At 39.6% G+C, this 72,089-nt stretch overlaps 1 protein-coding gene across 3 annotated transcripts; it reads left to right on the top strand.

The window, feature by feature from the left end:
- Positions 1 to 25,617: 25,617 nt before the first annotated feature.
- LOC133798632 (uncharacterized) lies at positions 25,618 to 48,691 on the top strand. Of its 3 annotated transcripts, none has more exons than XM_062237037.1 (25): positions 25,618 to 25,795; positions 25,965 to 26,129; positions 26,281 to 26,390; positions 26,693 to 26,765; positions 26,997 to 27,058; positions 27,782 to 27,923; positions 28,838 to 29,050; positions 29,174 to 29,240; positions 30,320 to 30,719; positions 31,414 to 31,561; positions 31,684 to 31,844; positions 32,559 to 32,658; positions 33,123 to 33,197; positions 33,296 to 33,430; positions 33,723 to 33,812; positions 34,980 to 35,162; positions 35,246 to 35,350; positions 45,884 to 46,042; positions 46,464 to 46,508; positions 46,650 to 46,871; positions 47,294 to 47,400; positions 47,494 to 47,550; positions 47,634 to 47,712; positions 47,792 to 48,047; positions 48,149 to 48,691. In XM_062237037.1, the coding sequence occupies exons 2-24, from the start codon at positions 25,989 to 25,991 to the stop codon at positions 47,951 to 47,953; spliced, it is 3,036 nt and encodes a 1,011-aa protein (XP_062093021.1). In that variant the 5' UTR covers positions 25,618 to 25,795; positions 25,965 to 25,988; the 3' UTR covers positions 47,954 to 48,047; positions 48,149 to 48,691. The 3 variants fall into 3 exon arrangements, with proteins under 3 accessions (XP_062093021.1, XP_062093020.1, XP_062093023.1); XM_062237036.1 differs by having other exon boundaries at positions 48,184 to 48,691; XM_062237039.1 differs by having other exon boundaries at positions 25,619 to 25,795; positions 47,640 to 47,712; positions 48,184 to 48,691.
- Positions 48,692 to 72,089: the final 23,398 nt, after the last annotated feature.

The raw sequence follows: 72,089 nt of genomic DNA on the forward strand, positions 1-72,089 counted from the left end.
ACCAAAGGATCGTTATGGGGGAACTGGACGTGACAAGCATTCTCCTCGGTAAAAATGATTGGTTGCCTCTCCAGTCACTGTTGTTTGGGTAGATGCTGCTCAGGGACGAATTCCACTCCATTATGAGCCTTCAACTCATTGACATATCTCTTCTGGGCACCTCTGCTCGTGCCGGCCAAGTGGGGGCCTCCAGAGATTGTGGATATCTCTCCCCTATCACAAGAGGAGGGGTATCCTGATTTATCCGGGGCCCGGGCTGATTTACCAGAGCTTCCGGGGCTGGCTGACTAATAGGAACTCTGTTCTGTGCATATTGATCCAAAGGTCTGGCTCTGATGAGTGTCTCGATCTCATCCTTCAAATGCCTACAATCGTTAGTGTTGTGGCCAATGTCGTTGTGGAATCGACAGAACTTGGAAAGGTCCCTCTTGGCCTACTGGTGCTTCAAAGGCTCCGACTTTTTCCAGGGGAGGCGGGCAGAGTTTGCTAGGAAAATGTGTTCCCTAGTGTTTGTGAGCTCGGTATAAGCTGCGTAGACTAGCTTAAATTTTTCCACAGGCTTGTTCTTCTTCGGACCGTGCTGGCCACCCTCGTTGCTCCCCTTTCTCTTACCTCCGCCCCCTTGGTTATTTTGTGCAACGGTTTGAGTCATTTTTACGACATCTGTTTCCACTCCAATGGGCTGATCAAGGGCTTGGCTGGTTCCAGTTACCGATGCTCGTGCCTCTTCCAGTTTTATCCATTCCTGGGCCTTGTTTAGGAATTCATCCACGGTGCTGACACCTCTTCTCTGTATCTCTTTCCATAGCCCGCCTCCAACGAGGATTCCAGTCCTCAAGGCCATAAGCTTAGAACTGTCGTCCGCGTCCCTAGCTCGAGCCGCGACATTTGCAAACCTGCTCAGGTAAGCTTTCAAAGGTTCCTCGGGTTGCTGCTTCACGTTTGCTAGGGTGTCAGCTTTGACGCGGGCAACTTGAGAAGCTCGGAATGTCCTCTTCAATTCAACAGAAAAATTCTTCCATGAGCTGATGGACTGCTTTTTACACTGTTTGAACCACTGCCTAGCTGGCCCAGTCAAAGTGGAAGGGAATATCAAACACCTCAGCTCGGGGCCGATGTTATGGGCCATCATTAGGGTATTGAACATACCCAAATGATCTGACAGGTCTCCGTCTCCATCGAACTTAGACAAGTGGGGCATCCGGAAACCCAGTGGGTACGTCGTGGCTGCTATGCTGGGGGAGAAGAGCTCGAGTTCATCCCCCGAGTCATACTCATCCTTCTCCTTTTCTGACAAGAGCTTCTTCATTAGCTCCTCCATCTGAGCTAAACACTTCAGGGTCTAGTCTTTGATCCCTTGGTTGTTCTGGGGCTGTTCAGCAGCTCCAGTTCCATTGTACGCGTTAGGCGAGTTATTGTCCCTCCAAGCTTGAGCTTGGTTAGGTGGGACATTCCCATTGTCACGTCCTTCGGAAAGACCGTCCCCTCAGTGAGAATGACTTCCATTTCTAGCCGAATCTCCCCTCTGCGAGTTAAGGCGATCTCGAAGGTCGGCCCCCGAGGTGGCCTGAGGGCTTTGCGCCGAACTCAAGCGATTACGCAGGTCTCCACCAAATCTGCCATTTCAGTGGCTCCCAGTCCAGTAGCTCCCATTGGAAAAGCTTGGAACCCGCTGCTGGGGGTGAGGATCCGGGAACTCCCTGTGTTCTCGGTTGCGATGGGAAGGACCGACTGGAGGAGGATTTCTCCTGCTGCTCTCGTGTGTCGGGATGTCTCGAACTGGACGAGGAGGAGATGGGTATCTTATTGGCGACGGGGGATGCCTAACTGGTGACGCGGTCCTAGTCCCGTCCAGGTGGATCAAGTTAGGTCGCGGCCGCTCTATTCTACCATTTCCAGCATCTGGCGCTCGGTGGTCTGACCGTGGTGTGGGAGGGGTGGCTGGAGCAGGATGTCTTTGCAAGCCTTCCACGGATCTCCTCCGCGAGCTACCTCGAGCCCTTCTGGGCGCGTTCGATGATGGAATCGAGCTGGGAGTCGAGGTTTGGACTGATCGACTGAATTGCTTATTGGCCCTAGGAAACACCTCAAACACAGTTTCCTCGTGGTGGTGTGATGTGGGTGTAGAACTCTGAGTTGAGGTTTTGACTGATTGGTTGGGCCTGGACCGGTTATCCCGGCGGGACTTGTGAGTCTCACTTTGCCTCTTTCCGACGTTAGCGTCGATTGTATGAGGGGGTAGCCAAGCCAAGACTTCTTCGATATGCTTGCTTGCTCTGGATAGTTGACTCCTCAACTGTATGTTCTCCATCTCTATCGCCATCAGGAAATCCGGGTTCGGATTTGGCAGCCGGGGCGTCGAACTCCCGGTGTAGTCCTAGCCCATCGGCTTCTTTCCCGGTCGCTGCTAGATCTCTGGGTTTCGTTCATCGAATATGGCGACATGGTGGGCCTCCTGCCCATCATGTTGATCCGCCTCGTTACCATGTCTCGAACGAGTAACCACCATGATCAGGTTTTTGCGATAGCACCAATCTAAATCCTCTCAACGAAAGCACCAAACTGTTGACACGATTCTTCGCCAACAAATAATTATACGAATAAATAAGATGGATTAGTGCTAATTGGTGAACCGTAATATGAAAATAGTTTTATTCTAGACTTGAGAAATTAATAACATGGGAAGGTGATCACTCCTTTCTTTTTAGGTGGTTCGAAGGTTAAAATCCTTCTAGTCCACCAGTCGATATTATTGATATCTCTCGGTTAACCCTTACAAAGTACTTCTTTACAAAAAATCTCCAACCCCTCGCAATGCCCAGGGTCTTGGTATTTATAGGGAGAGGATACCTAGGTTGGCAAAGGGGGTCGTCCCGTGATCTCTTTACCCTTCACGTCATCTCTGTGACACTGATGATTAATTCCTAAAACCTGACAGTGAAATGTGGTCTAATCAATAGGTAAGGAGGGATAATGGGCCGCATGGCCCAATCCAAACATGGGATATCTGAATACGCACGTTTATACTGCGTGTCCGAGAATTCAGGAATGGAATAGACATGTAATGTCTGATACATTCACATTTATATTGCATTGTTGTCTTTACAAATGATTAAAATGATAGAGCTGAACGCAAGAACTAAAACGACACAACGATTTTATAGTGGTTCGGCCCCAGAGATTGGTAATAACCTACGTCAACTTAGTGTTTTTATTGATGTAAACTCTGAAACCTGCGATCAGCGAACTAGGGTTCACTAAGTTTCACAAGCTGCGAAGTGGAATACAAAGATCGTGTATAAGAGCACTTGTTCTCTCTGAATACAAATTATTGCGTCCTTCTTAAATGAATCCTATGAGTCCTATTTATAGGCTCAAGGATGTACATATGGGCTTATGGGCCATCCTTAACTTGTGCTACAAGCATATTTCAATAATAACAGAAATAATGATATTTACATATAGAGAGAATCAAATATCCTAGAAATATCTAACTCATAATCGTCCCTGAATTCTGGCTTCGGTCCTACGAGCAGATCTAGTCGCATATGTTAGCACATCTTCTTCTATACTGCTCAACATATTCCTTACGCCTATCGGGCGGCTCAATTTTCTCTTGATACCCTGGTCGTTGGTCGACTAGGTCTTCATCAATAACAAGTCACGTGTTGTCCCTGTGCATCTTAAACATGCCACGTCATCATGCAAATATTTTAGGAAAACATACGTTTCTCGCAATAAATAACAAGCCCACGCGAAAATATATAAAAGGATAGCAAGAACCCAATGGGTCAACATATGCTTACAAATACAGTCAAGGTGCACCGAAGAGACTATTACTATCGATCCAGATAAAACATCAGCAAGTTATCAAAAAAGAGAGACCTATCGAACCCCTTTTTCTCCTGCATACAGGAGTGGGCTCAAAAGGACCTCGACACCAACAAGCTAAGATAAATGGGTGTAAGAATTGTCTTCAAGAAGAAGGCCTATTTATAGAAGGCTCAAACTCATCCTACCCATTGAATCCAATATTTGATCCATGGTCAAGAATGAAGCCTAACACTTGCATTGGGATCCACGACACCAAATGATAGGCTCACATTCAATCCTAAGGAATCATGAAGATCACCACCTCCAAAGTGTGTTTGTACATACCACCAAAGCAAAGAAACTGTAATGCCCTGGATAGCCAAGACCGCTACACTGTGTACTTATAAAGGTGCATGACTTGCTAATCAAGTCATTTAGTGAAAAACGTGATACAGAAACCACTAATGAATTAGGGTTAAAAGGTTTTGATCTCAAAAGGGTACATTTCATATAACAAAACCTTTTTACATATGGGATCCCAAAAAGGAACAGCGTTCAAAAGTCAGATTACAAAAATTTTGGAGTTCAAACAACCATTAGCCACTCTAGGGCAAAACAAACATTTTTGGTTCTTCTGTTCCTGTCTTCCTCTCAACCGTAGCAGCTGAACAGCTGATCATGTACATTCTGCCCTCAGAGCTCTCCAAATCAGGGCTGATAAAGCTTGCCCTGCCTTTACCTGCACCACGAAGCACCCGTGAGCCAAGACCCAGCAAGAAAACATATCATTTTATATAACAAGCAACAATAACATTTGGATAACCCCTTAAGCATGTTTATACACTTAACATACCACATTAAACACATAGCACGTAGATACAACCAAGATTCAGCCAGCCAACACTAAGCTATTCAGCATGACAAATCCACCAATCAACAATAACAATTAAATCACATGATAATCAGGGTCGATACTTTAGGTCGCACCCTCTGTTTACCCCACTGACTCCAGTCCGCTTAAACCGAGCTCAATGCATAATAAGCTGTCCTCAGCTACCAGTGGCCGAGCCACGCACTGTGCGCTAGTGTAAACTTCAGCACTCTTAGGCCATTTGTTTACTATTTACATGGCTTAATACCATCCTTCATAAAACATACAAACAGGGAACCCTTAGTCCCGCTATAAATCCACAACCGAGTGCAGTTTTCTTACCTTTGTTTCCAAGTGTACTGATTGTGCAAGATGCCTCTTGAGCGCGATTCGTTTCTCGAGCCCCTAGATTATACCTACTCACAAAAAAGATAAAGGATACCATTAATGATCGTAAAAGAGCTTCTAGATAAAGTTCTAGTCTCCGGAACATTGAATTCCACCAAACACGATAGTAGATTCAATCCCGAGCACCCTAGGTAAAATTCTCATGCTTAAAATCCCAAAATCCCTTTAAGGGTCGCGGCTCAAGCCACCCATGCCACGGCATAGCCCCCAAACAGAGCCCATCTGGGCTCAGAACTAGACACGGGTCGCGGCCCTACAAGCCCCATGCCGCGGCCCGCCCTCCTTCCTCAGCATGCATCACCTTCAGAGGGGCGCGGCTCACCAAGAACAATGCCGCGGCCCGACCCCTTTGAACCCAGAAAAACCTCCATTTTTAACTCTAAAACCTCACTCAAAACCCTCCAAAACTATCCCAATTCCACAACTCAATTATCACAAAACTTCTAACATGATTCTAGCAACATAATCTAGCGAAAACCTAGCTTAAAAACTCATCAAAATCCCACTTCAATCTCTGAAACCCTAAAGCTTAAGAACACTAAAACCAGCCATGAAAACATCAGAATTCAAATAGTAAACCATAAATTCGAGCTTACCTTCACTGCAGAACCAATTCTCTAAGCAATTTCTAAGCTAACTCCCAAGTTCCTAGCTTTAATTCAGTCTTCAATTTCAAAACCCAAAAACCTCTTAGAACTTAATCAAAACCACAGAATTTCAACAACAAAGAGTGTGATTCAATCCTTACCTCAGTCCTGGTTGAATTCCTTTGCTAAAACTGAGCTAATCCCTCAAAACTCTAGCTTAAATCACAGAGTTTCCAGTTGAGTTTTCCTTAGGTTCTAATGGTTTTCCTTTGAGAGAGAAAGAGAGAAGGGAAGAAGGTCGGTTCCTAATGTTCCGCCGAATTCTGTGATTTACTTAGTCTATTTTAGGCAATTAAGTTAATCTCGAGGCTCGGGGTACCGGAAACGTCCTCGATGGCAAAATGGTAAAATTCCCCAGTAATCCCACCTAGACTTCCTAACCTCAAATATATATCCAATTATTTATTTCCATAACCCGCTAATCTAAATAACCTTCCAGTACTTAAAATACCCCTTGACTTGCCCAAAGTCAAGTATTAAGCCCCGTTGTGACTTTCCCGCTAACTAGCTCCCTAGAATCGCATCAAGTCGCATGCTGCAGATTTACTCACATAATAATGTGGTTCTCACAATTAAAGCGTATAATCACATTTACATTCATATAGACATACAAGCATGCTTATCATATAATCATGCATTAGGTTAATAAATTCACACATAAACCAATTATGCTATCCCGGCACACTAATCAAGACCCTTAAGCCATAACAGTGATTTTGGGTCGTTACAACTATCCCCTCCTACTGAGAATTTTGTCCTCGAAATTTACCTGAATAGCTCGGGATACTGATTCCGCATCACCATCTCTAGCTCCCAGGTCGCTTCCTCGACCTTGCTATTTCTCCACAATACTTTAACTAACGGAATCGTCTTATTTCGTAAAACTTTGTCCTTCCGATCCAAAATCTGAACTGGTCGCTCCTCATAGGACAAATCTGTCTATAATTCTAAGTCCTCATACTTCAGCACATGTGTCGAATTTGAGACATACTTCCGCAACATAAAGACATGGAATACATCATGAACTCTCGACAACGACGGTGGCAAGGCCAACCTGTAAGCCACCTGTCCAATTCTTTCTAGAATCTCGAAAGGTCCAACAAACCGAGGGCTCAACTTGCCCTTTATTCTGAATCTTCTCACCCCTCGCAATGGTGAAACTTGCAGAAACACGTGGTCCCCAACCTGGAACTTCACGTCTCTATGCTTAGGATCAGCGTAGCTTTTCTGTCTACTTTGTGAAGCAAGCATCTTGGCTCGGATCTTCTCAATAGCTTCACTTGTCTTCTGAACCATGTCTGGTCCCAAATACTTCCTCTCACCCATCTCATCCCATTGAATGGACGACCTACACTTCCTTCCATATAACCTCTCGTAAGGAGCCACTCTAATTATGGATTGATAACTATTGTTATACGAGAATTCGATCAATGGAAGATACTTACTCCAAGATCCCTCGAAATCAATCACACATGCCCTAAGCATGTCCTCCAACACCTGAATCGTCCTCTCAAACTGTCCATCAGTCTGAGGATGAAAGGCTATGCTAAACTTCAACTGAGTCCCCATGGCTCTCTGCAGAGCTCCCCAGAACTTAGAGGTAAATATAGGGTCTCGATCAGATACAATAGACTTGGGAACCCCATGGAGACGAACTATCTCCCTCACATACAACTCTACATACTGTTCCTAGTATAAGTTGACTTTACTGGTAGAAAATGAGCTGACTTGGTGTATCTGTCCACTATTACCCACACCGAGTCATAAAGTCCCACTGTCCTGGGTAGACCTCCCACGAAATCCATTGTAATGTACTCCCACTTCCACTCCGGAATACCCAAAGGTTGAAGCAATCCCGCTGGTCGCTGATGCTCAGCCTTCACCTGTTGACATGTCAAACATCTGGCCACATACTCTACCACATCCTTCTTCATCCCGGGCCACCAATATAATGTTCGTAGATCTTGATACATCTTCATGGTACCCAGATGAAGCGAGTGTGGCGCAGTGTGAGACTCATCCAGTATCTTTCGTCTGATCTCTTCATCTGCCGAAACACAAATCCGCCCCTGATATCGAAGCATACTAGTCTTAGAAACAGAATAATCCTTAGCTATCCCCGCTAAGACATGCTGTCTAACCTCCTGGAACTGCGCGTCCATCAACTGACTCTCCTTGATCCGCTCTAGTAGGGTTGACTGCAAAATAACATTGGCCAACTGGCCTACCACCAACTCTATCCTTGCCCTGGTCATCTCATCAGCCAACTCCCTGAAGATCTGAATTGAACTAAATAATTGCCCCGAGCCCCTCCGGCTCAATGCATCTGCCACAACATTGGCTTTTCCTGGGTGATAGAGAATGTCACAATCATAATCCTTAACCAACTCCAACCAATGCCTCTGTCTCATGTTCATATCCTTCTGGGTGAAGAAATACTTCAAACTCTTATGATCAGTATATCTCGCACATCTCCCCATACAGTTAATGCCGCCAAACCTTCAGTGTGAATACCACCGCCGCCAGCTCCAAATCATGGGTAGGATACCGCTGTTCATACTCCTTCAGCTACCGCGATGCATAAGCTATAACCTTCTCATTCTGCATCAGCACACAGCCCAAACCCATCCTCGAGGCATCCCAATATACCACAAACTTTCCTTCTTCTAAAGGAAGACTCAGTACAGGTGCGGTAATAAGTCACCGCTTTAATTCTTGGAAACTGTCCTCATACTTCCCTGACCAAACAAACTTCTAAATCTTCCGTGTCAACTCTGTCATTGGTGAAGCAATCTTCGAGAATCCTTCTACAAACCACCTGTAATAACCTGCTAACCCAAGGAAACTCCGAACCTCTAAGGCGTTCCTTGGCCTTGGCCAATCTCTCACCACTTCCACCTTGGATGGATCCACCTTAATCCCCTCTGCACCAACTATATGCCCAAGAAAAGTTACCTCTGGCAACCAAAACTCACACTTCTTAAATTTGGCATATAATTGATGCTCCCTTAACCTCTGTAAGACCTGTTAGAGATGTTGCTTGTGCTCTGCTTCTGAATTGGAGTATACTAAGATGTCGTCGATGAAGACAATGACGAATTGATCCAAAAAGTCCTTGAACACCCTGTTCATCAGATCCATGAAAGCTACTGGGGCATTGGTCAAACCAAAAGACATGACCAAGAACTCATAATGCCCGTACCGTGTTCGGAAGGCCGTCTTCGGTATGTCCTCATCTTTGATCCTCAGCTGGTGATAATCAGATCGAAGATCAATCTTTGAGAACACCATCTTTCCTTGCAGCTGATTGAACAAGTCATCGACCCTTGGTATAGGGTACTTATTCTTGATGGTCAAGTTATTCAATTCCCTGTAGTCTATACACACCCTCAGAGTCCCGTCTTTCTTCTTAACAAAAAAAACTGGAGCGCCCCATGGAGAGTAACTAGGCCTGATGAATCCCAAATCCAGAAGTTCTTGCAGTTGTATCTTCAATTCCTTCAACTCTGCTGGTGCCATCCTATACGATGCTCTTGATACTGGTTCTGTCCCTGGTGCCAACTCAATAACAAATTGAATCTCCCTGCACGGCGGTAATCCTGGTAACTCAGGGAATACATCTAAAAACTCAAAAACCACCCTGGTCTCTCCCGGCCCCGCTGGCAACATCCTGGTAGTGTCCACTACACTAGCTAGAAAACCTATACATCCACACTGTAACAAGTCTCTGACTCTCAATGCAGATATCATGGGTATGCAGGGTCCACACACCGCACCCATGAAGATAAAAGGATCCTTGCCCTCAGGCTCAAAAGTCACCATCTTCTTCCTGCAGTCAATAGTAGCCTCATACCTGACCAACCAATCCATCCCTAAGATCATATCAAAATCCTCCATGTCTAACTCAATCAGATCTACCGAAAGCTCTCTACTATCAACCATCACTGGCAGTGCCCTAATCCATCTCCTAGAAACTACCAGTTCACCTGTAGGTAATAAAGTCTCAAACCCTGTAGTCCGATACTCACTAGGTCTACACAGTCTATCAATCACTTTACTAGAAACAAAAGAATGTGTAGCACCAGAATCAATCTATACAGTAAAAGGAGAGCCAGCGCTAGAAAGCTGACTTGTCACTACCGAGGGACTAGCCTCGGCCTCTGCCTGTGTCAAGGTGAATACTCGAGCTGGAGTTAAGCTATCCACCTTTTCTGCTTCCCCTTTCTTCACTGTTGGGCAGTCCTTCTTGAGATGCCCCACCGTTCCACACACATAGCAAGCCTTGGCCCGACATTCACCCTGATGGCGTCTTCTACACCTCGGGCACTCTAGATAACTCCTCCATGGTTCACTACCGCCCTGACGACCACCCTGACTACCCCAACCCCTCCTATCAGGACCAGTAGCGGTCGAAGTGTCAGGAGTCTTTCTCTTGAAATCACTGGGGCCTCTGCCCCTACCTGACCCAGAATAAGGAGGCACCACTCTACGACCCTCCCGCCTTACTGCAGTTTCCCACCAGATCTTATTCTCTGCTTCCTCTGCGGTAAGAGCCTTCTCCACAGCCTGGGCATAAGTTGTCCCCCCAGGAACTGTCGTAATCCTCACAGCTCGGGCTATCATAGCATTAAGCCCTCTAATAAATCTATCCTGCCTAGCTGCATTTGTAGGCACAAGGTCTGGAGCGAATTTTGCAAGTCTATTCAATTTTAGGGCATACTCAGTAACTTTCATGTTGCCCTGCACCAAACCCACAAACTCATTAACTTTTGCTACCCTGATGGCAACATTATAGTATTTCTGGCTGAACAAGTCCTTAAATCCCTCCCAACTCAAAGAAGTGACGTCCCTGGTCTGTGATGCCACTTCCCACCAAATGTGGGCATCCTCTCTCCACATATATGTGGCACAGGCCACTCTGTCATGCCCCTCTATTCTCATAAAATCCAGAATAGTGGTAATCATAGTCAGCCATTGCTCGGCCTTCAATGGGTCTGGCCCACCCTCAAAGATTGGGGGCTGCTACTTCCTGAACCGCTCATATAATGACTCCCACCTGTTCCCAACCTCTCCTGGCTGTACAACTGGTACCACTGCAGGTGGTACAATAGGGGCAGCACTCCCTGATGGAGCCTGCTGTCGCAGCAGATGAATATGTTCATCTTGGCTCTATAACCGCACTTGCATATCTGCCATAAGTTGCTACCAGTTCTCAGGGATTGGCGGAGGAATCTGGCCCTGGTCATCACCTCCGGTCCCAGACCTAGTGCCGGCTAGTCGCGTAGATTTTCTTCGACGCATAGCTATCCAAGTTAATCTGCAATCAATGACTCGGCAATCAGGCCATGATGACAGGGTAAAAGCTTCTCCAAAATCTACCCAAGGAACATAACCAATCACAAACAATCAAAATATAGGCATTTATCCACATGCACTGGCATTGCTAATAAGCATGCCCCATCATTACCACACAACAGCTAATATATAAGCATTCATCCATACATAATATGCAGTTAATCATTCAAATATTCATTTACATGCACAACGATGCTAATAAACATGCCCCAATATTTTCACACAACAGTCAAGGGCCAGGCCCTATCAGTATCTCATGCTTCCTATTAATCCAATAAATAACAACATTCATAATCCATTCCAGGCATACAAGCATATAAGCACATATACACATTACCAAACCCTGAATCGAGCTTGTCTCTAGCAGCGAATGTACATGTCCAGCCGGTCTTCAAGAACCCTTAAACCTAGGATGCTCTGATACCAAGTTGTAACGCCCTGGATATCCAACACCGCTACACTGTGTACTTATAAAGGTGCAGGACTTGATAATCAAGTCATTTAGTGAAAAACGTGATACAGAAACCACTAATGAACTAGGGTTAAAAGGTTTTGGTCTCAAAAGGGTACATTTCATATAACTAAACATTTTTACATATGGGCTCCCATAAAGGAACAGCGTTCAAAAGTCAGTTTACAAAATTTCCGGAGTTTAAACAACCATTAGCCACTCTAAGGGCAAACCAGACGTTTCTGGTTCTTCTGTTCCTGTCTTCCTCTCAACCGTGGCAGCTGAGCAGCTGATCATGTACATTCTTCTCTCAGAGCTCTCCAAATCAGGGCTGATCAAGCTTACCCTTGCCTTTACCTGCACCACGAAGCACCTGTGAGCCAAGGCCCAGCAAGAAAACATATCATTTTATATAACAAGCAACAATAACATTTGGATAACCCCTTAAGCATGTTTATACACTTAACATACCACATTAAACACATAGCACGTAGATACAATCAAGATTCAGCCAGGCAACAGTAAGCTATTCAGCATGACAAATCCACCAATCAACAATAACAATTAAATCACATGATAATCAGGGTCGATACTTTAGGTAGCACCCTCTGTTTACCCCACTGACTCCGGTCCGCTTAAACCGAGCTCAGTGCATAGTAAGCTGTCCTCAGCTACCAGTGGCCGAGCCGCGCCCTGTGCGCTAGTGTAAACTTCGGCACTCTTAGGTCGTTTGTTTACTATTTACATGGCTTAATACCATCCTTCATAAAACATACAAACAGGGAACCCTTAGTTCCGTTATAAATCCACAACCGGGTGCAGTTTTCTTACCTTTAGTTTCCAAGTGTACTGATTGTGCAAGATGCCTCTTGAGCGCGATTCGTTTCTCGAGCCCCTAGCTTATACCTAGTCACAACCAAGATAAAGGATACCATTAATGATCGTAAAAGGGCTTCTAGATAAAGTTCTAGTCTCCGGAACATTGAATTCCACCAAACACGGTAGTAGATTCAATCTCGAGCACCCTAGGTAAAATTCCCATGCTTAAAATCCCAAAATCCCTTAAGGGTCGCGGCTCAAGCCACCCATGCCACGGCATATCCCCCAAATAGAGCCCATCTGGGCTCAGAACTAGACACAGACTGCGAACCTACAAGCCCCATGCCGCGGCCCGCCCTCCTTCCTCAGCATGCATCAGCTTCAGAGGGCCGCGGCTCACCAAGAACTATGTCGCGGCCCGACCCCTTCGAACCTAGAAAAACCTCCATTTTTAACTCTCAAACCTCACTCAAAACCCTCCAAAACTATCCCAATTCCATAACTCAATTATCACAAAACTTCTAACATGATTCCAGCAACATAATCTAGCGAAAACCTAGCTTAAAAACTCATCAAAATCCCACTTCAATCTCTGAAACCCAAAAGCTTAAGAACACTAAAACCAGCCATGAAACCATCAGAATTCAAACATTAAACCATAAATTCGAGCTTACCTTCACTGTAGAGCCAATTCTCTAAGCAATTTCTAAGCTAACTCCTAAGTTCCTAACTTCAATTCAGTCTTCAATTTCAAAACCCAGAAACCTCTTAGAACTCAATCAAAACCATAGAATTTCAACAACAAAGAGTGTGATTCAATCCTTACCTCAGTCCTGGTTGAATTCCTTTGCTAAAACTAAGCTAATCCCTCAAAACTCTAGCTTAAATCACAGAGTTTCCAGCTGAGTTTTCCTTAGGTTCTAATGGTTTTCCTTTGAGAGAGAAAGAGAGAAGGGAAGAAGGTCAGTTCCTAATGTTCCACCAAATTCTGTGATTTACTTAGTCTATTTTAGGCAATTAAGTTAATCTCGAGGCTCGGGGTACCGGAAACGTCCCCGAGGGCAAAATGGTAAAATTCCCCAGTATTCCCACTTAGACTTCCTAACCTCAAATATATATATATCCAATTATTTATTTCCATAACCCGCTAATCTAAATAACCTTCCAGTACTTAAAATACCCCTTGACTTGCCCAAAGTCAAGTATTAAGCCTCGTTGTGACTTTCCCACTAACTAGCTCCCTAGAATCGCCTCAAGTCGCATGCTGCAGATTAACTCACATAATAATGTGGTTCTCACAATTAAAGCATATAATCACATTTACATTCATATAGACATACCAGCATGCTTATCATATAATCACGCATTAAGTTAATAAATTCAAACATAAACCAATTATGCCCTCCCGACACATTAATCAAGGCCCTTAAGCCATAATAGTGATTTTGGGTCGTTACAGAAACACACTAACACCACCTATGATTTGAAGACACCATACCGAAGAGTCTACCAGAGTGCCTAAATGCCCTCTCATAGACTGGGAGGAAAGTGTGGATGCTAAAAGTTCCACACCGGTGAAAGACCCACATCTCTTGTCTAAGGTCCCTTGAAGGTCCAAAGTTATCTTGTCTAAAGCCCCATAAGGCCCACTCTTCTAATGTGAGGCCCTAGAGGCTCACTCGCATTGCAAGAATATCACACAAGGCATAAAGTGCCTCACGTGCACCTAACATCTCGTGCGCATCAAGTGCCTCACGTGCACTTGGCGCTTTGTGCGCCCCTAGCGCCTCGCGCGCATTAGGCTCCTCGCATGCACTTGACATCTCACGCGCATCAGGCGCCTCATGCTCCCTTGGAGCCTTGCGCACACCAGGCCCCTTGCGCATATTTGCTGCCCTACGCATGCACTCGGCATTTGTATGCAGGTTACATGACACCTCCTCGCTGCCTGTTGCGCATTTATAAGGAGCAAGGGCCTCGCATAGCGAGGCCCAACTTGCCCAGGTGCCATGACACCTCCCTAATGCGTGTAAGGATGCCCAAGCCCCTCGTGCCTTATGCTGCGAGCTCAGCACAAGGATTCCCAACAAATGCCTGAATATAGGGAATACGGGGCCTGCATAAAGGGAACCCACACTACCCCATTGAAGAACCTATAAGCTCTTCAACACTTAGTAGAAAATAACGATATTTATTGTAAAGGCATATTTTGAAGACCTGATACCCACCATGTACAAGGTACCAAGTCGAGTACGGGATATACGAACTTGAGAAGGTCATAGGCCTGACCCCGTCATCGTATCCGACAAGTGGTGGAGGTACGAACCCGTATGAAGAGTGGAGGCACTACCTGAGCACCCCTGACCACGTATTAGGGCCAACACTACGACCTTCTGCACCACTACTTCCTGCACCATTACTCTGGAAATGTACCTACGTACGTTCTTCTCCCCTAGGACCACCATGTATTAGGGGTCATTAGAACCCAACTATAAATAGACCTCCATCCCTCAGAGTAAGTGGTTGGAAAACTCTTGTAATGCCAGACTATTCAAAGAGCAATATACATGTTCTCTTCCAGTACTCTTTTGCAATTTTTCTCTAAATCTCCATAAGTTTTTCTAAGTTCATAAGTTCCTGGTTAAGTCTCTAAATTTTCTGACCTTAATTCGTTGACGAGTTCTCACCATCAACATAATCGAATTATAAAGTACATTTACTAAGATGTCTATCCACATCAACAATTCGGATTTAGATTACATGAATTAATAAAATGCTTAGTAAACCGTGTTATCAACCATTCATTAAAGATTATATACTTTAATATGTTGCTGAAAATTTTATCCATCATCTATGATTTTAATCCTCTCGTACGCATACAAAATCATACTTTCATTAATTAATATAGAATTTTATTATATTTATAATAATTATTCAATAATAATTCAAACAATCAATTATAAAGAAAATGTACTTTTATTTAGTTCCAAATAAAATGTCTTATTACATGCTTCTAGGAAACCAACTCAAACACAATGGACTATGATGGGTGACATCCTATGTAGTTCATTGGACTGTGACAGGTAACCAAGCCCAATATTGTAAGGGTTAGGGTAACTTACAAACTCACTTAAAAAGGTTCTATAAATAAATCCTTAAATGAGATAGCTAAGGCTAATGCATTTTTTTTTTCAGTTTTCAGAAATTAGTTTCGTTGTCTTAGAGTTAGAAAAAGAAAAATGTTTTTTCTTCCCTATTCTTCACATCATACATAAGAGCTTCAAGCTTTGTGTGTTGATTTCTACAACACACAATAGCATACACTCTCATGAGTTGAGACACAGAAGTGTTTTTTAGAAAATTTACTATTGACAAAGGAGACCACACATCATCTTTAAATTGTGCAAGTCATAGCTTGGAAGACAACTGGTTAGGGAGTAATCTCTCAATCAAAATAAGTTCCAGGCTTAGATTTGTGCTACAAGAGACAAAATTTGAATCTACACTCTATGTGAATTTTAATATAACTACATACAAGAAATGATTATTCTATAGTTATTGTTGCTAGAGTGTGATATTTCTCGTGTAAAAATATAAAATTATTTTATAAATATTTTTATATAAGATGTCTATATTATGTTGCACTTACATACAAGTAATCAAAAACTAATAGAGCCACCTTCCTGTTGGTGGTCGCATATGAGTTGGTGAGCATGCATATTGTGTTGTTAGGTTATATGTCTTATTCACCTGTAATTTATGTGCATGCGTCTCAAGCCCAACTAGGTATGTCTCTGACGGCCTACTCGGGTCTTCTCTTCTCGAGACTAGGTGCAAGTGCTTCGTGAGAGAGGATCTTGGGGGGCCTAACCCCAAGTACTCTACATGCAAAACGTGTCATCGGAGGGCACATGCCCTGTCCGATTGCTCACGTGATCTAGCTTTGAAAAAATAAGTGTAATAATATATTATTCAAAATAAAAATATTTAAAATAAATTAATATAAAACTAAATATTATAATTTTTTTATTTATTACTTATTTTAAAATATTTTTTATTTTAGTAATTTTATATCCAAAAATCAGTTTAATTATAGAATTTATAGAATAGGGTTATTTGCGACAATAATACCTATGTAGTTAGATTTATTGTACTTAAATGCCTATGTAAAAATTTTGGCGGCAAAAATACCTACCGTTAGTATTTTGGTGCAGTAGTAGGTCCCTGGCCGTTAACTCTAACTGAGAACCTAGTTGGCGGACACATGGCAACATCTAATTGGTTAAATTAAATTTAGTTTATTTAATATATTAAAAATCATTAAAAAAATATTTTTAAAAATATAATTGATTTACAATAATAAAAAATTCAATAAATTAAATTATAGATAACTAAAAAAATAAATTTTAACTAAGAAATTCTGGAGAACTAAATCTGGAAAAGAAAAAAAATGGGTTCATCTTCAAGGGCAGACCTCGACTTTTTCTTCTTCCTCCCGTCCTTCTTCTTCTTCTTCTTCTTCCCGTCTTCGTCTTCTTCTTTTCCAGCAGTAGATCTTGACTGTAACCTTGACTATCTAGGCAGAACTTTGATGGCCAGCGATAGACAAGTTCGAAGCTTTGAAGTTCTCAGCGGCGACTTCGAAGCTTTGGGCACATCTTGATGACGACTGCAACTTCGACTACCTGGGCGAAGCTTTGAAGACTGGCGACAAACGAGTTCGAAGCTTTGAAGATCTCAACGACGAATTTAACGCTTTGGGCAGATTTGGGCGACTGAGACCTTGGACAGCAACGACGACTTTGAAGCTTGGGGCAGATCTGGGTGACTGAGACAGCAACAAGATTTGGGGGATGGAGATTTCTGGGTATCTTAATTTCTTCTTTGAAAAAAGTTACGGGGTATTTTTTTAAAAAAAAATTATATTTTGATTTGGGTATTAAAACTTCTAGGATTGTATCAGATTTGAGTATTAATATTTCTAGATTTGTATTTGATTTGGGTATTTTGTAATGGTATTTTCTGAGGTGTTCTTGAAGAGTTTTTGGTTAATGATTTGGGTGTTCTTAAGATTTGGAGTTGTTTTCTTAAAATTCAATGAAAGGATTATTGATGAAAAATGGTTTGATTCATATCTCTGTGATTTTTTTAGGCTACATGGATTCAAATTTGTAGTATATTACCAGGCTTTGGTGATCTTGAAAACATGATAAAATTGTGTTGATGGTGATATTAAGATATTAATTAGTTTTTAATTTTTCAATTAAATTTAGTTTTTACGTTAAAAATTTTTCAATTAGTTAAATTTTTAGTTTTTATTCTTTTGATTTATTTATTTTGATTTTGTTGATTTTTTTTATTATTTTAAGTCATTTATATTTTTAAAAATATTTTTTGTAATGATTTTTAGTATATTAAATAAACTAAATTTAATTTCACCAATTAGATGCTGCCATGTGTCTGCCAACTAGGTTCTCAGTTAGAGTTAACGGTCAGGGACCTACTACTGCACCAAAATACTAACGGTAGGTATTTTTGCCGCCAATATTTTTACATAGACATTTAAGTGCAATAAATCTAACTACATAGGTATTATTGCCGCAAATAACCCTATAGAATATTATAATATTATTTTTTATCTCAAAATATTTTCAAATTATAATTTACTAAATACATAACAATTTCATGCCTTAATTACTTTTCCTTAGTGTACAAGTGTCATGTTTGGCTTAGCTTTTTTAAAGCTTATTTTAGCTTCTAGAATTAAAATAGTACTTTTGAGTGTTTGGTAAAAAATAAAAAGTCTTTTTAATTTAAAATGTTTTTTTAGAGAATGTAAGATAACTAGCTTTTTTTTTTTTCAAAATACATTTTTGAGAAGCTATTTTTTAAATTAGAATAATTTTATTATTCCTAATTTACTCATAAAAGATATTTTTTAATTAATATCCAAACACTTTAAAAAGAATTTTTCATTAAAAAAAATATTTATATAATAGCTATCCAAACACAAAAAATAAGTCAAAACTTTTACTAATTTTACTTATTCTCTTATGCTTTTGAGAAGTCAGATCTTCTCAATATGACTTCTCAATCAGAACTTCAATGTTTATGCGGTAGAATATGATGCTAATACACTAGGTCTTATGGTTTGTCTCATTATTATATTTCTTCATTGTGAGATTTTCTATTGAGATATATATCATGACCTTAATTTCAGGTGTATTTTTGGTAGAAGTACTGTATTTTTTTTTTTTTGGATAAATATATTGGTGTGGATTATAATACATGATTTCTATTATTGATATTTGTGGTATTGTAATTCCCACCTGCTGACTTAAAAATCCACTAAAAACTATCTTACATTTTTTTGTAGTTGTATCTGGTATTTTGGAAGATTCGACCGTTACATCTGTTACAACCAAGCAGAGGCATTTCTAGTATTTTGGAAGATTCGACTGTTACATTTGTTACAACCAAGCAGGGGCATTTCTAGTATTGTCAAAAGTTCTAAAATGAAACTCATATATATATATATATATAGATTTAGAAAGAGCTTCAGATGTACGTTTTTATTCATTCTGAGTTTTGGGGTTTTGGGAAACACTAAGAGAGAACTTGTAAGGGTTGTAAGAGAGAGTTTTGATTCTTGAAGTTGTTTTTTCTTCAAGAACTTACATATAAAAGTTTCCTCTGCTCTTCACACAAGTGTTTCACCATTGGTGACTTGTATAGCTTAGAACTTTGTTGATCATAGGTTGTAACAGAGAACTTGTCATAGTGGAACCTCATTCATGTAGGAACTGGAATAGGCTAACACATTGTTAGCTGAACCAGTATAAATTCTGGTTGTCTCTTTCCTTTTACTTGTTCTTTGTTTGTTGATTAAAGTATTGTTGTTTGAGTTTGAATATTGCTTGTGTTTGAGTTCTGTGTTGTGTATTTACAACAACGGTACCAGAGCCAGATCTGGCAACGAGAGGAACTTAGAGATTGAAAGGGCATTGATTCAAGAATCTTCAAGAAAGCAACAATAATGGTTTCCGCAACAACAAGATTTGATTTGGACAAGTTTGATGGTTCAGGGAATTTCAGCCTTTGGAAAGAAAAGATGATGGTTGTTCTAATTTACCAAAAATTGGACTCAGCTTTTGAAGAAGATACACCAAAAATGAAGACAGATGTGTCTGCGAAAAAGGAAGACTAAACTCTAATCATGAAACAAGCTCGGTATGCAATTGTCATGAATCTTTCTGACAATGTTTTGAGATAAGTTATTGAAGAAAAGACAGCTGTGAGTTTATGGAAGAAGTTAGAGCAACTTTACATGACCAAAACTACTGCAGCAAAGATTTTTTAGAAGGGAAAATTCTATGGTTTCAAGATGAATGAAACCATGTCTTTGGAGCAGAATTTTGATGAAATGAATAAAATCGTCCTTGGCCTTAGCAACATGGGAGAAGACATTAAAGAGGAGGATCAAGCTGTCATCCTTTTGAATAGTCCTCTCGATCAATTCAAAGAATTGAGGACTGTAATAATGTACTGCCGAGAATCGTTAACTCTAGAGGATGTCATGAGTGCTCTTAGATAAAGAGATGCTGAACTCACTTGGGAAAAGGCTGCAAGAATGCAATCGCAAAAGCAAGATGAAAGCCTCATTGTTCGTGGAAGAAACCATGAGAGAAACACTTCGAGAGGATTATCGAGATTTCATTCAAGATCTAAGTCAAGGCCAAAAGAGACCAGAAAATGCCAACATTGTGGCAAGGTTGGCCACTTAATAAAGTATTGTTGGGAATACAAGAAGAAGATAATGGAAATTCATCGGCTTTGGTGGATGATCCTTATAGTACAAATGGGGATGTGTGTTGTGTTTCTATAGACAGAGATGCACTAGATTGGATCTTGGACACAGGTTACACCTATCACATGTGTCCTAAAAGGGAGTGGTTCATGGATTACAAAGAGACTAATGGTGGCAAAGTATTGATGGAAAATGACCACCAATGTAATGTGATTGGCATTGGTTCAATTGGCATAAAAGGTTCAGATGGAACCATGAAAATTCTGAACAATGTAAGACACATATCTAATCTGAAAAGGAATTTAATTTCCCTGGGCACTCTTGGTGATGAAGGTCACGACTACAGAATTAGTAGAGGCATCATGAAGATTACGAAAGGCTCTTTAGTTGTCATAAAGGGAATGAAGAAATCTGGTCTCTATCATCTTGATGGAGAAACTAGTCCTCCAACTCATGCCTCAGTAATATAGAAAGGAAATTCAGATTCATTAACTTGGCACACAAGAATGGGACACATCAATGAACAAGGATTGGTTGAGCTATCCAAACAAGATATAATTCCTAACTACACTCATGTTAACTTGCCATTTTGTGAAGTGTGTGTGCAGGGAAAACAACACACGCTTAAATTTAGTTCTAGCAAATATAGAGCAAAGAAACCATTGAAGCATATACATTCAGATCTATGGGGAGCAAATAGAACACCTACTCAGGGAGGTAATCTCTATTTTTTTTATCAATTGTTGATGACTATAGTAGGAAAGTTTGGGTTTACTTACTCAAGAACAAATCTGAATTTCTAAACAAGTTTAAAGTATGGAAATATCTTGTTGAAAATCAAACTAATATGAAAATCAAAAGTGTTAGAACTAACAATGGTGTTGAGTTTGTTAATCAAGAGTTTAATGATTTGTGTATGGAATATGGTATTCAAAGACACAAGACTGTGAAAAACACTCCTAAGCAAAATGGAGTGGCTGGGAGAATGAATAAAACTTTATTGAAAAAAGTTAGACGCTTGATGATAGAATCGGGTATGAGTAAGGCATATTGGGGTGAGGCTCTTTACAATGCTTGTTATTTAATAAATAGAAGTCCTAGTCGAGTAAATGAGTTTATGACACCTGAAGAGAAATGGTTTGGTAAGAAACCATCTTTAAATCATGTTAGGACTTTTGGGTGTGTTGCTTATGCACACAATGTAGATGATAAGCTTGGTAAAAGATCTATTAAATGTGTTGTGATAGTCAGAATCCCGTGATCCGTAGGGGGAAAGATCGGGAAAAAACTATGCAATCCCACATCACCTGGGGAATGTCAAGTGTGATGATTCTAAGACTGTGTAGGTATGGGACTACATAGTTGAAGATGACTTAAATAGATTGATGGGTACTACCTATGCCAACAAGATGCATCTTCTTTTCGGTAGCCCATCACTTGAGAATTCCAAAGTTAAGCGTGCTTGACCTAGTCTCATGATGGGTGACCTCCTGGGAAGTTGTCGCAAGAAGCGTGCGAGTGAGGACAAAGCACATTGGAAATACTCGTGTTGGTTTGTAGGGTCAATCATCATTCCAGGAAGCAGCCATAGTAACGTGGGGCGTGACATGTGTCTTCTTAGGTTATCTTGATGGATTTAAGGGGTATAGACTTTTGTCTCTTGAAACAAACAAAGTTATAGCTAGTCGTGATATTATCTTTAATGAAAATGGTTTTCATTTAAAATAAATGAGAAAGGTATCTCTTGTAATGATGCTGGTTAGCAGGTACATAACAACACTACTCAGATTGAAGTTCAATCTACCAATAGTGAAGACTCATCTACCCAACCTGAAATACAAGAACATGACTTTGATGAAGGCTATCAAGAAGAGGAATTAGCAAGCTATCAATTGGTCAGGGATAGATCTAGAATAGAAATAAAGGCCCCCACTAGATATGCAGAAGTTGATATTATTGCCTGTGCTCTAGTTGTTATGAACAACCAACAAAATATTGAACCTAGAGACTACAAAGAAGCTATTGACAACAAGCAATCACAACTTTAGAAGCGGTCATGACTAAAGAAATAAAGTCTCTAAAGCAGAACCACACTTGGGTTCTTATACCTAAGCCTGAGAAACAAAAAATAATAGGTGTGAATGGATATTCAAGGTGAATGATGGAATAGCTCAAACCGATCCCAAGAGGTTCAAGGCAAGGTTGGTTGCAAAGGGATTTACACAAGTTGTAGGCATAGATTACTCTGAGATTTTTTCACCTGTTATCAAAATGAAGACAATAAGGATGATGCTTGCTCTTGCTGTCCAAAACAATTGGGAGATCGAGCAAATGGATGTAAAAACAACATTTTTAAATGGAAGATTAGAAGAAACTATCTACATGAACCAACCCGAGGGGTTTAAGGTGGAACCAGAAGGAGAGGAGCTAGTTTGCTTGTTGAAAAGATCTCTTTATGGACTCAAGCAATCACCTAGACAATGGGACAAGAGATTTGATTCAGTTGTCACTAAAGTGGGATATACAAGATCAAGATTTGATAGTTGTTCGTACTATACTGATTTAGGTACATCCTCACAAACTTTTCTTTTAATATATGTTGAGATATGCTCATAATGGGAAATGATTTGAATAAGATCAACAACCTTAAAAAAGTTTTGAATGGAGAGTTTGAGACGAAGGACATGGGAGATGCTAGAAAAATTCTTGGAATTGATATTCTAAGAGATAGAAGAAATCATAAGCTGATTCTTTCTCAAAGCCACTACATGCAAGCAGTTTTTGAAAAGTTTAAGATGGCTGATGTCAAAGAGGTTAATGTCCCTCTAGGTGGACATTTTGACCCGAATTCAAAACAATCACCTACTTCAGAAGATGAGAAGAAGTAGATGATGAATGTTCCTTATGCAGAGGCCATAGGAAGCTTGATGTACTCAATGATATGCACCATACCTGATATTGTATATGCAGTAAGTGTTTTGAGTCGCTTCATGCCCAATCCTGGAAAGGAGCACTGTAAAGGAGTAAAGTGGCTTCTTAAGTACTTAAAGGCTACTCGAGATTATGGCTTAGTGTATTTAAATGCAGGAACAAGATCAAGCTTGAAGGGTTTGTTGATGCTGATTATGCATCAATAAGGATACTAGGAAATCTTTAACCTCTTACTGTTTTATGCTAAATGAGTGTTGCATCACTTGGAAGTCGCAACAACAACAGAATTGTTGTAGCCTTGTCTACCACAGAAGCATAATTTATTGCTACAACTGAGGCCTTTAAGGAGGTTGTTTGGCTCAGAGGAATTCTTGAAGAAACTAAAATTATGAAGAGAAAAGTAACAATTTTTTCTGACAGCCAGTCATCCATACACTTGTGCAAGAATCCCATCTATGAAGAGAGATCAAAACATATAGATGTAAGGTTATTTTGGATAAGAGATATGATTGGAGGAGCAATTGACCTTGAGAAGGTGCCAAGTGAAGAGAATCTCACTAAGGCAGGAACCAAGGTCTTGACACAAAATGAGTTTCAACATTGTTTGAAACTTATGAACATTGGACCAGGATGACATTAGTGGCTATCCTCTATTATATGGTTTAAGTCAATTTATGGAAATTAAGGTGGAATTTGTGGTATTTTAATTCCCACCGGTTGACTTAAAAACCCACTAAAAACTACCTTACGTTTTTTTGGTAGTTGCATATGGTATTTTGGAATATTCGACTATTACAACCAAGCAGAGACATTTATGGTATTGTCAAAAGTTCTAAAATGAAACTCATATATATAGATTTAGAAAGAGCTTTAGAGGTACGTTTTTATTCATTCCGAGTTTTGAGGTTTTGGAAAACACTGAGAGAGAGCTTGTAAGGGTTGTGAGAGAGAGTTTTGATTCTTGGAGTTGTTTTTTCTTCAAGAACTTACATGTAAAAGTTTCCTTTGCTCTTCACACAAATGTTTCACCATTGGTGACTTGTATAGCTTAGAACTTTGTTGATCATAGGTTGTAACAGAGAACTTGTCATAGTGGAACCCCATTCATGGAGGAACTGGATTAGGTTAACACATTGTTAGCTGAACTAGTATAAATTCTGATTGTCTCTTTCATTTTACTTTTTCTTTGTTTGTTGAATAAAGTATTGTTGTTTGAGTTTGAATATTGCTTGTTTTGAGTTCTGTGTTGTGTATTTACAACAGCGGTACCAGAGCCAGATTTGGCAACGAGAGGAACTCAGAGATTGAAAGGGCATTGATTCAAGAATCTTCAAGAAAGCAACAACAATGGCTTCCACAATAATAAGATTTGATATGGACAAGTTTGATGGTTCAAGGAATTTCAACCTTCGGAAAGAGAAGATGATGGCTGTTCTGATTTACTAGAAATTGGACTCAGCTTTTGAAGAAGATACACCAAAAATGAAAACAGATGTGTCTACGAAAAAGGAAGGCTAAACTTTGATCATGAAATAAGCTCGATCTGCAATTGTCATGAATCTTTCTGACAATGTTTTGTGATAAGTTATCGGAGAAAAGACAGCTACGAGTTTATGGAAGAAGTTAGAGCAACTTTACATGACCAGAACTACTACAACAAAGAATTTCTTGAAGGGAAATTCTATGGTTTCAAGATGAATGTAACCACGTCTTTGGAGCTGAATTTTGATGAAATGAATATAATCGTCCTTGGCCTCAGCAACATGGGAGAAGACATTAAAGAGGACGATCAAACTGTCATCCTTTTGAATAGTCTTCCTGATCAATTCAAAGAATTGAAGACTGTAATAATGTACAACCGAGAATCGTTAACTCTAGAGGATGTCATGAGTGCTCTTAGATCAAGAGATGCTGAACTCACTTGGGAAAAGGTTGTAGAGGTACGTTTTTATTCATTATGAGTTTTGGGGTTTTGGGAAACGCTGAGAGAGAACTTGTAAGGGTTGTGAGAGAGAATTTTGAAAATTCTTGGAGTTGTTTTTTCTTTAAGAACTTACATATAAAAGTTTTCTCTTCTCTTCACACAAGTGTTTCCCCACTGGTGACTTGTATAAACTAATCCATTGTTAGCTGAACTAGTATGAATTCTGATTGTTTTTTTTCTTTTACTTATTTTTTGTTTGTTGATTAAAATATTGTTGTTTGAGTTTGAATATAGCTTGTTTTGATTTCTCTGTTGTGTATATACAAGGATATTTCTAAAAATAAAAAACAATTTACCATATTGTTTCCATTGCGAGGTCATTTAATACACAACTCTATTTTCGTCCCCAGTTCCCCTCTGCATGATGTGGCAGGGCCAATACTCTATGATAATAATAATAGTAATAATAATAGTAATAATAATAAGTGTTTGTATTACACATAAGATTAGACATTAAAAAACACAATTTTCTTTAAATATATAGACAATATATTTTTTTTGAAGGAAAATATATAAACATTTATATTTATAAATGCATAATCTCTAAGGCCCAGTTCAAGGACTTAAACTTTTAGGGCATTTTTTTATTTTTATTAATTTTTTCTTCTGATGCTAGAAAACAAGTTTTGGAGACAAAGAAGCTGTGTTATTTCTCAGCTTTCATTCTTTTTCCCGGAAGATTCTTGATCGGAACCTCTCATCTTCTCAGGTCGGTCGATTTTTTGTTTGTTTGTTTTATCTCTACTTATTCTACTGTTGATTTTTCTGTGCTAAGATTATTTTTGGCTATGGCGATGATATTCTTATTCTGCTTAGCTACAATGATTATTCGTGATTTTGAATTGTTTTAAAATGTGATATTATTCGCCTTCTGGCAGCACTGATTCGAAAGCTCGCTTGTAATGGCGCTGTCGGAATCGGACCTCCCAGCGATATACTCGTTCTTGACCAACTCATTGAGTGGCGACGAAAGCGTCCGCAAGCCAGCAGAGGAGGCTCTCGCTCAGTGCGAGGCTAGGCCTGGCTTCTGCTCTTGTCTCATGGTGAGTACTCTCTCTTTTCTTTTTGAATTTTTTTCTTCATTAGACCGGGTACTGTTTGGTCCATTTTTTATGTTGTTTGGTAATAAAGCCAAAGGATATATTTTTATTCTAATTACTTTTAGTTTGATTGAATTTCTGTACTGTAATGTAGGAGATTATTAGTGCCAAGCATTTGGCCCCTCAGGTGGACGTTCGATTGATGGCTTCACTGTATTTCAAGAATAGTATTAATCGCTACTGGAGGAAAAGACGTGATTCTTCGTGAGACATTGTTCATTATTGTTCTTTTGGTTTTTGATATTAGAAACATATGGTGAAATTGGTAGATTTTAGAGCACAGGAATTCACATTGTGTGAGTTTGGATACTTGTATCAGCTCATTTGATTGAAAAGTACTTTAATTTCATATATAAGGCAATCCATTTATGCGAGTATGTGATTTAGTAAAAGCATTGTAGTATCTGCGTTTTTTCATGTGTGTGGGCAGGATATGTTTTTATCAAGGTAAATAATTTATTTTTATCACATCTATAGTGGCATCTAATGAGAACATATTGCTTCAGGGGAATCAGCAACGAGGAGAAAGTACATCTGAGGCAAAAACTGGTATCCCATTTAAGAGAAGAAAACTATCAGGTGTTTGTTGCCCTTACTTCTTTTTTTTACAAATGGAACATGGTCTCTTTCTCTCTCTCTAAATATATGTATATAAATCTATCTATCTCATCATATATCGTTCGAGATTCATCATCCTAGCCCGAGTTCTAACTCTTCATATGAGATTTTCTTTTATATATTTATTTTTGAGGTGACATTATTTTAGTGAAAGAATCCACTTTTACTATGCTCTTTATATGTCTGATACAGATAGCTCTCACGTTGGCTGTGCTCATCTCAAAAATTGCTCGAATTGATTATCCAGTAGAATGGTGAGTTTTTTTCCCTTCTAGGTCTGTATTTGTTGTTCTTCTTGTAACTATGATGTTTGTCGACTCGAAACTATGCTGTTTCAATAAAAATGCCTGCTTTCATAAAGACTACGATATATAATTTTATGATATGTATTTGTAGTTTTCTCTCCTATTCCCATTTAATAGGGTAGACTGGTTGGGTCACACAATGTCGCGTAGAGTTTGCGGCTTTCTTTACAAGAAAATTTAATTTACATCTCTGCAATTTCGATCTGAGTTTGTGATGCCCAAGATTTGTTAGGAGTTTTATGGTTAACTGAATGGACATGATTTGTCTAAGAATTTTGAGCTGATGAGAAATTATATCTGTTTAGTTCAATTAAATTTGCAATAGGACAGTGTTTGCAATAATGTTAAATTTTTAGTTGCGCTTTGGCTATCTGGTATAGAAGATCTTATTTGTGTTTTGGTGTTTCTGCGGGGTTTCCTATTCCCCACTTGTGCTTGCATTATTTTCAATAATTAGTACTAGTCTCTTTTCTTATGAAAACTTATTAATCTATTTTAATTTTTCACTAATATGATTTTGATTATATGTGTTGAACTTTCTATGCATGGAAGCTACAAGTTTATATAGCATGTTGTATATAGGAATTGTGTGATCAGTTTTCTCATTTTGTAAGCATTCATGTAATATATGATATCGTATTGATCTATTGGATGTGATGAATTATTATACAGGCCAGATCTCTTTTCAGTTTTAGCACAACAACTTCAGTCAGCAGATGTTCTCTCTTCTCACAGAATCTTTTTGATCCTCTTTCGAACCTTGAAAGAATTGTCCACTAAGCGGCTAATGGATGGACAAAGGACCTTTGCACAGGTAAAGAGTACTGGTGTTGCTCTCTTTTTTCCCATCACCATAAGATTAGATCCTTATTCTTTCAGGTGACTATATTTTTTAACCATTTGACTGACTTTACATGTATGTGATGTCACTGACCATGGTAGTAGATTTTCTGGGCCTGTAATCTTATTTGACCTCCTGCTGCTCCTCTCTAACCAAACTTGGGTTCTCACATTTGGCGCTGAACTTTTTTTTGAAAAAAAAACGAATTCAATGTATTAAATTAGAATAAGGTCCAAATAAAATCTTCTTAAGGGTATATTTTTAAGAGAATCATGTAGTTAGTCATATGTAGGGGCATATGGGACTTGATCATTGAACGGAATAGTTGTATTGTATCCTAAAAGGGTGGCAGAGGTGATTGAAAATAAGTAGTGATGTTTCTTTTTTTGCTGGCGGTTGATCATTTTATGGTGGAGAATATTGTTTTCAAACCAAACGAGTTTGGTGGTTTGGGAGTTGGAAACATTTAAAATGTAACAATGCGTTGATTATAAAATGGCACTCCAATGCAATGAGCTGTAATTTCATCTTTAGAATTATACATACCCCAAATTGGCATTGCAATTTCATCTTAGAATTATATATACCCCCCACCGTGTTTATACAAATTGGCATTGCAATTTCATCTTAGAATTATACATACCCCACCATGTTTATGTTACATGCTTTATAAGAATTACAATTGAAGATCAATTTTTAGTTTTTAGCATTATCTAATTGCCAAAGACTTTAAAATGTGAATTATACCAAATACCCAGTAAGAGGAGAGGAGTACTGGTGAAGCAGAGATTTTCATGGTTCTTATTTTCTACTTTGACTTTAATTTTCATATAGGGCTAAAAATTTATATTTTTTAGTTTTACATCTGATGATGTGTTTTTTGGCAGATATCATCCCATTTCTTTGATTATAGTTGGCAGCTTTGGCAATGTGATGTGCAGACCATATTACATGGTTTCTCTACGCTTTCCCAGGGTTCAAATGCTCTAGAGCAGCATCAAGAGGAGCTTTATCTTATATGTGAGCGATGGCTGTTATGCTTAAAGATCATAAGACAATTAGTAATTTCTGGATATCCAAGTGATGCAAAAAGTGTGCAAGTAATTAATTTCTCCTCCAGTTCTCTTTTTCATATTGTTAGTGCTTTGTACGTTTAACAGTTTAATGGACGACTCTTCCAGTACGACTGTAAAGTTTGATTGTAAATTTCTGTCTGTTTTTAGGAGGTTAGACCAGTCAAGGAAGTTTCTCCTGTGATCTTGAATGCTGTTCAATCATTTCTTCCATACTGTAAGATATTGATTATTTTTTATACGAGTGATTAGCTGTTATCATTATTTGATACATATTATAAAACTGTTGTCGAACATATTGTCTTTCTCCACAAGAAACTAAGTAAATGTACATTAATATGGACCACGTTAAGCAGTCTTTGGTTTTAGGGTTGGAAATTACTTGGGAAAATGTTGAAGAAATATTAACACTGCTTTTCTATGGGATATAATTTGGTACTTGTCTTCTTTCTGGTGGTTTTCCTTATAAGACTATAAAGCTGTACATTTCTTTTTGCTTCGAATGAGTGTTTTCTATTTTAAGATTTGTCATTTCTTGAATTTTGTACTATCAATTGTTTGTAAGATTATGTGCTTTTGATAGGAAACAAAAGTTCACCCTAGAGGGATAGCTCAAATGGTCAGACATGTTTACTATAGGGTGAACTTTTGTTTGAGGTTCGAGTCCCTCTGGGTATCTACATAGCAATTATTACTATAGTTTCTGGCCCCCAAATATTAAAGAGTTAGGCGAGGATCCTAGTTTCATGAAAAAGAAAAAGAAATTTGGAAAGTAAATTTCTTAAATGAAAAAAATTGGATTAGAAAGGAAAGATGACAAGGTAACCTTTCATTTTTTTAAATGACCCATCAAAGACTAGCAATTTTCTATGCCCCTCTCTATTAATGTTGTAACAGCACTTTAAGACTCACTGTTTCCTTTTTGTTTTTGATTTATATATTTTTTTTGCCTGCTCTTTGTGTCTTCATTATATTAGAAGAATCTGATATCCAAGATGGGTGGGGTAAAGGCTGAGGTTTGAGTCTCTCTTGTGTACCTACTTAGCATTATTGTAGGGTTGGGTGGGGAACTTACTTTAGAAAAAAGAAATTAGATGGATTGAAGATATATAAGTTGTAAATTAAATTTGTTGCGACTAATATTACAGAGTTATAAGTTTATGATTGGAGGCCTTAGTGGAAAATATATTTCATTGATTATATTTATGCAGTGCTTTAGCTAAAAGGAAGGATTGGATTTATGATTGTTAATTTGATTCTAAACAGCTGCTTGTTCTTCCATGCATTTTTTGGCAGATTCAACTTTTCAGAAGGGACCCGCTAAATTTTGGGACTTTATAAAGAGAGCATGCATTAAATTGATGAAGGTTTTAATTAAAATTCAAGAAATTCATCCTTTTTCGTTCAGCGATAAAAGTGTTCTTCCACTTGTCATGGTTTTCTGTTTAAATAAGATAACAGATCCCGAGCCAGATGCATTATCATTTGAGCAATTTTTGATACAATGTATGGTAATGGTGAAAAGTGTGTTGGAATGTAAAGAATACAAGCGAAGTCTTACAGGTCGGGTAGTGGAAGAAAATGGAGTAACACTAGAGCAGATGAAGAAAAACATATCCAATGCTGTTAATGGTGTCCTAACTTCCCTCATGCCAAGTGATCGTATACTACTCTTATGTAATGTGTTAATAAGAAGGTAATAGTGCTCTGACCTTTGCTTCAGTCTGTTTCATGCTATGGCCTGATCCAGTTTAACTTGTAAAGTTTGTGATGTGCATGAACAAAAATCATCCTGATTATTTATAATAGCTTCTGTTTTTACATGCATGTGTTCTCTTTTGAAGTTGTGCTTTACTATGTTAATTTATAAGTTTGTGACTATTCGAAGGAATGGTCCAAATGTGATATTTCTTGGTATCCCTTGGGAAATGTTAGGTATGTAAGAAGTCACTGAGTGCTTTGTCATCAACATTTATTTGTGAGCCATCTGGGCAATTCTGAGAGGGAACCTTTCATCCAGGCTTAAAAAGTTTATATAGTTTTTTTTTTTTTTTTCACATGCATCATCATTTTTTCTCTTTTGAGGGGAACCTTTCTCCTTGACATCTATTCAGTTGTCTAGTCCTCCCTGACATATGAATTTTTTTTTTTGTTAACCAAACAGACTATACTGCAGTATCAGAATTAGGTTACAATGCAGGGTTGTCTACAATGATATTATTGAGGTTACTAATAGCATTTAATGTGCTGTAAAATCATTTTTCAGAATTTGTTCTTAGTTTTCTGATTACCTTAAGCATTTGTTGAGAAAGTACAATGGCTATGATTGTTGCAGACAAGCAATTTGAACAATATTGTTTCATTTAAATTGTCAACTTATATTTCTACAGGTACTTTGTTTTAACACCTCATGATTTGGAGGAGTTGTACCACAACCCTGAATCATTTCATCACGAGCAGGATATGATTCAGTGGACGGAGAAATTGAGGCCTTGTGCTGAGGCTTTGTACATTGTTTTGTTTCATAACCATAGCGAGGTTGGTGGTTTTTATTGTTATGTAATAACCCAAAATGTTTTCTGCTGAATAAATAACTTACTTTTTCTTTTGGCTTGAGTAAATAATTATCTACTTATTTGATTTAGATTTCTACCTTTTAGCTTTTAGGTCCTCTTGTGGTTTCAATTCTTCAAGAAGCAATGAATGGTTGCCCAACATCAGTTACTGAAATCACTCCAGGGCTTCTTCTGAAAGATGCTGCTTATGCTGCTGCTGCATATGTTTATTATGAGCTTTCAAATTACATGACCTTTAAAGATTGGTCTGTCAATTCTTTACTTCGCTATCTATATTGTGAACTAACTAGTTTATCCTTCTAAATTAAAATTCATGAATTATTGCTGCATTTAAATTGGTGCGTTGATTACCCGTGAGGGGTAGGTTGAGTGGTTAGGCTCATGATTTGCTTCCATGAGATCTGTAGTTTGATTCTTCTCTATAGCAAAATGTTCGAGTTTTCTGCCTATTAGGGTTTATCAAGAGGAACCAGTACTAAAAAAAGTGTGCTGACTGGTTAAACTTAATAACCTGATAGAATTGATATCTGGTCTAGTGTGTTAATTAGGCGGGGTTCGGGTGGGGAAAGGGTGTGTGTAGCATGATGCATTTTAATGTTAGCCCCAATTTTATGCATACAGTTTTGATGAAAATAGTGCATACGGTTGGTACACTATTGTTGAAGGATTGTAATATTTTGTTCTAAACATGTTAAAGTGCCTGAATTCGCCCCATCTGATAGCGTCAATTGTTTTGATGAATAATAGTGCCAGAAATGGTTATGATAACTTGACTTGTTCACACTTCTAAAGGCTAGGTTCAAAGCAATAGTTGTGATTTAGCTAGAGAGTTGGTTTGTACGGTCGGTTGTCTGTTTAAGTTAGTTTTAGTTTGACATATCTATTTATTTCAGGCTCTAATATCTTCTTGGGTTTGTTATATTTACATGATTTTGTCTTCTTAATGTGTAAATTTGCAGGTTTAATGGTGCATTATCACTTGATCTCTCAAATGATCATCCAAATATGCGTATCATCCATCGGAAAGTCGCAATTATATTGGGACAATGGGTTTCTGAGGTGATAGATTTATTTGATTTTTCCTATTTTAAAAGTATTATGGTTTCGAAGGAGCTGTACAAGCATATAGAAGTTTATTCTCAATATATGTCAAGTGGTGGCAGATGCAAAGATTTTTTTCAGTTGCAATGTTTCTTGCTTCATTGCTGCTAATTGCATGCTCACATTTAAGATATTTAACTGTGTTTCTGGTCAGTAAACTAGGAGAATTTTTTTTTTTGTTTGTATAATTGTGCTACTGTACTCTATTTGCAGAAGCCGTGGAATGGATAAATATTTATGTGTGTGTATGTATATATATTAGTGGAGTTTTTTCATTTACTCCAGATAAAAAGATGCAAGTTAAGATGAATTTTCCACCTCATGTGTTTTTGTCCTTGTATGCGTTTTTTCCCATTGGATTTATTTCTTGTAATACCTTTGACATGATATTAGAGTATAATGTGTTTGGTTTTTTTTGGCAGATTAAAGATGACACTAAAAGACCAGTATACTATGCTTTGATCAAATTGCTACAAGACAAAGACCTCTCTGTTAGAGTATGGTGCATAGGGCATTATTCTCAAACATGCTCATTTTTTCCAAAGTGTATTACCTACATAGTTCAACTTCTAAGCTTGTGCTTTATTGGCTTTAGTTGGCAGCCTGTAGGTCGTTGTGTCTGCATATTGAAGATGCTAACTTTTTAGAGGGAGCATTCACTGATCTTCTTCCCGTGTGTTGGGATTCATGTTTCAAGTTGGTCGAGGAGGTCCAAGAATTTGATTCAAAGGTAAATATAGCTGCTGTTGCACAATGATACTATGAGTTCTATATTAATTATTTTTATATTTCTTGACCTCTTCCTACAATAAGCTTTGCAGCTTTTACCTTAAACCTTGAGGTTTTAGTTTTAATATTGTACATTATATTTTTTGTTGAATAATGGATATTCCTGCCAAACCCTAAATGTTTGGGAGAGGAAAACTTGGACGTATGCATTTGAATTATGCAAAAGCAAGATATCATGTAATTTGCAATGAGAATTTAATCTCACGATAGCTTTTTTGTTTCATTATTTCCAGGTACAGGTTTTGAATTTGATCTCCATTCTGACAGGTCATGTCAAGGAAATTATTCCATTTGCAAACAAATTGGTGCTATTTTTCCAAAAGGTAACTAATCAAAATTTGCCAGCAGTCCTAATTTTCTAATTGCTGATAATGTACTAATTTTATTTTATGCTGTTTGATATGATAGAAATAATTATTTACTGAAATTACAAGTTATATTCTAGACATGTGATTTGTTTTTAAAATTAAGGGCAAAATAGAAATATTGTATTACACTTGTTTCAAAAAGTTCTCACCCCTTCTCTGGAGAAAGAAAAATTGCCGGTCTCACCTTTCTTTTCTCTTCCACTCTTTTCTCTCCAACCAAACTGCCCATTTTACTCTTTATGTCTGCTTTTCCCTTTACTTCCTCTTTACCGACCGTTGGATAAAAAAACATATCTCATAAACTAGTACATACTTTTTTTTAGCAATTTACATATGCAGTGTAATCCTTGGCACTTAATTTCCTATTCTATCTGAAATGAGAAACTTGCTTTGTTTTCACTGTGATGTTTCTACCTTGGCTAACCCCTATCTGGGACTAAGGGCAAACTGTTCCTTGTATATATGTAACTTGAGGCTAACTCAAGTTGTAAGTGACTGCGTGTGTGAGTGGTGAGAGGTTCAAATTCTTGTAAATGCCTCTTATATACATGTATATACATATATATATCTTGAATTATAGTGTCAGGCTTGACATTGTAAATCCAACTGACTGCTTGAGAGCATCCAAGTTTACTTTTTGTGACTTTGTCTTGTACGTTCTTTATAAGTTCATTTCGTGGTTAGAGCCTATAGCATCACAAAATTTGTTCTACAAATAATTCACCATGGATTTAGATGTTGAGGTTTAAAGAGATTTGGGAGAGGATGATAAATCATTTTATGATGGACTGAGGTTCAAAGCACCCTGCAATTGATAATTAAATTGAAGATACCAGTGGCGAATTAATAAGGATTTTATTCTGCATTGTTCAATACCGTGGAATATATGTTTCTTCTCTGATTGCTTGGATTAGTTGAGTTTTTTCACATCGGTTTCCTGACCATAGTTATCTTGCTCAATATCACAATTTGGCTAGTTGTGAAGGGTTTTTAAAGTTACAGGATTATGGTTGATTTTTTGTTCATTCTTTGGGTCAAATGGTTTGTTTCCAAATTGTTCCTTGAGAGGACATGCCAAGCTTCTCTCACTTTCTGATTTTTTTGTTTTGTTTTTGTTCTAAGTTTTGGGAGGAGTCTTCTGGTGAAAGCCTTCTGCAGATTCAACTTCTAGTTGCTCTCAAGAACTTTGTTGTTGCACTAGGCTATCAATCGCCTTGTTGTTACAATATGCTACTGCCCATTCTGCAGAAGGGAATTGATATAAATAACCCAGATGAGCTCAATCTTCTGGAGGACAGCATGCTGGTTAGCTACCATTTAATTTTATCCTTGAATGATCTTCTATTTGTATTCTATTGCACCAATATATTGTTAGCTTATTTGTGCAGTTATGGGAAGCCACACTTTGTTATGCTCCTTCAATGGTGCCTCAACTTTTAGCATGCTTCCCTTGCCTAGTGGACATCATTGAAAGGAGTTTTGACCACTTGCAGGTAAGATATGTTTTTTTGGCTTTCTTATGAGTATATCTGAATGTCAATTTGCAACTTTTGTTTGATTAGGCTATGTATATTCATTAATGTGTGAACTACATAACGATGGTGTAATGGGTTAAATGACCAGGCAATGATAATGCAGTGTACTAAACTTAAAAATTTAACCGAAATAAGTTGGATATCATTGTGAATGACCAAACAAAAAGAATGATTATCTTAATGGTATAATGGATTGGACATAAAAGTTTCTTCACATTGCCAAATACAATGCTAGAATCATTTTTTTTTCATCTCATTCTTATTCTCTTTAACATGGTATAAATCAATTTTCTTTTATCCTCATGGTAGATCTTCATGGATTTTTGTATTGATAAATTCCATTTTGTATTTTCCGAACATTTTTTTTTAAGTGATCACCCATCAACAACATGAAAGATTGCGTCACTATCTTGATGTATTACCTGTTTTAGAACCATGACCACCATATCCTCAAAACACTTATTTATTTTTTTAATAAACCAAGCTTCTCATGATAGATCTTGGATATTGATAACACATAGGTGATAGAGGGAGATATATATATATATATATATATGGGTATTCAAAATCAATAGCACATACCCTAAGAACGACAATTAAAAATCAGATAGAAGTTGAAGTATATTATTGAATGAAAAGACAGACAACCCTTTGGGTACTCCAGAGACCAAAACTCTCCCCAGAGTAATTGCTCAATTCATTACACTCATCAAGATCCCTTTCATTATATATACCACTCTATTCCAACTCTTTGACTACTCCTATTACAATGACCAATACACCCCTCTATACTTAAATGCTATCACTATTTGAGGTCTCATTGCCAACCACACGACATTCACCTTGTTCTCAAGTCGAAGGACAATGGAAAGAGTTCCAAAATACCATTGCTTTGCTCATCCTCTGTTAAATAGTCACTCAAGCACGGTAGTTCCAAGTCTCCTCTGTCAATTCCCATCTTAGCATACAATACAAATCTCTTCTTAAGTGTACTTCCAAGCTCATTAGCAAACCAAATCACATGAGAAGTAATATCAATCCCATGATTCATCTTCTCCACATCTTTATTTGCATTCAAGCTAGCATGATTTCCATTTTTCAAATTGCATTCACCAAGTGATAAATCAAGTGACCTACCCTCATCCACACCTATTTTTCTATTTCCATCTGTATCTTCCTCCACTAAGCCCCCAAAATCTTGTGGCAGCTTCTCAAGCTTTGTTGATTGCTGTCCATTTAGCTTTACCTCACGTGGATGCACCATGGACTAGACAACATATCCAGAGTCTGAAACTCCATAATAGAGTCCATCCGTAACAAATGCCAAAGCGTTCATTGGTTGGGATCTAGCAACAAACGATAAACCAAACCAGCTAACATCCAAAAGTTTTGAATTTGTGGTGGATAAGCTAGATTTAACACCAAACCCAAGGAATAATAGAATGGCTAGGCTTTGTCCCGTCACTAAGTCAATCTATAGAGTTTTGTACATCACCCGACCAAATTGTTCATAATTTCATTGGGAATAACCAATGGCAAGAAGCATTTGACTAGCAAGTGCCAAAGCAATAGTAAGTAGAGACATTGTCAACCAAACTTTAGTGCAAATTTGATAACTAGCCATATTTATGGCATCTTCTCAAGTTGCCATGGATGTAGCTAGTGTTATATAGGTGGGAGCCCTGCTATGGTTTTATCAACAAGAAGACCACTAATAAATTCTAGTCTTGGTTACAATGAAAGCTCCTCAAGAACACTTGGATAAAGAAATCTTTCTTCTACAACAATTCCTGCCTACCATTTTCATAGTGTCGTCCCTCAAAATATCCTTCAAAGAATGGACCAAGTTCAACACCAATCTCAGACCTGTCAAAACAATCCATGACGGGTACCATTCTGTTCGCATCTTTCCATTTCTCATCTCTAGTCGCATGATTCCCTCTTCCTTTGTCTAAAATTCAGCTATGTAATCGTATCGACTTCCTTTGTATGACGACCAGTCTTAGGAATCGAGCTCCATTGCCTCCTTTCATCACATCGTTCCCCAACCCAGCAATGATTGCTGCTGCTGGAATCTTGATCACCACCGTGACTTGTGAAGTTGTGACCGAGACCAATGAGCCCATCTTTTCCTTCCACCATGGGTGGAGCTAGTGTGTGGGAGAGATAAGAACCCCTAGGTTATCGAAAGTACACTCAGGTATTTAGAGTAGAGGTTTTCCTCTTGTTGGGCTAAATAGAGATGACACATGGGTCTGAAAGCTTTGCTCCAAACATTTGACCTAGTACTTGGGCTCATCAGGTTGGGCTTTAGATCGTAATCATGAAATCTCTAATGGGTTTCATGGGTCCTAATACTCTCAAATTGACAAGTCGATGTCCCTTACCTTTCGAGCACCTCCATCCATCTCGGGTGAGTCCAACATCACTTCCAATGGAGGTTCATTGTGGAGCTGATAAGCCTCCCATACGTTTTGTCTATAATAGGAGAAAAACCTATGCAATCTAGATGAACAAAATTACTTCGTATTTTTTGTATTCATTGTATTCAGTTTGTTATTTCAATTTCGTATCCAGCTGGCAACTTATTATGAGTTTAAGGGCTGAGTTGTCTTGTTCTTAGCGGATCCTAGTTGGCATTACTTAGTTCCAAATAATGTCTATATATATGGGAAGGGTCTTTCTGTAAAGGGTAGCTAGGGATTGAGAAGAGTTGACTCTTTAGGGGAGATCAATCCTCTTGAAAGATTGGGATAGGAGAGAACAAGCCTCTCAGAAGCTTGTATTTGTTCAGTTGCTAATTGTTTCAATAAAAGACTGAGGGAATTTTTTCCAGATTTCATTGTTGAAAGTTCGAGAGTTTAATTCTTACTAAGAAAAGACTATCAATTTTGGTGTGGTGAGTTGCGAACATGGGACCCAAGAAGGCAATTGAGCAGTTAGAAACTTCAGCCAGCCTTGAGAAGGAGATGGAAGCCATGAAATTGGAGATGGCTACAGTGAAAGAATCTATTCGAGAAGTGGGTAGGCAGATGCAACAACAGCTGCAACAACTTCAGAGTTTCATGGAGAATCAAGAAAGATCAAGAAAGGCTCAAAACTTAGAAGGAAGTAGGGGAAAAGGGACGAAAGTCAAGAACTCTAATGAAGGAGCATCCAAGGACAACGGTAGTGGGTCTTGGGCAACACCCGAACAAGTGGGACGAAGGGACAGTCACGGGGCCAAAGATTTTAACTCAGGAAGAACCCAGATCTTTGGCCATCAACGATAGGAGCATCGATTGAGGAAACTAAAAATGCCGAAATTTGATGGAGAGAACCCAGATGGTTGGATTATGCAAGCAGAAAGGTATTTTTCTTGCTACAATTATGATGAAAGTGAAAAGATTGAAGCGCCTTCATTTCATTATCTGGTGATGCAGTGCTATGGTATCAATATGTGAGTAAAAAAGAAGGCTATATTGAGTTGGGAAGAGATGAAGAGGCTTGTGCTGAAGCTTTTCAGATTTACACAAATGGGATCCCTTTATGATCAATTTCTATCAATTAAACAAGAAGGATCAGTGAGTGATTACAAGAAGAACTTCATCAAGTTATTCGCCCCACTTGATAACATAGCTCCAGAGGTATAACTTGGAACATTTATCAATGGATTAGCACCATCAATCATGGCTGAATTAAGGGTATTAGGTATTTGAAATGTTGACGAAGCAAGGGAGACTGCCCAGGATATTGAAGAAAAGGTGAGGACTGCAAGTTCTTTGCACCAAAAAACAGAGGGATTTAGGCGCACGATCTACCAAGGACCCAGCTTCAGTATTGGCCCAACAAATTTTCGGAATATCACCACTCAGACCCAAGGGGAGATCAAGCGGTTAATCGAGGAACAAATCCAATAAAAGAGAGAAAAAGGGCTATGTTTTCACTGTGACGACAAATGAGTTCTAGACCACCAATGCAAGCAAAAAGAACTCGACATCTTGATGGTACTCGAGGAGATTGATGATGCACCATCTAGCAGGAGTCCGAAGAGCAAGGCGAAGAAGCACCTGAGTTGGACTCTATCGAAGTAAACAAGGTTGTAGAGATTTCTCTGTACTCATTAGCAGGATTGTCTTCCAATAAAACCATGAAGCTAAAAGGACAAATTGGGACCCGTGAGGTAATCATCCTTATCGACCCCGGGGCTACGCATAATTTCATTTCTAAGGACTTGGTATCACAACTAAAAATTCCTATTACTTCGACTAGAGCTTATGGCGTGACGATGGGAAATGGCGACTCAATGAAGAATGAAGGGGTGTGCAAGGATGTCCACTTCCAAGGGTGGATGTTTGAGACGATTTCTTACCAATGAAATTGGGAAGTGCAGATGTGATCTTGGGTTTACAATGGCTGGCAACATTCGTCGTGAAACACAGATTAGAAATTCCAAACCATGGAGTTTCGAATTAGGAATCGGCAGGCCACAATAAGAGGTGATCTGACTCTTGGTAGGAGCTTAGTCTCCTTATAAACCATGTACAAGACATTATTAGCAGAGAAGAATGGATTTTTGGTGGAGCTGAATATGGTAGAAAATAGACAGCCAAGAAGAGGGTCCTCCATTTTTACAAGGTATCTTGCTCAAACACGGCTCCCTTTTCGCACAACCAGAAGGGCTGCCACCTCGACAACACCATGAGCATGCCATCTCTCTTCAGTCCGGAACAGCCCCAATAAGTGTGCGGTCTTTTCGATACCCTCATTATCAAAAGCTGAAGTGGAGAAGCTAATACAATAGATGCTCACTATTGGAATCATGCAACAACCCCTTTTCAAGCCCCATACTTTTGGTAAAGGAAATGGAAGACTCGTGGCGCTTTTGCATCGATTATAGAGATCTCAACCGCGCCACTATACTAGATAAGTACCCGATACCCGTCATTTACGAGTTATTAGATGAACTTAATGGTGCCTTGATTTCTTCTAAACTTGACCTCAAATTAGGTCATCATCAAATTTGTGTGAAGGAGAATGTACACAAGACAACATTTCGGACCCACGATAGCCACTTTGAGCTTTTGGTCATGCCTTTTTGTTTGACAAACGCCCTTGCCACTTTTCAGTCGCTAATGAATGATATCTTTCGATCATATCTACAGAAGTATATTTTGGTGTTTTTTGATGACATCCTCGTCTGCAACATATCTGAAATGGAACATTTGGACAAAGTTTTCAGCATCCTTTCACAACACCAACTCTATGTTAATAAGAAGAAATGTGCTTTTGGGAAGACGGAGATTTCTTACTTGGGGCATATCATTTCTCAAAAAGTAGTGGCTGCTGACCCAGAAAAGATTCAAGCCATGGTGGAATGGCCCACGCCTACAACACTCAAACACCTTATGGGATTTCTTGGCCTAACAGGGTACTACAGAAAATTCGTTGCAAATTATGCAAGGATTGCACAACCACTCATGGACCAGCTATGAAAAGACCAATTTGGATGGAATTCAGCTGCTGAAGACGCCTACCAAGCCCTCAAAACAGCCATGATTTCGGTCCCAATCCTCACCTTGCCTTATTTTTCAAAACCTTTTGTTGTAGAGACAGATGCATCAGGTTTTGGCTTAGGGGAGTCCTTCTACAAGACCGACGGCCTATTGCTTATTTCAGTCAAACTTTGGGACAGCAAGCAAGGAAGAAATTGATTTTTGAGAAGGAATTAATGGCTATAGTTTATGCAGTAGCTAAATGGAGACCTTACTTAATGGGCAGAAAGTTTATGGTTCGGACTGACCAACAAAGCTTAAAATATTTGCTAGAACAAAGGGTAATAGGGTCTGAGTATCAAAAGTGGGTATCCAAGTTGATGGGCCTCAACTTCGATATTGATTATAAGTGTGGCACAAGCAACTGGGTGGCAGATGCACTATCGCGACAACCAAATAAAGAGCTCCAGCAATTAGTAGTAGCTGTTGAATGGAATTTTATGGCCGAGTTAGAGAAAGAAGTGGCTGCCGATCCCTTGTTGGTAAAGATTACAAGTGATATTCAGCAGGGACAGCCACACCATGGGTTTACGCTACATCAAGGTGTGCTCTACTACAAAAACAGGTTAGATATTCCAAAGAAATCAAGCCTCATCAGTCAGATTTTGATGGAATTCCATTACACTCCCATGGGGGGACATGCAGGCGAGTTGAAGACATAAAAGGGTACAGGCAGAGTTGTTTTGGGAAGTATGAGGACTGATGTACAGAATTTTGTGAGATATTGTGCCATATGTCAGCAAAATAAATACCTCACTACCACCCCAGCTGGCCTACTACAGCCAATACCTCTCCCAGCTTAAGTATGGAACGATATTACTATGGATTTCATAGAGGGATTGCCAAAGCCCGAAGAGTGGGATACAATCTTAGCAGTGGTGGATCGGTTATCCAAGTAAGCCCATTTTTTGAATCTAAGGCACCCTTTCACAACCACCACAGTTGCAGAAATCTTCATGAAGGAAATAGTAAGATTACATGGCCTTCCTCACTCCATATCTGACATGGACTGAATCTTTCTTAGTAATTTTTGGAAGCAATTATTCACACTCCAAGGCACCCAACTTAAAAGGAGCACGACCTACCACCTTCAAACGGATGGCCAATCCGAGGTCCTTTATAGATGCTTAGAGACCTATTTAAGGTGTTCACATATGAGAACCCCAAGAAATGGTCCAAATGGCTAGCTTGGTCCGAATTCTGGTACAACACTTATTACCACTCCTCTCTCAAATGCACTCCTTTCAAAGCTCTTTATGGCCGAGGCCCTCCACCATTGTTGCCATATTGACAAGGGACTACTGTAGTATCGGCTGTAGATGAATTGTTGGAATCACGGGATGCCATTCTAGACGACCTTCGGATGCATTTGCTGAGGGCCCAACAACAAATGCAAAAACAAGCTAACTCTAAGCGACACCATGAAGAATATCATGTTGGCAACCAAATATTCCTCAAACTACGTCCATACTGCTAGAATTCTTTAGCCAAGCGCACCAATGAGAAGTTGACAGCAAGTTATTTCAGGCCCTATCCCATTACTCAACACATTGGCCAAGTCGCTTACAAGCTCCAGCTGCCTGACCATGCAACCATACAACCCGTCTTCCGTGTGTCACAGCTTCGGCGAGCCATCAGGGCGGCATTCCTCGCCCACAATCCCACCTCATCTCACATCGGACTTGGAGCTAAAAGTGGAGACTGAAGACGTCTTGCAACATTGACCTAAAGCTTCAGATTCTTCCATTACTAAGGTCCTTATTAAATGGTAATCACTGCTCGATTTTGAGGCCGCTTGGGAGGACTTTAACACTATTAATGAGCAGTTCCCTACATTCCACCTAGAGGACAGGCTGAAGATTATTGGGGGGCTAATGATAAGCCCCCCATACGTTTTGTCTATAATAGGAGAAAAGCCTAAGTAATCTAGAAGAGCAAAATTACTTTGTATTTTTTGTATTCATTGTATTCAGTTTGTTATTTCAATTTTGTATTTAGCTGGCAACTTATTATGAGTCTAAGGACGGGGGAGAAGGGGTGGATTGGGATTTTCGTTTCAGAAGGCCTCTTTTCGATAGGGAAGTAATTTCTTTGATTGAGCTTCTAAGGGTTTTGGAGTTTGTTAAGTTACCGTCAATTTTGGACGATAGGAGGGTTTGGGAGGCCGATCCCAGCGAGTTGTTCTCTTGCAAGTCCGCTTTTCAGAAGCTAAATTTTATTGATGTTCGAGCGGATGTGTTGTGGGCAAGGATCTTGTGGAAAAGTCAAGTCCCTTCAAAAATAAAGGTTTTCAGCTGGTTATTGTGTTTGGAGAAACTTAGTGTTAATGATGTTCTACAGCGTCGTCGTCCGTATCTATGCCTCTCTCCTAGCTGGTATGTTTGTTGTAAAAAGGCGGCTGAATCTGTATCTCATTTATTTTTGTTTTGCGATTTGGCACAGTCAATTTGGTCAAAGGTGTGGGCTGAATTTGGGGTGAGCTGGTGCCATCCTTCTTCTTGCTCCCAGTTGTTATGCTCTGGTTTAATGGGGAATAAACGTTTGAATAAGCTGTGGAGGGCCACAATTTTAGCTACCTTTTGGGCAATTTGGTTAGAACGGAATGGCAGAATCTTTGACGAAAAGACTAGCCTCCCTTTAATCATTTGGGAGAGAATTAAGTTTTGGGTGGCTACTTGGGTGTATCGCACAAAGGGCTTTGAGGGTTTATCCTTTTTGGATCTCTCCAGAGAGTGGAAGAGTTTTTTGATAGTGTAGTCTGGGCTGTAGGGGGTGTATTATTTTCTTGTTTGTACCAAGGTTTTCCTCCGCCATAAGCGAGGTTTATTAATTTATTTGAGGGGGGGTCGGGACTAGTGCCTGGTCTCTATCTCCTTTTTTCAAAAAAAAAAGTTTAAGGGCTGAGTTGTCTTGTTCTTAGAGGATCCTAGTTGGCATTACTTAGTTCTAAATAATGTCCATATATATGGGAAGGGTCTTTCTGTAAAGGGTAGTAGCTAGGGATTGAGAAGAGTTGACTCTTTAGGAGAGACCAATCCTCTTGAAAGATTGGGATAGGAGAGAACAAGGCTCCTTGAAGCTTGCATTTGTTCAGTTGCTAATTGTTTAAATAAAAGGCTGTGAGGGAATTTTTTCCAGATTTCATTGTTGAAACTTTGAGAGTTTAATTCTTACTAAGAAAAGACTATCGGGAGCAACTACAATTTCAGCCACTTGTAGATCCTTGTGAATGGCTGCTGGAATAGGTTCTCTTGAGTTGTGTGAATTTGTAGAGACAATTGATTGTTCACATGAGTTCAAGGAAAATTATCTCAATAACCTTGGTCAAAGATCTGTATCATGACCACCAGATTTGGTTGCACTTCTCCACAATCTGCCCGATGCCAGTGAGCACTTTCAGTAATGGTCTGCCCATGATCTTTTCCTTGTAAGATCAGGTTGATTGGTAAAGAACAGAATTGCTTTTGCACTAATGTTTGGAGTTCTACCCAAGTAAGCATAGGCCTTGATCTATCCTCCTATACCAAGTGAGTGCTTCTTCAATAGTAGATTAAGTTGTTATAGCAATCTACTTTGCCTCTGTTGTTTGCTGTGTGGAAAAGTACTATCAATCTCCATAATCCAATCATCAGCGTTCCCACATTCAAGTCTTGGCATTGTCCCGGTAAAGATCACATTGGAAGCATTCCATCGCCTTCAAAGATTGTCATGCTCTTGATATACTCCTCTTGAGCTCCTCAAATCTATATCACATACACTTAAAACATACAATAAGAAAACAAAGAAATCGAAATATATTATTAAATGAAAAGACAATGACAACACCACTGCTGAATTCATTGCACTCATCATGGTCTCTCTCATTCTCCCTACCCTCCTATATATACTACTCTATTCCAACTCATCCAATACCTCAGCTACAATGACCCATATACCCCTCTTTTACTAATATCCGTGGTCTATCATTTTTGTAATGACCCAAAAATGAGAATTTCAAGAATCAGGATACGGAATCCTCAAGAGAAGCATTCAAACTAGCAGGAAAAACAACTAATCACTGCTAAACAAAGTTTTATTTATTTATTAATTTTCCAGCCAAGATTTATGAAAGCAGAAAACCCTTAAATTCTTTTGCCTCTGATGCCCAAAGAGAAGCTAGAAATTAACTTTTTTTCCACAAACATGCTGCTGCTAACATTTTTCTAATGCATAGTCTATTATATCATCCTGGATTAGATTGCATTATTAAACTGTCACCGTGCTTCTCATGTGCTTAACATTCACTTTTAGCTGCTACTTATATAGGATTAGGGTTACTTGGAACCCTGGCAGCTTTCCTGAGTATACCAGTAACCAATGTAAGAAGAACTCAGTATGTAACTATCAATTTTGATCATGTAGTTGTAGGAATGTTGACAGTTTCTATGGGGTTCTTTGTGCATTTATCAAGATTCTTGGAATTTTCAATAGAACTTGGCCCCAAGTTGGTAATAACACCCTTGGCAACACTCATTCAGCACAGCTCTAGTTTTTTGTTCTTTTCTCACATCCAGAGTAGTGCTCATGGTTTATATGGGGGAGAAATGTTTATGAAGCTATGAATTATTTGGATTCTCTTAGCTTATCTGTCTAATTCATCTTAGATGGTATTCTATTTCCTCCCTTGGTTCTACATCAATAAATAGTGTCTTATTGCTGTCTAAATGCGGCATTCCTGTTCCCACGAAAGATTCTTTTATTCCGGAAATACCCCAAATCCAAAAAAATAATAATAAGAATAATTGTAACTAGTACTCAAACACAGAAGTTAGTGAAGTCGAAGTGATTGTTGATCTGTTATTTATTTAGTTTTAAAGTTGATGGTATATTTTATATCCTTCATCATTGGTTATTGCTTCTGCTTGTGTATGTTTTTTTTTATTATTTGTCCTAAATGTTGACCAAAAGTTGGTTCCAGGTTAGCGTCAATATCATTGAGGATTACATCATTTTGGGTGGAATGGAATTTCTAAGTATGCATGCTGCCAGTATTGCCAAACTTCTTGATTTGATTGTTGGAAATGTCAATGACAAAGGATTGCTTTCAACCCTTCCAGTCATTGACACTCTGATACAGGTACTTTCCAAATATTCAAGGGAAATAGATAGTAAAATAGTTGGATGCTTTGAAGAATGACTTTGTTTCATCTCTTTGAATTTTTTTATTAATAATTAAAAAAGAAAAGGCAAAAGAAATTTTTTTAGTATAAAAAGAAAAAACATGATTCTAAATCAAATTAAGTAGAAGAGATTTTTTATTTTTTAATTTTGGAAAAGAGAAAAGAAATCTCTCAAGATTGGGCTGTGGCCTTGCTCTTTATTGTATATTTGGATGATCCCTTGCCAATGTCTCCCCTCGTGTATATTATTTTTCAGTTGGTGTTTTTCTTTAGTATTTAAAACAAATATTATTTTGTCGACATGACTCAAGTCATAATACTCACAACAATTGACCTCAAGTAATTCAGTCCACTCTTACTCATGTTGCTATTGTGCAGTGCTTCCCAATGGAAGTTCCTCCCTTGATCAGCAGCACTTTGCGAGTAAGTTTATTTATTTATATATATAATTATTATCATTATATTTTTTTAGATTTATTGTATTACTAATTTTAAGTATTTTTTAGTATATTTTGACTTTTCAAGGCCTTTCCTCAGTATGGTATTTTTGTTGAATGTTTCTAGAAATTAATCGTTATATGTCTGAGTGGAGGAGATGAATACGATCCATCTAAGACTGCCGTCAAAGCATCTTCCGCTGCCATCTTGGCAAGAATACTGGTTACAAATACCAATTATCTAGGTCAGTTGACTGCAGAACCATCGCTTTCTTTGCTTCTTCACAATTCAGGTGTCTCAACAGAAGAAAATGTTCTTCTTGGCCTTGTTGACATATGGCTCGATAAGGTTAGCAAAGCACTTTTCTTTACATTGACACTGATTGTGAGTGTTGGAATTTCTTTACTTTTTTGTTTTGTTTTGTTTTTGTTTTTCAGAAACTACTATCCCTAGATTTAGCTGTAAAGATGGTTATTAACTTGGGAGTTGAAATAAGTTTTGTTAATTAGAGATGCTCTTGCTTCAAGTGAAGAACAAAATTGGTGTAATCTTTGTGTAAATTTGGTGTCTCATGCACTTTCTTTTTGATGCTTCATTGGCTCTTGCTTCAAGTGAAGAACAAAATTGGTGTAATCTTTGTGTAAATTTGGTGTCTCATGCACTTTCTTTTTGGTGCTTCATTGGCTTTATGAAGATTGTGTTTTATTTATGGAGATCTCACTGCTCTAGTTTCTTTTTCTTCATTGCTCAAATTTTCGCTTGGTTCATAGGTCGATAATGTATCTGCCATCCAGAGGAAGACATATGGCCTGGCCCTGTCAACATTTCTGAAACTTGGATTGCCTAAAATTCTAGAGAAACTTGATCTAATCTTGAGGTATGAGTTTGACAGTAAAAAATTGATCGCTTAAGTTATAAATCTGTTCTCTAACGATGCGTGTGTGTATGTGTGCGTGTTTATTATATACAGTGTGTGTACTAGTGTAATCTTGGGTGGCAATGACGACACGGCTGAAGAGGAGTCCAGGTTAGATCTTTTACTAGTATACCTTAGGCATGTGTGCTTGTGAATTCTGTTTGTAAATTATTGAAGTTTTTATTTTTCACAAGTGGCAGTGGTGACAATATGGGCTCCAGCAGGCCTCCTGGAGAGGGTATCATTCCAAGTAAAGAGTTCCGGAGAAGACAGGTAGATTACCTGACAACGCTGTAATTGGAAAATTTGTTTCTGGTGAATAGTTTGATGGATTTGTCGTACCATGTTTCAGATAAAAAATTCAGATCCTATTTACCAGTTGTCTCTTGAGGCCTCGGTGAGAGAGAATCTTCAAACTTGTGCAGCCCATTATGGAGAATCTTTCAATTCAGCCATTGGTAGCATGCACCCTGCTGCATTTGCACAATTAAAGCAGGCATTGAAGATGCCATAGCTGGGTAAAGAGTGTTTTCTTCAAATTCTTTTTTGGTCGCAGATTTAGGCACCCTTCTGTATGTTCCGCTGCTCCAAAAGTTGGGAGATATAGGGTGAGTTTTTCATTCGTGTCAGAACTAAGCTCAACTAAGAAAAATGTGGAAAGAAAGGGTAGTTAAAATTATTCTGTCAAGTGATCTCTTTCTTAATGCAGTAGCATTGAATGCGTGATATTCTTCTCTCTCCCAGGCAAATTTGAAGTTTGAGGCTTTCTGGATGGGTGGTTTCCTACATTCTTTTTTTCTTTTCCTTGTAATTGCTCTGGCTGGTTTTTGCTTCTAGTTAATATAACTTGAATCTCATTTGTATATGACCAAGAACTCTGTAAATAGGTTGCCAGTCTTTTTGTCATAGTATACAAGGTGAGGTGTGCACAGAGGATTGCGGCATAGAGTTCAACTGGAAACAAATTATACTAAAATTTTACAGGAATGAGAATTGGAATGGCTAGTGATGTGGTTCACCGACTGTGCTTCTTGAGTTTTAATCTTTTGTAAAGTCATGCGGCATAGTTCCTTTTTCGTGTTCATTTTCAAATGTTTCGTCTGTTTAATTTATTACTGAGATTTCGTGGTGGTGTTGTAATGATGAAAAAATTCACGCTGAAGATTCATGTTTGGTGGTTGGAGTCTTCTAACTTAATCCAGAACATGTATTTTAGTTTTCTGAAGTTTTACAATTTTAAATCTTAATATTTTTTAAAAAAAAAAAGTTTGGGGGATTTGTTTATCATTTTGCACTATTTATTAGATGGCATCATATTCCTGGGTACAAGTGAAGATTTTGATCTTAATTTTTTTTTTTTGATGATCTTCCTAAATTTGATTAGGTAAAGAAACACACATTGTTTGTTTGTTTTTCTTGAAGTTTTGTTTGCACTTACTCGAAAACTATAGAACTTCAATGGTTTGCAACGAAGGGGAAAAAAAGAAATACGTGGATGTATTGGCGAAAACGAATGTCTCGCGAGAAAAGTTGAAAGTTGAAGAAATTGACACAAGGATATATAATGAATATGGGATATCATGAATTTATTATTTTTAGTTAATTTTCAATGTAAATTGATCAAACTTTTATTTATATTAATTAGGAAGGGTATAATTTGTAATTTGATTTGGTATATATAATCAATATGAACATATTAATGATCAATTCCGAGTACATTGATTTCTAATCTTGACAACAACAACCCACTATAGGCAACACCACATAACTATGGTGGTGTTAGCCCCTCATCAGGCTATGAGCGTGTAGGTGCGTGCAGATAGGGGTGCGCGCGCGTGTATGGGCGAACGACTTGGGTCATAGGGAAACACTCGACCAAATTAATATTTTCTGGGTAAAACATGGTTGAAAAGGATCCTATTGGGGTCTATGATAAGAGGTTAAAAAGACTTGAACATTCTAGTTTGGGAAGGTTTCCAAAAATGGAAATATGTCTCCCAAGCATAAATTATATAAGTTCTTGCTAGGGGGTTAAATCTCTAGAATTCTCCTTAGGGGTTGTAATGCCTCAAAATTCCTAATGTGGTTTAATAGATTGATTAGTAGACCGAGAGGGCCATAACTGTTTAATTATGCCATTAAATGATTATATGCATGTTTATGTGAATTATATTATAATATGATGTTAAATGCATGCATGTGGGTCCACATTTGATTACAGGGGTATTTTGGTAATTTGGCCCGTTGATGGCATATTTGTATATTTTGGTGCATGCTTGTGATTAATTGTTGATGCCACATTATAATGTGGATTTGTTCGAGCTATTCGGCATGAGACGATCTCTGAATATAAACCATCGGTTTGGTCATAATAGGTTTAAGCTCGGGGCTTGGGGTGAGTCTCGGGGTATTTCGGTGATTAGAGCGTTACTGGGAATTAAAGGGTAACTGGATAAGAATAATTGGTATTTGGGAATATTGAGAATAGCGGGAATTGGAGAGCGTTAATTATGATTAACGAGATAGGTTGAAAATGGTGGTTTTACCCTTGGGAGTCTTTAGAAGCTTTTAAATTACCTAGGGGCAAAATAGTCATTTCACCCCTAGGATTTATATGACCTTGGTAACCTGTAGAAAGAATAGAGTAAAATAGAGCCAAGCTTCTTCCCTCACGTTCATCATCTCTCATTTATCTTCCTTGGAGTTCTCGATCCCAAATTGAAGAATTAAGCTAGGAAATCAAAGCTTGGAGGTGATAGACTTAGCTCAACCATTGAAGAGGACTTAGATTCAAGCTTAAGGTAAGGTTCTAGTCCTATTTTATAGTGTTTTGCCCTGTTTTTGAGCTGGTTTTAAAGTTTGGAGTTTTGATAATTGAATGGGGAATTTGAGGAAGTTTTGATTGGTGTAAAGCTTGGGTTTTGATGGTTATATGGTGGATAAGTTGTGGTAATAATTGGTGGCATTGCTTAGTGATATTGGGAGAGTTTTTATAAGGTTTTCAAATATGTTTAAAGGAGAAAAACAAATGTTTTTGGATGAATTTTGGGTGGGGCCGCGGTTCTGTTCGAGAGCACCGCGACCTAAGCTTGTTGAAGAAGAAGGTAGTGCTGAAGAGGCCTAAGGGCCGCGGCGCTTGGGGAAGGGCTGCGGCGCTTGAGGCAGGTGCTTGAGGCGAGTTGCCTCTGTTTTTTGGGAAGGGCTGTGGCGCTTGAGGGCCATCTTGGCCAAAAGTGTGTTTTTGACTTAGGGATTCAAACCTTAGGCCTCGGGATCGATCCTACTACCCGGTTTAGTGGGATTTGATGTCCTGGAGGCTAGGTCTTGGTCCGGGAATATTTTATTGATGGAATCCTATAATTGGTTATGACCACCTAACCGCTAAGGGACAAAAAGACAGATCATTCTTATATTAATTCTCACTCGAACCAGAGGTAAGAGAACTGCACCCCATATGTGACATGCATGGTTGTTCATGAGGCATGTTGATTGTGTAAATGTGGACATGGATTGATTATTGAATGCTTAGCAAATCTTGCTCACTTGTGCATGGTACTGACTAATTAGTCAGAATTGGCAAAGGTGTCAGTATCAACTGTGAAGCTGTGACTTATTAGTCAGGTTTGATAGTGGTATTGGGCACTGGCCACACAGTGCTGACTCATAAGTCAGGACGGTCTTAGCGAGTTCAATGCAAGCCGGTAAATATTAGATCTAATCGACATCTGCATTAAATGACTCAGAAGAGCGTTAATGCCGGACTGACCTCAAGTTCGATGAAAACTAAAAAGCGCTTGTGTGACTTACCCATCAGTCACTCATCTGTTAAGTTAGATACTTACTCATCAGTCTCTCATCTGTTTAAGTTAGAGACTTACCTATCAGTCTCTCATCTATTTAAGCTAGTGACTTTCCCAGCAGTCACTCATCTGTTAAGGCTAGTGACTTACTCAGCAGTCACTCATCTGCTTAAAGTAGTGACTTGCTTGTCAGTCACTCAGTATGGTTTATTAGAACCTCAAGTGATACTCACTCATCTATTTAGAGCTATAAGCTCTGTGTGATTATAATAATAATCAGTTGTTAATATCTATATGCATTACTGTGTTTTCTTGCTGGGCTTTGGCTCATGGGTGCTATGTGGTGCAGGTAAAGGAAAAGAAAATCTCACCCAGCCTTAAGTGGAGAGCTTAGGTGGTGATGTGTACATATGCGGCCGCTTGACCACCACGACCAATGCGTTCTCAGAGGAACTAGGGGGTTTACCCTATTTTTGCCGCTTAGGTCGGCGGGTTTGTAAATTTGAAACAGTAATGACCATTTTGAGTTGTAAATAACTTGTAAAAGTTTTGATGGGCCACTGAACAGTTTTATGTACTTAATAAAATATATCCTTTCCTTTTTATTGGTTTTCCACCTTAGCCTGATAATAATACTTGGAAGCACGTTTTTAACCAAAGGACTCGGGTAGCGAGTCAAATTTTCGGTTCACCGTAACTGTTCTGGGGTAACCAGGGCGTTACAGGGGTGGTGACCCTTGTGCCCTAGGGAGGGTCTTCGGCCATGGCCTAGGGATGGTGTCTAGGCTATGTTAAGGTGTGGCTAAGCTTAAGGAAAGGTGGGAATCAAGTGTTGGATGGTGGCGCCATGTTGGGATGTGCGCGCGCTTGTTGGGTGGTGCGTGCCAGTGCATACACGTGGTGTCTGTTGATAGTACCTTGTGAACAGATGTGATCAGTGGTTACAAGACGGTTACTAGGGATTATCAGGAAGGTCCACGTGGAGTGTCTTGATCCTTTGAAGGAAGAATCTAACAGCGCTTGTCCCAAATGTTTTGTTGAGCGACAGATGGCTATCCAATGGGCATGTGGCTTGCGAGCGGGACGTGCTGCAAGCTGGTTGGTCCAGCTAACACCTAGGTGGTTGGGGTTGTCAATCGATGCCTCTGTTGGCATGTTATTAATGTAGCCTAGGCGCCTGAGGCATCAGGGTGTGATGTCCGGCGCATGAACATTTGTATCTTTGTATTGTGATTAATATACAGAGTTGGGAGGAGGCTCCCATAAACTGTGTGTGCCTTTACTAGTGTTTGTGTTATTGTATTTACTTGATATACAAGTGTGTGCGGTGTTTGCTCGGCGTTACTGTTTGTGTGCGCGAAAGAGTGTATTGTTGGCTGACTAGGTTGGGTGACTTAGGCCATCACAGGCAAAAAAATTCGTAGTGTGGTTTTGACCCAGTGACAACTGGTATCAGAGCCCATGCTTCGTGTTGGGAACTAAGAAGCAATGGTTACTATGGCAGAATTGAGAGAAAGGGTGGAAAGGCTCGAGGAAAGCGTTCGCACTCTGCCGGATGATAACACTGTCAATTTGTTCATTCTTTGTGAAGAACATATTGAGCAGTTGGTCATCCTTCGAAATGTTGTCACAGACTTGCATATGGATGCTACCGAAGAGATCAGTGTGATCAATCATGCCATGACTGAATGGAGAGGGATCTATCTGGGAAGATTAAGGCGTTGTCTGAGGATGTCTTAGCCCTGTCACGTTCTGTGAAAGACCGTGCCATGGCGCTGGATGCGGATATGGCTTTGTTGAAAAGGGCGGTGGCTAATCAGGGGACGACTTTTGAGTCTTCTGGGGGTTCCTCCATGATCAAGGTGTCAGAATTGAAAACTTTCACTGGAAGTCGTGATTCCAAGGAATTGGAAAATTTCCTTTGGGATGTAGAACAATATTTCAGGGCCCCCTGATTCTGAAAGAGTTTCGATCACTAGCATGTATCTTCAGGGTGATGCCAAGTTATGGTGGCGAACTAGGATGGAAGATGATGCCAATGCGGGCCGTCCCAAAATCGAGACATGGGAAGTCTTGAAAAAGGAATTGAAAGATCAGTTCCTTCCCTGCAACACGACATGGGTTGCCAGGGAGTCTCTCAAGAAGCTAAAACACACAAGTACAATACGAGATTACGTGAAGGAATTTAGTTCCTTGTTGCGGGATATCAAAAATATGTCCGAGGAGGACAAATTGTTTAATTTTCTATCAGGACTTCAGCCTTGGGCACATGCTAAACTGAGAAGGAAGACGGTGACAGATTTACCCACGTCCATCGTTGCCGCTGAGAAACTGGTAGATTACAAGTATACGACCCTGACTTCGCATGGAAATTCTAGCAAGAAGTCGAACGGTGGGAAGAAGAAGAAAAAAAACAAGCCTTCATGTCCTAAGGGAGGACAAAGGAATGAGGGGAAAATGAAGGAGGGTTGGGCAGGGAACGAACAAAAGGGTTCCTCCAACGCCTCTAACAACCACAACAAGGAAAATAGCGTGGGCTGCTTTATTTGCCATGGCCCTCATTTGGCACGGGAATGTCAGTTCAAAGGAAAGGTGAATGCGATGGTTGCCCAGGAAAGGGAAGCCGCGAACGAGGAGGGACCATCTCGTTTGAACCCTTTACAGTTGCTAAACGCCTTGACAACAGGAACGACGACCCAATTTAAAGGGTTGTTGTACGTCAAGGCATTTGTGAAAGGGAAAGAATTAAAATCCATGGTGGACTCTGGTGCCACGAATAACTTTGTGGCACACTGAGAGGCAGAGAGACTGGGTCTCAACGTTGTTCGAAGTACTACAAAATTGAAGGCTGTGAATTCAGAGACAAAACCGATACAAGGTGCGACTGGCATCAAATTGAAGGTTGGCACTTGGGAGGAAGACTGCAACCTTATGGTTGTGCCTCTTGACAATTTTGATTTAATCCTTGGAATATAGTTCTTGAGTGCGGCGAAGGCCATGGTAGTATCGCATCTTCGAGGCATGATAATATGTGATGAGAGAAGTCCATGTTTTGTCGAAACAATTGCTGGAAACCAAAGTAAGGATAAGGGCATTGAACTGCAATCGGCTAAGCAGTTCAAATCAGGAATGAAGAGGGGAAATGAAGCCTATGTCGCGCACTGATAGAGATCAAACCGGACCAGGTGGTGGAAGTACCCGATTCTATGGCAGAAGTGTTGAGAGAGTTTGCTGATTTGATATCACCTGAGTTGCCTAGAGAGTTGCCGCCTAGGAGGGCAATCGACCACAAGATCGAGTTGGAACCGGGGACCAGGCTTCCGGCCAAGGCCTCTTACAAGATGGGTCCTACAGAACTGGCGGAGTTGCGGAAACAGTTGGATGAGTTCCTTGACGTTGGGTTAATACAACCATCCAACGGTGCCCCAGTTCTATTTCAAAAGAAGCAAGACGGATCAATGAGAATGTGTGTGGACTACAGGGCATTAAATAAGGTGACAGTGAAGAACAGCCTTTAGAAGCAACATGATTTCATAGAAAGAGAACACTTCGCCCGATACCAAATGTTTTGGATTTGTTTGACCGGCTGTCCAAAGCCACGTACTTTACCAAGCTAGACCTCAGGTCAGGGTACTGGCAAGTCAGGATCGCACCAGGGGACGAGTCTAATACCACATGTGTGACGAGGTACGGCTCTTATGAGTTTTTGGTCATGCCTTTCGGCTTGACAAACGCCCCTGCCACATTTTGTAATCTGATGAATGATGTTCTATACGAGTTTTTGGATCATTTTGTGGTTGTTTATTTGGATGATATTGTTGTATATAGTAACACTTTGGTTGACCACATGAGACATCTAAGGCAGGTGTGCTAAAAACTAAGAGAGTTTAAGCTGTATGTGAAGAAAGAAAAATGTGAGTTCTGTCGCCAAGAAGTCAAGTTCTTAGGACATTGGGTTAGCAAAGGCAAACTGAGAATGGACAGGGACAAGATCAGGGCCACAGTAGATTGGCCTGCTCCAAAGAAGGAGGTGGATCTTCGATCGTTTTTGGGGCTAGCGAACTACTACTGTAAGTTCATCAAGGGGTACTCCAAGAGAGTGAGTCCCCTGGCCGATCTACTGAAAAAGGATAAGCAATGGTGCTGGTATGAGGAATGCACATAAGCCTTCGAGAAATTGAAGGTAGCAGTGTCTTTGAAGCCTGTCCTAAGGCTTCCTGATTTTGAGTTGCCATTCAAGGTGCACACTGATGCCTCCGATAGGGCATTGGGCGGAGTACTGGTGCAGGAGGGACACCCAATTGCATTTGAAAGCCGAAAGCTGAAAGATGCAGAGCAAATGTATTCAGCTCATGAGAAGGAGATGGCAGTGGTCGTGCATTGCCTGGATGTCTGGAGACATTATTTGCTAGGGACGAGATTCACGGTGGTTACAAAAAATGTGGCCAACACCTATTTCAAGTCTCAAAAGAAGCTGACCCCAAAACAGGCACGTTGGCAGGAGTATCTAGCCGAATTTGACTTTGTATGGGTTCGCAGACCAGGAAGGCAGAACCAAGTCGTTGATGCTCTTAGTCGAAAGGAAGTGGAAGCTTACATTGCAGCGTTGTCTCAGGTTGAGACAACCTTTCTTAGCCGGGTGAGGGAGCAATCCTTGCTCGATTATGAGTATGACAAACTGAAAGCACAGGTCACGGAGGGGGTGGTGCGCAGGTATTGGCTAGAGGATGGCTTGCTATATTCCAAGGGTAGCAGGTTGTTCATTCCAAAAGGTGGGGGTTTGAGAACTGAGTTTTTGCAGGAAACGCATGATCCACAATGGGCGGGTCACCCAGGTGTGGAAAGAATGATGGATTTGTTGTCTAGATCTTACAGTTGGCCTAGGATGGATAAGGACGTGGAGGCATATGTCTGAACGTGTCTAGTCTATCAACAGGACAAGACTGAAAGGAAAAGGGAGGCAAGCTTACTACAACCTTTGCCTATTCCGGAGTATCCATGGCAGAGCATTGGTATGGATTTTATTGTCGGTTTCCTGAACATGAGGGGAATGAGATCGATTCTGATTGTTGTTGATCGTTTTTCGAAGTATGGTGTATTCATTCCTGCACCACATGCATGTCCAGCAGAGGTGGCTACTGGGTTGATTATGAAACATGTGGTGAAGTATTTTGCCATTCTAGTTGACATCATCAGTGATAGGGATTTTCAGTTTACAGGGCGTTTTTGGACCACCTTATTCAACATGTTGGGTTCAGATTTGAAGTTTTCTACTGCAAATCACCCACAAACAGATGGTCAGACCGAGCGAAAGAATCAGTTAGTGGAAGAGTATTTAAGGCACTACGTTACCGCGAGTCAGAGGAACTGGGTGGAGCTGCTGGATGTGGCACAATACTACTACAATGTCCACTAGTCCTTAACCACAGGGGTGAGTCCTGCCGAGCTAGTATTTGGAAGACAATGCAACGCCCTGGTTACCCCAGAACAGTTACGGAAAAAAACTGGAGGTTGCTGCTTCCTGAACCTTTCATAAAGAGGCTCCCATTTATTTCCAACCTCAGGCAGCTGCCCATCTGCTGGCACCGACACAGGAGGTGCCTCTAATACACTAGCCACTACAGGCGCTTGCTGCTGTTTCAGGAGACGAAGCTCTTCTCCCTGTCTCAACACTATTGCATGCAGATCACTAACTATCTGCTGCCAGTTTACAGGAGCTGGCTGTGGAATCTGTGACTGGTCATTCTACTGACCCTGACTGTTATTATTCTGGTCTTGATCACTTTGGCCAGCTGAAGTATCTGTCTACCCTGGATTCATTCTAATTTGTTATATCTTGCTGAAACATTGATCAATACGGCCAGTCAGGTAGTAATAGCTAAACCTCTTGCTGCCTTACGGTCCAAGAACAAGTAGACAATTATCATATTCCACAGTCATACAACTATACAGGCAGATACATGTTTATAACATTTAGCACTTAGCATGTATCACATAATAGTTCACAATCAATAATTCTAATAAGTATGTTCCAGCAATCTCAGTACTAATTAGCATACATTTGCTGAGGATATAATATTTCAGGGCACATGTTTAACATGGTGTCTCATGCACACAGGTAAAGCATATATACTATATTTAAGCAGTTATACATATAACTACATAAATAGTTACCAAACCATGAGTCGAGCTTGATGTGTGTACATGCCCAGCCAGTCTACAGGAACCCTAACCTTGGCACACTCTGATACCAAGTTGTAACGCCATGGTTACCCCAGAACAGTTACGGTGAATGGTGAACCAGAAATTTGACTCGCTACCCGAGTCCTTTGGTTAAAAACGTGTTTCTAAGTGTTATTAACAGGCTAAGGTGGAAAGCCAATAAAAAGGAAAGGATATATTTTACTAAGTACATAAAACTGTTCATGGGCCCATCAAAAACATTTACAAGTTATTTACAACTCAATCTGGTCATTACTATTTCAAATTTACAAACCCGCCGACCTAAGCGGCAAAAATAGGGTAAACCCCCTAGTTCCTCGGAGAATGCCTTGGCCGTGGTGGTCAAGCTGCCGCATATGTACACATCATCACCTAAGCTCTCCACTCAAGGCTGGGTGAGCTTTTCTTTCCCTTTACATGCACCACATAGCACCCATGATCCAAGGCCCAGCAAGAAAACACAATATAGCATGATATAATATAAAAAATGATCATAATAATCATTCAGGACTTTCTGTCCAAAACAGGTAAGTGACAGTCGCGAAAGTCACTAAGGTGGGTACAACTCCCTTTAGCCATGTGACGATAGGGTCACCGGGGCTTAAAAAATAAGTGAAACTTTCACTATCCTAAACAGGTTAGGTGCATGATGACTAGTCACCAACATAACCTATCTCATGACCATAGAGTCATAACCATGGAACTTTATTCCCCAGCCATGTGACAAGCAGTCACTTAGGCCTTAGGCCCTGGCTCTGAGTAACTAGTCTTAGACTAGCCAAGCACTTATAAGTTTCATCGACCTTAGGGTCGGTCCAGCATTAATTCCTTAGAGTCATTCAACGCTGATATCGGTTAGATCTGATCTTCATTCGGCCCTGCGTTCAGGACGCTTATGCCGTTTCTGACTCTTAGGTCAGTATCCCTGACTAGTCAGTGCCATATACAAGTAAACAATATTCGCTAGCATTTAATATGAAATCCATGTCCACATTTATCAACCAACATGCCTCAATAACAATCATGCATGTCACATACACAGGGTGCAGTTTTCTTACCTCTGATTCGAGCGAGAATGAATAAAAGAACGACCATTGAGAACGATATGACTTTTAGTCCTTTAGCGGTCAGCTAGTCATAACCAAATATGGGACACCATCAATAAAATGATTAACAAAGGTTCCCAAACCAAGATCTAGCCTCCGGGACATCAATCCCCACTAATTCGGGTATTAGGAACAATTCCGAGGCCTAAAACCAAGTTCCTGGGGCCAAAACACTCAAACGGGATCAAACCTATCCAAGGGCTGCGGCCCTAACACATTGGGCCACGGCCCCCAGCCACTCTAGGAGCAAGGGCCGCGGTGCCCTACACCTAGGGCCGCAGCGCCCAGGAAGGTCAAACTTGCTCCACCTGCTTCTTCGAGCTAGGGCCGCAGAGCCCAAGAACAGGGCCGTGGCCCCCAACCCAGAGCCATCCCCAAACACGTTCTCCTTCATCCCAAACCCTCCAAAAACATACCTAAACACTTCCAAATAATAAAATCAAAGTTCCCAAGCTTCCCAATGATTCAAAACCATCAAATCCCAAGGCTCAAACGAACCAAAAACTCAACGATTCACAAAAGCCAATTCTAAGCTTAGAAACTCTAAAAACTCAAAACTTAAAACTTAGATTACCTTTGATTGGATTGTTTCTCATCAAATCCTTCAGTAAAGAAGCTTCTAATCTTTCCTAGGATCGCTATGCCTCGATCCTCGCTTGATTCCGACTCCTAGAACTCGAGATATCTTCGAAAGTGCCTCGAACGGTAAAAATGAACTAACGGAAGAAGAACGAGAGGTTTTCTAACGTACGTTCTATCTGACAAGCTACTTCAAGCTTAAGTAACCTTAAATAAAACCTAGTGCTCGGGGTCCCAAAAACACCCCTGGGGACATTATAGTCAAAACTTCCAGAATTTCATCCTGATCTCAGAAACTCCCAATTTATCATCAAATAACATTCTTATAATTCAATATCCCAATAAAAGACTCCCGTTATGAAAAAATTGCTAATTTATAATCTAAGACCGTCTCATGCTGAATAGCTCGAATATATCTCCATAATAATGGGATCTCCTTCACAAATCACAATATGCACCCAAATATTCAAATATGCCCTCAATTGGCAAAATTACCAAAACAACCTAATAATCAAATGTGGACCCACATGCATGCATATAACATCATATTATAATATAATTCACATAAACATGCACATAATCATTTAATGGCATAATTAAATAGTTATGGCCCTCTCGACCTACTAATCCAGCCATTAAACCGCATTAGGGATTTTGAGGAATTACAACTATCCCCTCCTTACAGAAATTTCACCCTCGAAATTTACCTGAACAGCTCGGGATACCGACTTTGCAAATCTGACTCCAGCTCCTAGGTTGCTTCCTCGACCTTGTTGTTCCTCCACAATACCTTAACCAAAGGTATCGTCTTATTCCTGAGGACCTTGTCCTTTCTGTCAAGTATCTGAACTGGCTGCTCCTTAAAGGAAAGATCTGCCTCAAGCTGATACATGGAACACAATATGCACGGCTGACAACGTCGGTGGCAAAGCCAACCTGTAAGCCACCTGGCCAATCCTCTCCAGGATCTCAAATGGACCTACAAACCTGGGGCTCAGCTTGGCCTTCTTCCCAAACCTTCTCACCCCTTTCCATGGCGAGACTCTAAGGAAGACATAGTCTCCCACTTGGAACTCCACGTTCCTACGCTTGGGATCGGCATAGCTCTTCTGCCTACTATGAGAAGCGAGCATCCGAGATCTAATCATCTCAATGGCCTCATTGGTCCTCTGAACTACCTCAGGACCCAAGTATCTCCTTTCACCTGTCTCATCCCAATGAATGGGAGATCTGCACTTCCTACCATACAACATCTCATAAGGTGCAACTCCAATGGTAGACTGATAACTGCTATTGTAGGAGAACTCTATCAAAGGTAGATACTTACTCCAAGATCCACCAAAGTCCAGCACACATGCCCACATCATGTCCTCCAATATCTGGATCGTTCTCTCAGATTTCCCATCTGTCTGAGATGATAAGCAGTACTGAACTTCAACTGTGTTCCCATGGCCTTCTGCAAACTTCCCAGAACTTGGAAGTAAAAGTAGGGTCTCGATCTGACACGATCGACCTCGGTGCTCCATGGAGTTGCACGATCTCTCTCACATAGAGATCTGCATACTGGTCAACTGTATATGTAGTCCTCACTGGCAGAAAGTGAGCTGACTTGGTGTAGCGATCCACTATCACCCAAATAGAATCATGTTGACTAACAGTCCTGGGTAAGCCCACCACAAATTCCATCATGATGTCTTCCCACTTCCACTCTGGGATATCCAGAGGCTACAATAAGCCTGCCGGCCTCTGATGCTCAGTCTTGACCTGTTGACAAGTCATGCACTTAGCCACATACTCTACTACATCTCTCTTCATCCCTGGCCACCAATACAACGATCTCACATCTTGATACATCTTCGTGGTTCCTGGATGCAAAGAGTAAGGTGTAGTATGAGATTCATCCAGAATCTCTCACCTCAAAGTAGTGTCTAATGGAACACATATCCGCCCCTTGTATCTCAACAAGCCTAACTCAGACACTGTATAATATCTGGATGATCTAGCCAGAACATCCTCTCTAATCTTGATCAGCTGTGGATCACTCAGCTGACCCTCCTTGATTCTCTCCAATAGCGTAGACTGTAGTGTAATATTAGCCAACTGGCTCACCAACAACTCTATACCAGCTCTGGTCATATCATCTGCTAACTCCCAGGCTATCAGTCTCATACCATGAGTTTGTCCCGGACCCTTCCGGCTTAAAGCATCAGCTACCACGTTGGCTTTTCCTGGATGATACAAAATCTCGCAATCATAAACTTTTACTAACTCCAGCCAACGCCTTTGTCTCATATTTAAATCTTTCTGAGTGGAGAAGTATTTCAGGCTCTTGTGGTCTGTATAGATCTCACACTTCTCCCCATAAAGATAATGCCTCCATATCTTTAAAGCAAAGACCACAGTCGCCAACTCTAAATCATGTGTGGGATATCTCTTTTCATACTCCTTCATCTAACGAGAAGCATAAGAAATTACCTTCTCTAATTGCATTAGAACACAGCCCAAACCCTGATGAGAAGCATCACAATAAATCACAAACTTCTCCAGATCTGTTGGAAGACTCAGAATCGGAGCTATAATCAATCTCTGCTTCAGTTCCTGGAAGCTGTTCTCACACTTATCTGACCACACAAATTTTTGACTCTTGCGTGTTAGCTCAGTCAATGCAGTAGCAATCTTTGAGAACCCTTCCATGAAATGCCTATAGCGACCTGCCAATCTAAGGAAACTTCTAACCTCAGAAGCATTCTTTGGCCTTGGCCAATCTTTGACCGCTTCAATATTTGCGGGATCTACCTTAATCCCTCCTTACTGACAATATGCCCAAGCAAGGATACTTGAGATAACCAGAACTCACATTTCTGGAACTTTGCAAACAATAGGTGTTCCCTCAGTCTCTGTAGAACCAACCTCAAATGCTGCTCATGCTCTGACTCAGACTGAGAATATACCAGGATATCATCGATGAAGACGATCACAAACTGGTCCAGATAATCCTCGAACACTCTGTTCATCAGATCCATAAAAGCAGCAGGGGCATTAGTCAATCCAAAAGACATGACTAAGAACTCATAATGCCCATACCTGGTACGAAAAGTAGTCTTCGGTATATCTCCCTCCTTGACCCTCAACTGATGATAACCAGAATGAAGGTCGATCTTTGAGAATACCTTCTTATCTTGCAACTGATCGAACATATCATCTATCCTTGGCAAAGGATACTTGTTCTTGATTGTCAGCTTATTCAGTTCTCTGTAATCAATACACATCCTCAGAGAACCATCCTTCTTCTTCACAAATAGAATTGGCGCACCCCAAGGTGAGAAGTTAGGTCTGATAAAACCCAAATCTAACAGTTCTTGCAACTGTACCTTTAATTCTTTTAACTCAGTTAGGGCCATTCTGTAAGGTGCTCTAGACACTGGCTCCGTCCCTGGTGCCAGTTCTATAACGAACTCAATCTCCCTGTGTGGTGGCAACCTTGGAAAATCTTCTAGAAACACATCCATAAAATCACTTACAAGTCTAGTATCTTCTGGTCTCACTGGCACGACCTGAGTGGAATCAACCACACTGGCCAAGAATCCAATGCAACCTCCTTGCAATAGATCCCTAGCTCTCAAAATAGAAATCAATGGTATATGAGGTCCATGCACAGTACCAACAAACACAAAAGGATCCTCACATTCAGACTCAAAGGTGACCATCTTCCTTCTGCAATCAATGGTTGCCCCATACTTCGCCAACCAGTCCATACCCAATATCATATCGAAGTCAGTCATGACTAACTCTATCAAATCCACTAACAACTCTCTGCCCTCCACGGTCACTGGCAAAGATCTGACCCATCTCCTGGATACCACTAACTCTCCAGTGGGTAACAAAGTTCCAAACCCCACAGCATAAAAATTACAGGGTCTACACAGTCTATCAATAATACTACTAGCAACAAAAGAATGTGTAGCACAAGAATCAATCAATACATTATAAGGGGTTCCAACACTAAGAAGCTGACCTATAACAACTGAGGGAGAAGCCTCAACTTCTGCTTGTGTCAATGCGAACACTCGAGCTGGGGTCGAGCTGTCTGCTTTCCTGGGTTCTTCCTTTCTTACCTTAGGGAAATCCTTTTTAAGATGACCCACTGCTCCACATGATAAGTAGGCCCTTGCCCTACACTCTCCCAAGTGATGCCTCTTGCATATAGGGCACTCAGGATAAGACTTATAGGCTTCACTACCACCTGGACGACCCATTGAAATACCACGAGGCCGCCTATCAGGACCTGGAACTGGGAAGGTGTCAGGAACCTTCCTCTTCTACTCACTGGGGCCTCCACCCCTACCAGAACCCACAAATGGAGGACCTGTCCTCCTGAAATCCTTCTTGGATGCACTGTCACGCCAGATCCTGTTCTCTACACCCTCAGCTGTGAGTGCTTTCTCCACCACCTATGCATAGGTAGTAACCCCAGCCATAGTGGTGATACGTACATCACAGGCTAATCTGGCCTGTAGCCCCTGCAGAAATCTCTCTCTCCTGGTCCCATCAGTGGGCACAAGCTCTATGGCAAATTTTGCCAAACGATCAAACTTTAAGGCATACTCAGTGACTGAGAAATTTCCCTGAAGTAGCCTGATAAACTCCTAAGCTTTAGCTGCCCTGATGGCATCATTGTAATACTTTTCATTAAACAAAGTTTGAAACTCCTCCCAACTCAGAGCATTAACATTTCTGGTCTGGGTAATCACCTCCACCCAGATCCGGGCATCCTCCCTAAACATATAAGTGGCACAGGCCACCCTCTCATTACCAGTTACCCTCATGAAATCAAGGATAGTGGTAATCATACTCATCCATTGCTCCACCTTGGCAGGATCTGCACTGCCCTAAAAAACTGGAGGTTGCTGCTTCCTGAACCTTTCATAAAGAGGCTCCCATTTATTTCCAACCTCAGGCAGCTGCTCAGCTGCTAGCACCAACACAGGAGGTGCCTCTGATACACTAGCCACTGCAGGTGCTTGCTGCTGTTTCAGGAGACGAAGCTCTTCTCCCTGTCTCAACACTACTGCATGCAGATCACTAACTATCTGCTGCTAGTTTACAGGAGCTGGCTGTGGAATCTGTGACTGGTCATTCTCCTGACCCTGACTGTTATTATTCTGGTCTTGATCACTTTGGCCAGCTGAAGTATCTGTCTGCCCTGGATTCATTCTAATTTGTTATATCTTGCTGAAACATTGATCAATACGGCCAGTCAGGTAGTAATAACTAAACCTCTTGCTGCCTTACGGTCCAAGAACAAGTAGACAATTATCATATTCCACAGTCATACAACTATACAGCCAGATACATGTTTATAGCATTTAGCACTTAGCATGTATCACATAATAGTTCACAATCAATAATACTAATAAGTATGTTCCAGCAATCTCAGTACTAATTAGCACACATTTGCTGAGGATATAATATTTCAGGGCACAGGTTTAACATGGTGTCTCATGCACACAGGTAAAGCATATATACTATATTTAAGCAGTTATACATATAACTACATAAATAGTTACCAAACCATGAGTCGAGCTTAATGTGTGTACATGCCCAGCCAGTCTACAGGAACCCTAACCTTGGCACGCTCTGATACCAAGTTGTAACGCCATGGTTACCCCAGAACAGTTACGGTGAATGGTGAACCAAAAATTTGACTCGCTACCCGAGTCCTTTGGTTAAAAACGTGCTTCTAAGTGTTATTAACAAGCTAAGGTGGAAAGTCAATAAAAAGGAAAGGATATATTTTACTAAGTACATAAAACTATTCATGGGCTCATCAAAAACATTTACAAGTTATTTACAACTCAAACTGGTCATTACTGTTTCAAATTTACAAACCCGCCGACCTAAGCGGCAAAAATAGGGTAAACCCCCTTGTTCCTCTGAGAATGCCTTGGTCGTGGTGGTCAAACGGCCGCATATGTACACATCATCACCTAAGCTCTCCACTCAAGGCTGGGTGAGCTTTTCTTTCCCTTTACATGCACCACATAGCACCCATGAGCCAAGGCCCAGCAAGAAAACACAATATAGCATGATATAATATCAACAATGATCATAATAATCATTCAGGACTTTCTGTCCAAAACAGGTAAGTGACAGTCGCGAAAGTCACTAAGGTGGGTACAGCTCTCTTTAGCCATGTGACGATAGGGTCACCGGGGCTTAACAGATAAGTGAACCTTTCACTAGCCTAAACAGGTTAGGTGCATGATGACTAGTCACCAACATAACCTACCTCATGACCATAGAGTCATAACCATGGAACTTTGTTCCCTTGCCATGTGACAAGCAGTCACCTAGGCCTTAGGCCCTGGCTCTGAGTAACTAGTCTTAGACTAGCCAAGCGCTTATAAGTTTCATCGACCTTAGGGTCGGTCCAGCATTAATGCCTTAGAGTCATTCAACGCTGATATTGATTAGATCTGATCTTCATTCGGCCCTGCGTTCAGGACGCTTATGCCGTTTCTGACTCTTAGGTCAGTATCCCTAACTAGTCAGTGCCATATACAAGTAAACAATATTCGCTAGAATTTAATATGAAATCCATGTCCACATTTATCAACCAACATGCCTCAATAACAATCATGCATGTCACATACACAGGGTGTAGTTTTCTTACCTCTGATTCGAGCGAGAATGAATAAAAGAACAACCCTTGAGAACAATCTGACTTTTAGTCCTTTAGCGGTCAGCTAGTCATAACCAAATATGGGACACCATCAATAAAATGATTAACAAAGGTTCCTAAACCAAGATCTAGCCTCCGGGACATAAATCCCCACTAATCCGGGTAGTAGGAACAATCCCGAGGCCTAAAACCAAGTTCCTGAGGCCAAAACACTCAAACGGGCTCAAACCTGTCCAAGGGCTGCGACCTTAACACCTTAGGCCGCGGCCCCCAGCCACTCCAAGAGCAAGGGCTGTAGTGCCCTATACCTAGGGCCGCGGTGCCTAGCAAGGTCAAACTTGCTCCACCTGCTTCTTCGAGATAGGGCCGCGACGCCCAAGAACAGGGCCGTGGCCCCCAACGCAGAGCCATCCCCAAACACGCTCTCCTTCATCCCAAACCCTCCAAAGACATACCTAAACACTTCCAAATCATCAAATCAAAGTTCCCAAGCTTCCCAATGATTCAAAACCATCAAATCCCAAGGCTCAAACGAACCAAAAACTCAACGATTCACAAAAGCCAATTCTAAGCTTAGAAACTCTAAAAACTCAAAACTTAAAACTTAGATTACCTTTGATTGGGTTGTTTCTCGTCAAATCCTTCGGTCAAGAAGCTTCTAATATTTCCTAGGATCGCTATGCCTCGATCCTCGCTTGATTCCGACCCCGAGAACTTGAGATATCTTCGAAAATGCCTCGAACGGTAAAAATGAACTAACGAAAGAAGAACGAGAGGTTTTCTAACGTACGTTCTATCTGACAAGCTACTTCAAGCTTAAGTAACCTCAAATAAAACCTAGTGCTCGGGGGCCCAAAAACACCCCCGTGGACATTATAGTCAAAACTTCCAGAATTTCATCCTGATCTCAAAACTCCCAATTTATCATCAAATAACATTCTTATAATTCAATATCCCAATAAAAGACCCCCGTTATGAAAAAACTGCTAATTTATAATCTAAGACCGTCTCATGCCAAATAGCTCGAATATATCTCCATAATAATGGGATCTCATTCACAAATCACAATATGAACCCAAATATACAAATATGCCCTCAATGGGCCAAATTACCAAAACACCCTAATAATCAAATGTGGACCCACATGCATGCATATAACATCATATTATAATATAATTCACATAAACATGCACATAATCATTTATTGGCATAATTAAACAGTTATGGCCCTCCCGGCCTACTAATCCAGCCATTAAACCGCATTAGGGATTTCGAGGCATTACAGACAACCATTGACACCTCATGAGGTGGCGAAGTAGAAGTCCCAAGGTTCCTGTCCGGCTGCTTATTGGTTTGAAAATGATAGAAATGAGATACTGGAACAAGCACGGGACAGTCTTGCTAAGGCTTCGAAAAGGATGAAGAGGTACGCTGACAAGCGTAGGCGAGATTTAGAGTTTTCTGTTGAGTATAAAGTGATGTTAAAGCTTACACCCCATATTTGGAAGAAGGTAACAGACAAACGTTACCATAAAGGGTTGGTATAGAAATATGACGGACCCTTCGAAGTTGTAAAGAAAGTTGGAGCGATGGCTTATAGACTGAAGTTGCCCGAAAGGTTTAAGGTGCACCCGACATTTCACGTGAGTTTTCTAAAGAAATTTCATGATGATGCTTCAGGTTCAAGGCAACAGGCGGTACAAGCTCCTCCTATAGTAAGGAAACAATTCGAGAAGGAGGTGGGTACTTAGTGCCAGTAAGAAGAATCAGAGGACAAAATATCTAGTTCAATGGAAGGGTGAAGAAGTAGCAGACACTGCATGGGAGAAAGCAGTATCCTTATGACAGTTTGAGGTCCAGGTTAATGCTTATCTCCAAGGAATCTCGATGAGGATGTCGAGTTCATCTGGTGGGGGAGGTCTGTTAGCCCCTCATCAGGCTACGCACGCATAGGTGCGCACATCAGGCGCACGCGCACACACGTGCGCGCATGGGCACACGACTTGGGTTGTAAGGAAACACTCCAGCCAAATTAATATTTCTTGGGTGGAACATGGTCGAAAAAGATCCTATTGGGGTCTAGGATACGAGGTTAAAAGGGCTTGAACATTCTAGTTTGGGAAGCTTTCCAAAAATGGAAATATGTCTCCCAAGCAGAAATCATATAAGTTCCTGCTAGGGGGTCAAATCTCCAGAATCCTCCTTAGGGGTGGTGACCCTTGTGCCCTAGGGAGGTTCTTCGGCCATGGCCTAGGGATGGTGTCTAGGCTATGTTAAGGTGTGGCTAAGCTTAAGGAAAGGTGGGAATCAAGTGATGGATGGTTTGCGCCATGTTAGGATGTATGCGCACGCGCACTTGTTGGGTGGTGCGTGCCAGTGCATACACGTGGTGGCTGTTGATGGTACCATGTGAACAGATGTGATCAGGTGGTTACAAGACAGTTACTAAGGATTATTAGGAAGATCCACGTGGAGTGTCTTGATCCTTTGAAGGAAGAATTTAACGGTGCTTGTCCCAGATGCTTGGCTGTGCGACAGGTGGCTATCCAATGGGCATGTGGTTTGCCTTAGGGACGTGTTGCAAGCTGGTTGGTCCAGCTAACACCTTGGCAGTTGGGGTTGTGAACCGATGCCTCTGTTGGCATGTTATTAATGTATCCTAGGAGCCTGAGGCATCAAGGTATGATGTCCGACACATGAACATTTGTATCTCTGTATTGTTATTAATATACAGAGTTGGGAGGGGGCTCCCGTAAATTGTGTGCCTTTACTAGTGTTTGTGCGTTACTGTTTCCGTGCGCGAAAGAGTGTGTTGTTGGTTGACTAGGTTGGGTGACTTAGGCCATCACAGGAAAAAAAATTCATAGCGTGGTTTTAACCCTGTGACAAGTGGATATATATTTGATGATGTAAAAGTTTAGGTAAAACTTAAATAAATATCCTAAAATATAGATTTAGTAAATAATTTATATCGAAAAGTAAAACTCTTTTCTCTAATTTTTCCTAATTCTCTCTCCTCTTTCTCACCGTGTACACTTACCACTTGGCGACATCAACGATCATTTGGACTCAAGGGTGGATGAAGATGACCTACTCCTCCAAAGGATCATTTTGGTGTATAGTAAGCCTAGGTTCTTTTTCGTCACTAGGCAATGATGATTTCAATGGTTAGAGTTATTATTGTAATTTTTATGCAATAATAAGTAAATATAATTTTAAAGCAACCAAACAATTGAGTCACCAAAAAACATGTTATTTTTCATTTTAAAGTTATGAGATAGTATCTTGTTACACCCAAAAATCATTGGTTTTAAATGTGTAAATCAGAATGTGCAGCGGAATTGCAAAAATTTCTTTTTAATACCGAGCTAGGATCAACATATATATAAATATATATCTATACATTAAATCATGAACACAAAAACAAAAGATAGATACACTAATACCTCTTGTAGACTATTAAGTGTCATTGTTATTTTTTAGTTTATAATAACAAACATCCAAGCCAATCCTCAACAAACTAGGATGTGTGTGGACACATAGAATGTATTGGAATTTTTTTTGTCTCTAGATATACTCAACGCGTGAGATATAGATATTGAGAAAATGAGAAGGCTATCAGAGAATAATAGAATAAGAGAGAAAAATATCATTATTCGTTGTATTTTTCATGCTTTTTGAAATCTTGTTTCACAAAAACTTAGAAAAATATCTATATATAGTCTAGGTCTAATATCATTAGGATTAAGTATTATTTATTTATTTAATATTTCAATAAAATCGAAATTCCAATTAAATAATTAATTAGAAAAATAAAATATTATATTGTAACTGATACAATTGAATGATTCAAAATTGGGTCAAGCCCTAGATTTGCGCTAGTCACTGGCTGGCACGTAGCACCACATGGTGCTCCCCAATTTTCTCATTAATTTATTCAACCAATTGAGAAAAATTATTTATGTATTTAAAATAACATAAATCTCAGTTAACTGAAAATTAATATTATCTTATAAAACCTAATTAAATGAGGGAAATTCACAAAAATACTTACGATTTTAAAAAATATTAAAAATAGGGAATCTGGAAAAATTAGAAAAAAATGGACGGACATAATCGTAAATACAGAGTTTTTTTTAAACAAAGTTTACAAATTTGTAACAATACCGTTTTTTTGTAACCAATGTTTACAAATTTGTCACTAAAATTTACAAGTTTGTAACTATATGTTACGATTTTTTAAACAACATTTACATGCTAAATAGAAAATTGTAACAGGCGATCACAGAACTGTTACAAACTGTTATCCATATTTTTGTAAAATTCTGTATTTTTCAATTTTTTTGTTGAAATTTATAGTACTATGTGTAATTTTTCCATTAAATTATTATCATATAATAAATTAGTGTCATTCTCTCTAGAATATTAATTGAAGTACTAATTAATACTATTTTCAACTAATATATAGTTTTTTCAATTAAAACATATTAGTTAATTTCATTAAATAATTCATAATTAATTAGTTACATATAATTATCCAATAATTAAACATTTTCCTTGGAAACTTAATTCCTTTTGCAACTTAGTCTTTTCTCCTTTTATGTTGTCAATAACATCCACACCCTACACAATGTTGTATAAATGTGATTTGGAAACCATGGACCTATAATACTAAGCTCCAATAAATTAGATTATTAATTAAACTCTTTAGTTAAATAATCTTATTTATTAATTTTATTATTACTCCACTATTAATATAAAATTGCACTCTTAGTAATTATAGATTTATATTTACATAATTATATCGTGCAATCCATTGATATAATCGCTTCATGTAGTTCTATCCTTCAATTATTGGTTTGTAAATTAGAGTTGGTCAAAATTATAATTTTACCCTTCTAATTACCTTTTGTACCTTATGTACCATTAATTCACTAGTGAACAATTGATTTATAATCATATTATAAATTTGAGCTCAATAACCATACCTTTAAACTTTAAAGGAACCAATATTCGATCGTTTAAGAAAGCTTGGATTCCAAATCTTGTAAGATTATGTTCCTAGCCATTTATGCTATTGAATCTACAAAAAAAAAAGTCACTAGCCTCATTATGATAAGGGACCTTAACAAGCAAATCAAAAGACCCAATAAACATGAACATGAGTTTATGACTACTCATGATTTAGATTGATGTACATATGTTCATTGTATTGGTATAAATTAAATCTTTATGACAAACGTCATGTTTATAAAGAAATTAATTCACATCGGTCTTGTCATATATAGTCTAATTATATAAAGTACCTTCACTATGATGTCTATCCACATCAACAATCCAGATCTTGACCACATGTATTTAAAAAATACTACTAGGAATCATTCATTAAAGATCCCTTACTTTAATATGTTGTTGACTATTTTATTCATCATCTATGATCTTAATCCTCTCGTACTCATACAAGATCATACTCTTATTAATGAATATAGAATTTTTAGATATTTCTAATAATTATTCTAGCTATCTTCACAACTATCACATCACCCCGATGTATGATCTCTTTGACAAGATGACATTTCCTTCCTATATACTTGCTTCTCCTGTGACTTCTTGATTCATTTGAATTAGCTATCGTTCCACTGTTGTCATAGTAAGAGATTAGTGGTTTATCCATATTTGAAACAATTTCCAGATCAGTATAGAACTTTCTAAGCTAACTGCTTCTTTAGGTGCTTCACATACAGCTATATATTCGACTTCCATGGTTGAATCTGTAATGCTTGATTGTTTAATACTTCTCCAGACTACAACTCCTCCACCAATAGTGAATATTGATCCAAACGTCGACTTATGAATTTCTCTATCCGATTGAAAATAAGAATAATATATCTTGTCAGGTTTAATTCACCTCATGAATAAACAAGCATATAATCTATTGTTCTCTGAAGATACTTGAGAATGTACTTTACTGCAATCTAGCGTTCCAACATAGCATAACTGATGTCCGGTATTGTAAACAACATAGTATACATGAGACTTCCAACTGCTGAAGCATATGAATACTTTCTCTTATCCTCTTCTTCCTAAGGTGTCTTAAGACATTACTCCTTGGAAAGAACAATTCCACGTCTGGTTGGTAATTGACAATTCTTGGAATTTTCCATAGAGAATCTCTCTAGCACCTTATAAATATAAGACACCTGAGAAAGTGCTAGATGTTTGAAAATGTTTCTATTGAGTGCGCAGCGCAATGCGATATAT

This window comes from Humulus lupulus, chromosome 8, assembly GCF_963169125.1.
Source record: "Humulus lupulus chromosome 8, drHumLupu1.1, whole genome shotgun sequence".
In the NCBI taxonomy this organism is placed as follows: Eukaryota; Viridiplantae; Streptophyta; class Magnoliopsida; order Rosales; family Cannabaceae; genus Humulus; species Humulus lupulus.

What these genes read in the sequence shown, in the direction of transcription:
- LOC133798632 (XM_062237037.1), top strand. Translation starts at nt 25,989, where the DNA reads ATGGCGCTGTCGGAATCGGACCTCCCAGCGATATACTCGTTCTTGACC. An exon ending in GACAAAGGACCTTTGCACAG is followed by an intron (nt 27,924 to 28,837) that starts GTAAAGAGTACT and finishes GTTTTTTGGCAG; the next exon opens with ATATCATCCCATTTCTTTGA. An exon ending in TGTAATGTGTTAATAAGAAG is followed by an intron (nt 30,720 to 31,413) that starts GTAATAGTGCTC and finishes ATATTTCTACAG; the next exon opens with GTACTTTGTTTTAACACCTC.